Source organism: Lactuca saligna, chromosome 4 (assembly GCF_052625555.1).
Source record: "Lactuca saligna cultivar CGN05327 chromosome 4, ASM5262555v1, whole genome shotgun sequence".
In the NCBI taxonomy this organism is placed as follows: Eukaryota; Viridiplantae; Streptophyta; class Magnoliopsida; order Asterales; family Asteraceae; genus Lactuca; species Lactuca saligna.
Window position 1 is genome coordinate 149,613,554 of NC_136420.1, and position 72,089 is coordinate 149,685,642.

Sequence of the window (72,089 nt, forward strand, 5' to 3'; positions counted from 1 at the left end):
AGAAAATTGTACAGTCATGAATCAAACTTCTAAGACGTGGTACTTAAAGTTTGATAACTTCATGAATAGGATCAGGTACATGATACGTGAGGTGGATCACTTGTTGCCGCCTGAACAAATTTAGCTCCTCCTACATCATCCTTTTGTTGAATTATAACACACCAATTTCTAATCAATAAATTAAGGATTTCTTAATGAAAAAAATCCATATTTATGGAAGAACCATTGTAATAAACCTAGAATTTTTTTGTTCACCGATATTAAGAACTTATTTCCTTTCTTTAGTGCATGGTTATGTCAAAAACCTAAAACGAGGAATGTCAAGGGATTAAAGTGTAGAATTAAAATTCTTCAGGATACATACATACATATATATATATATGTGTGTGTGTGTGTGTGTGTGTGTGGATGTAAGTTAATTTTATGTATTTTAAAACGGATAAACTGTCAATATGATGGATATATACTCCTATTATGGTTTTAGTATGGGATTACAGACCGTTCAACTATATTGAAGCCCTAGAGGCATCCCCAAAGCTAGACGAAAGGTTCCTAAAGAGTTCATACAATAAAGATGGAGTTTTTTTGTAAGAATGATACATCTTGAAGTGGGAATTTCTTGCAAGAGACTAGGATATCATATTTTCTTCTCATCCACATTATCAAGAAGGTAAGATTATATATTTGGAACCCAAGGATAGGTGTTTTAGGTTCAAAGGTTAAGGGTTTGTGATTTATGCATGATAATTAGGTTTGGTGGTGTTTTAGTGCTAAAAAAGGATTTTTATGATGTTTGGCCACCATAAATTGATTATTTTGCATGTGTATGTATTAAATGAAAAGTCAATAGGGTCTATATGGTTTCGAAGCCGATATAATTAGGGTTTGATCATTTGAAGAAAAAATGGCATGTTGGGCTAATAACCCTGACGAGTAGAGGCTAGATACATAGAACACGACACACCCTATTAATTTAGTTTTGACCAAACTCATAAGATAGTTAGGGATTTTTTTAGAAAAGCGTAGAAGACTTGTAAATGCTTATGTATGTGATGATATGTTATAGGTTGATTACTATAGACACATATTCCTTCTATATACTATATTGATGTATTTACGTCATACTTTATGGATAACTACCATAAGGTGAGTTTCATTTCTCTATATGCAAAGCTATATATGTTTTGTGAGTATGGGATTGCATGAATGATATGAGTGCTAAGAAGACTATCATAAAGGGATAACTAATACAACACATTATATACCAATTGAAACTTTAAGCTCTTAGAAATTGGTTGTTGGTAGATAGCACCTCATCATGTGTTGTAGGGGTAGTGGTTTGTTGCTAGATGTCAATCACTATCTATGTCAATCTATACCGAATCTTGTTCAAGTGGGAGATTGTTTGATCTATATGCTCAATAATTATTTTGGAATAATGTTGGCTAATAACATATTATCTTATAATGTCACACCTTTAGCAAGTAGTCGTTTATTGATTATTTATTAGAATTTCTACTATTAATAAATATTATCAATGCTTGTATTTAATTTTAGGGAAATTATTATTTTGTGAAAATAATATTTAATTGGGATATTATTTTATGGAAATAAAGTTGTAGAGTGTATAACTAATTATTTAATCATATGGTATGTTTTAATAAGTTGAGTACAAGTTTTTGGACCATCTCAAGTTCACTGGATAAAAACATGTACAGATGGTTAAAAGAGATGAAGTAAAAGTCGCCTCATCTTTCCCTCTCTCTTATTTTCGGCCATACCATGCAAAGCATGGGTATGGTTACTTGCTTTGACTATTTCTTACACAATACATGTTCCTTGCAAAGTCATCCCTTTTCATTTAATGAAAGCATGGACTTTAAAACATGTGTGTGAGTATGTAATAATCTTAGGGGCTTACATTTTGTGTTGCTTCTTCCTCTTTTCTTCCCAAAGTCAAGACCTCCCCTCTCCATTCTCTCTTCCTCTCTTTTTAATTGTAGTGAATGAATTAAGTGCTTTTCCTTCGAATAAATGGTCTTTAGTTCTTAAAGTCCTAAAAAACATGTAATACAAGTGAAGAAATAGCATCTAGATTTTAACGACCCGTATTTTCATAAAATATTTAACATAAAATTTTGAGAAATTATGAGAGTATTAACATTGTTTACAAAACAAAAGTTTAAAAAATCTACTAAAGTATTTCCAGAAAACATGTACGAGCACACCAATCATATCCTAACCATAATTAAAGCAACAAGAATAAAAGAATGAAACAAAAATCAAGTCTATGTTCTAGATGCTTCTAAGTCCACTCTTTCTAGGGCTTGATACTGAACCTGAAAGACATGGAAACAACATATATTAGACAACATGTCTGGCGAGTTATAAAACAACATAACATAGATAAACATTTTTCTTATCTCACATACTTCACAGATTTAACTGGTCACATAAGTAACTATGTTGATGACATAGAGTGACCACTTATCTTTCCTTTTACCGATAAACAATTAATCGTTTTCCAACATCTCAACATGTTTCCATGCAAAAATATATACAAAATTCTTTTGTTGGATCCTTCAAGAATCCAATTAATCCTTCAAGGATCATTTAGATTAATTAACTTCTCTTTTTCATTCATATTTATTATTTAGTAACATATATGTGCACATATTAACATAAGCTAGCATTTCAAAAACATATACCATTATCTAGCAATACATGATCTATTATCATATAGCAATACATTCATACTTTAACTTAAGTTGTAACTCACATAATCATAATCTAATTAAGGTTATAATTCATCTCTTTGAAGAGAATAACAACTTACTTCCAACCTTCTTCAATGCATATTTCGGAGAAATCTAACTCCTCCTTGGGCACAACGTATATCAATCCTAAAATAAGCCCTTTTTTAAAATTCTTAAACCATTAAGATCTTAATTGAAGTTCTTAGCCAAAAACTCATATTTTTCGTAAACTTCATTTTGACAATCTTTTGTCAATAAGCTTCCTAGACTACTGAACTTTAGCTCCTCTACAATTAATCTATTAAGTTCTTAACACAATTCACCACTTCATGATTTCTCCAAAAACTATGGTTTGAAACCCTAACAATCAAATCAAGGAATCTATATAAAAATCTTATATTAAACACTTTATTAAACATCAATAACAAATTATCTAAGAGTAAAACTCAAAAACACGATTAAACCTCTATTATTTAGACAAAGAAGAGATTATTTTTAGAGTTAATAGAGATCAATCATTACTATCTTCCATCTTAATCACCACATAACCTTCCTTCTTCTTTAAAATTTGCTAGGTCTCATTCTCTTTAATTTTGGGGGTGTTTTCGTGTGAGAATGAACTTTAATAGATTTTACAATACTCTCAAAACCGTGCCATGGTCTTGATGGATTAGGTGAATAAGCCCATAACTATTTTTTTGTATGTACTTGATTTGATTATGAGTACGTTTCTTTTGGGTTGCCTTCACTCATGCAACTTGATAGGATGACAAGAGGAGAGATAGTAGAATTTATTATGTGAATAATAAATTGGTACTCTAAATGGTTTTATTAATATATTACAAGATTAATATATTATTTGGAAATCATATTATTTAATTACTATTGATCAAAAATTAATTTAGAATTAATTTACTGGTCAAAAGAGACTGATTAAATAATTGGGGGACTGTTATGCAAATCAATGAAAGTTGCATAATTGGCCTGGTGGACTCCATAGAGTGGAGTGGACAAAATTTATGAGGAAGCCCATAAGATTTCATCCATGGGCTCTAAGGAAGTAGTTCTTGGGCTACTTGTTGCCTAAGTTAGGTATTAGGGTTTCCACCTGAAAAGCCTTGTAGCCAAAACTATATATAGGACTCCATACAAGAGGATTTTCGGCCTAAGCATTCAAGAAAAAAACCCTAGCCAAAATCCTTCTCTCCCAAGTCATCCTCCTTGAATTGACTGTTTGTGATTCCATTAGAGGTGCAACACTTGGGGCACTAGGCTTTTAGAAGTCAAGATCAAGAAGGATTGAACTTGTTATTACTACATAACAAGAGATGTAAAGATTCTAACCCTAATCAAATGTGATTTGCGAAATATTTATGATAGTTATAGGGTTATTGCTTTGGTATTCATATTATTATGTTCAAATTAGAAAAACATAGATCCAAAGCAAGTAGGATTGCATGAACACCATATGAATGATGTTATGCTCAAAACCCAAAAGTGGCATCAGGGCCTAGGTTGTTTTTCTATTGAATAGATGCAAAAGTAAACTGCCAAAGGATCAAAAAGTCAAAAATTTTGTTGTATGAAAAACAAATTCGAAGAGTCCATGTATGGAGTCGACGAGTTGCATGAACTCAACGAGTTCCATAGTGGACTAGACAAGTCTAGGGATCTGATGTTGGGATTTTCGATTTTTTGGCCAGTTTTTTATTAGGATAACCACTGAAACTCGTTTTTATTGCCTAAATTCCATTTTTTATGATTGGTATGGATATCCTTATCAAAATTGGTGGATTTGGTTAAATGTGGATAATACAAGATTATTTTGATTCAAATATTTAACCAGTACTTTTGAAAAAGTTTTAAATTACACCATTTAGATTTTATAGTTTAAATTTGAAACTAAAAGTTTTTGTTTTTGAAATTTAATTAGTTAAACCCTAATATTTTGAAAAGTTTCAAAATTTGTCCTCAAGTTTTGGAATTTAAAATTTAATTAAAAGGTGTTAATTTGAAATATTATATTCTAAAACCCTAGTGTTTTGAAAAGTTCAAATTACATCCTTATGGATTTTATTAAATTAATTTAGTGTTTAATTAAAATAGAGAATTAATAAATCCATAGTAATATGGTTTAAGTTTAATCAAATTAAAAGTATAATTTATTAATAGATTAAGCCACTTAGTATTTTAAATGTATAAAATACACCTTTATACTATATAAAATTAAAGGTCTGTTGGAATAAATATTCTAGTAGGATCGATATATTCTAAACAGTAAATAATGCAATAAGAACAAAACACAAGAATGGCTCAAACAATGCTGAATGATTAAACTTAAACACCCCAGAAGAGCTCGACAAAGAACTTCTGCTGTAGGGGTGTTTCAGGGTTACAGAACAATAATCACAAGTGATAAAACTCTAAAAAAAACATAACTAATGCTACATGCATGCTTATATATATATATATATATATATATATATATATATATATATATATATATATATATATATATACTACATAACCCTAACAAAACACGGAAGGACAACCCAATCCGGTAAATACAAATAAAGCCAATGACACAACATATTTCTCGTACATTCTCCCCCTTTGCGTCCATGGAACCGAAAGCTCAGCTCGGTTGAGCAACTGAAGACTTCTTAACGGCTTTGAACAGCTTCGATATAATGGCTAGAAGAGTGTGACGAAACATAATATACCACCGAAGCATGTCCGTGAAGTACTTCTTATCAGACTCACTGTTCTTCTTGCACCGATGAATAATATAAATGATATGCTCCAGGCAATCGGTTGAGAACATATGCTTATCCACCAGAGAAAATAAAAATCTGCTACGTTCGGCTCTTGTGAGCATGACCGTTAGATGCGTAGGATCAATTTGTCCAATTGTCATTTTATTCACATTTGCCTGTTTCGGAGTGGGCTTCACGAACGGTTTCTTGTGCATGACAGTATCAATCTCCTGATCCATTTTAGCCACTTCATAAATATATGACCCCAACATCCTCTTCAAATAACTTAGGATTAGTTCATACTCCTTTTCATTTGTAAGCAGTATGTTGTATAACAAAATCCAATCATGAGGATTCAAGTTTGGGAGATTTGCAAGAGAAATTATAGAGACCGAGTTGTCTGAACCTCGAGTGACTCTGAATCGCACATTAACAAATTTCCCCGTAGGTGTAGGCTTCAGCACTTTGACTGACGTGATCTTCTGTGCACTCCACGTCAAGTATTGCGGTTGGCCGAACTGTAGATAAAAATCTGTGAGCTCTCGATCGATCTGAGGATGAGGCGAGGGAACTTCAGCAGTATAATCAAAACAATGAAAAATGAAGGCCTTCCTCGTCATAGGCATATTGAATTGAGAATCCTTCATGTTTTCAATATCAAATGAAGCCACCGGTTCCAACCAGAAAACACTTGGGAATTCAATCGCCTCTTTTATCATCTTTTCCCTGGTTAGCGTGGGAAAAAGGACCATTTTACAATCAAGAGCATGATGCTATGATTTCTTCTTCCTTTCCTTCTCCTCTTCTTCCCTTACAATCCTTTGAGTCTCATTTAACTCCAAATCTCTTTGCTTTCTTTTGAGAATATCAATTATTGTCTGTTGGTCTTCATCACTATCATAGGTAGATGGACCCTTTGTTTTAACATCAGAACCCAAAGCTTCATTACCCTTCGGTTCAGATTGGACCACAACTTTCGGTTGAACAGGGTTGGCTTGAAGGCTTTTCTACTGTAATTGGCACACTTTCTCCCCCTTGTTGCGTAGCAGCCATCGTGTTTGTAACACCCTTCATCTCACGAAGTAGTGCGATCGCTAGAAGAATTTTGGTTGTAAGATGATTCCTTATGGTCAACGTCAAGACAGGATCATGAGCTTGAATGACATTGTTGAGTATACCCAGGACATCACCACAACAACTTTTGAAAACAGCTCGTTCAACCTTCAATAGTTCAATTTCCTTTTCTGCTTGTTCCGGTTGGACCTTCTGCGCCACCACAGTAGCAGTCTGTTTAGCAAGTTCATCTCTCAATTGGCGTTCAACTGCTAAATGAGCCTGGAGTTTCTCTAACCGAGAATCAATAGAAGAAATGTGAGATTTATTCTCGGTTTGAAGATCAGCTCGAACTTCTTCAAACTTTGCTTGTTCTCCTTGAAGCGAGTGGGTTAGAGTGTCAACTGAAGCATTTACCTTGGTAGCATTGGAAGTGGCATGACCCTGAAGCGACTCCAAGAAAATTTTAGTGTCTTGAATAAGATCTTTAACATCCTATGTAGCTTGTTTACACTGAGAGGTAGAATCGTCCATAGCATCTGAGCACTTATCCATGCATTGAGTATATTGCTCCAAGGCTGTATCCATGGAGGCTTTCATGATAACGTCAACAGGCTTTTGATAACATTCATAACATATCAAGTTTCATATGAACATTGTCAAGTTGGTCCTTGTTAACAGGGGAAACATCATCTTCTTCAGTCGGGAGCCGGTAAGGACTGTAGTTGGTGGAGTCATACTCAAAATCATCACCTCCAAGAATCGAATTAGAGTCATCTGAAGCTGTAGGTGTAATGGGTGTAGTGGTAACAGGAGGTTCAGTACCAGTAAATGCCCCCGTATTAGATACATTGACATTTACCGGTGGATCGGTTATGATGGAGGTAATAATAGGTGTAGTGGTGATAATAGGAGGAGTGTGAATGGGTGATGGTGGAATTGGCAAAGAAATCGATTGTGTTGTAGAAGAGGGAGGTATTGAAGCAACCGATTCTGAAACAGTGACTCTCGGTGATGAGTTAGGTGGAGTGGGTACCTTGGTATGGAGGTCATCAATTGGAGTTGGAGACCTAGGAGGTGTGTCTCCTTTTGGTGAGTCTTCAAGATGAGCTTCTTCTTCCTCATCAGCCAATGTAGGCCTTCTATCCATCTTCTTGACTTTCTTTGGACAAGCCGAAGATCCCCCTTTCTCTGATTTCCACTTCTTGGATTCCTTCTTATCACCTTTCTTTGACTTGTCAAATTTTGAAGACGTATCCAGTTATAGATCAACAAGCTTTTTATCCTTCTTCTTACCTCGTTTAGAAGGTTTTTGTAACAGCCCGGATCCCCAGGTACCTTCATTTCTTTATATATTTTGGCATTCTGTGAGGGGACTCGGCGAGTTGGTGGTTGAACTCGTCGAGTCGGGTCGCGGTTTTTAGCGGGGGTTCGCGTCCGAACTCGGCGAGTCCAAGGGATGGACTCGACGAGTCCGTGCTGTTTAATGAAACCCTAATTCCCCGGCCCTAAGCTCTATTTAAAGGACCTTATGGCCCTCATATGCGGCCACCTTGAACCCTAAGAGCCTCCATACGTCTGTAAGCCCTTGTGTGTGTGTTTGAAGGCCTCTTGTTCTTCATTTTGTGTGTTAGTGCAAGGAAAGGAGGGAGAGGAGCAAGCTTGAAGTGTTGGGGAGCTTAGATCTGTTGCCATTTCTTCAAGGGGGTCTTCTTGAGGTAACTTTCTGAGCCAATCTTCGTGTTTTGTGTTGATGGGCCAAATCTAGGGTTTCTTCTTGCCTTTCTTGGCTTGAATAAGAAGTATGAGAGGTCCCATGGAGACATGGAACCTAGATCTGGACTTTAGCAGGTCCAGGAGACCCCTTATGACAAGCTTTATGCCCATCCATTTGAGTTAGAAGTTATACTTGCCATATTGAAGGTTGTTTCTTCAAAATAAGCCTTGTATGCATTGCATGGCAACCAAGACTGAGACTTTACGTGACAAATAAGCTTGGGAAGGCCAGATCTATGTATTTATGGAACGGATCTGACCGCAAGAGCCAGTTTTAGCTGGTGCATGGCATGGACTCGCCGAGTCTGAAGAACAGACTCGACGAGTCACTTGAAGATTGTCCTTGAGACCATCTTGTGTGTAGACTGGACCGAGTTGTGGGCGACTCAGTGAGTCGCAGAGAGTTGGAAAGGTTTTGACAGGTGGACCGAGTCAGGATGGGACTCGCCGAGTTGGCCTTAGACTCGGCGAGTTGAGTCGCGGTGACCCTGTGATTCAGGCCCAGGTGGAACTCGTCGAGTCAGGGGAGTACTCGACGAGTCAAAAGGGAAAATTCTTGAGAGTTGGTAAAAAACGCGTAGACTCGCCGAGTCACTATTGTGCACTCGCCGAGTCTAGTCCTAATTAACTAAAGACTGCTGACCAGGTCAACCGGTGTTGACTTGGGTTGAATAGTCCACCTTAGTGGTACAAGTAATATTTATAGAATTATATATATATCGTAGGAGGATTTCAGCTCGAGGGTTCGAGCCCGAGTGATCCCAGGATTTGCGGGTAGCAACTTAGCGAGGCATACGAGGTGAGTCTTCTCACTATACTGTACCCGGAAGGGTTTTGACTATGTGACCGGAAGGTTGAATATGATATGGAATATATGCTTTATGTGTATTAAGTTAATTGCTATATGTGATATGTGTGATACGTTTGATATGGGCCGGAAGGCGTGGTCATATGGACTGTAAGAATTGATGTGGGTAGGACCGGAAGGTTTACCTAGTCGGGATGGAAGTCCCCTGAAATACATGGACCGGAAGGTCAAGGCCTGGAAAGGCGTATGTGAGTATGTTGTATTTTGGGAACTCACTAAGCTTTATGCTTACAGTTGTTGCTTATGTGTTTCAGGTGCGAGTGAGGACCGTGGGAAGGCGCCAGCGTGATCGTACACACACTCGGGGAAAACTATTTTATTTTTGTTATGTAATCGTTGGAGACTACGACGTTATTTTGGAAATCTAAATTAATTACTCATGTCTTAATGGTTGTAAAAATGAAAATTTTTGGTTGGAAATTTTATGACGTAACAAGTTGGTATCAGAGCCTTGGTTTGAGGGATTCGGGTACACCTTCGGGTGTAACTGGACTCAAACCGGGGATTGAAGAAAATTGTTTTTACAAAATTTAATTTAAGTAAATAAAATTTAAATTTTGAAAGATGAGACGACCAAAGAAGAAAAAGTGTGTACGGTCAGCCAGCGCCCGAACGGTAAAAATCCCCAAAATACTTTTATTATATGTGTTACAATATATGATATGATATGATACGCATGCTAGTAGACTAGGTATACATGTTAGGGCTAGAGTGGCCTGATTTTGTGATGCCTTAGTCTAGGAAAACTTGCTTCTATGGGGTGCTCGAGAGCGAGTGAGTAACAAGAGTATGAAAAGAATAGTGTGCTCAGGATTCGAGGATGGGGAGGATGACTTGGGTGAATACCGACGCGGTGTAACTGGCAGTATTGGGCCCGTACTGCCAAGGACACCGGGTCAGTAGGCAGCCAAGTGGGAACCCCTGAGAATCGAAAACTGAGCAGGACTGCGTTATCGAGTGCGATTTTTGCCCGATAGGGTCTCTGATATTCTTTTGTTGTATTTCAGAGACATCATGGTGGGACCACGACACAGACCTGGCACGAGTGGGGTGACTGACGAGGAGCTCCGTCAGATGATCCATGAGGAGGTAGCCGCAGCGATCCGGGCCGAGATTCCGGAGATGTTTGGGTCTATCAAGACCACGCTGATGGAGACGTTTGATGAGCAATATGCCGCGTTGTCTGAGGCTGCCGCTGCTGCAGCTACCGCAGCTGTGGCTGCTGCCAGGCCACAGGGGGGGTGACTCGTTGCTGTTCCGGGAGTTCAGCAACACGAAGCCACCAGAGTTTGACGGGACTCAGGATCCGATTGCTGCGATGAGGTGGATTGCCGATATTGAGGGATGCTTCTATACTTGTTCATGTCCGGAGCATCTGAGGGTGCGGTTCGCCCTGAAACAGCTCCGCCTGGGAGTGAAGGATTGGTGGAAGTTCGTGACGGCGAACTTCACTCCCGCGGAGGTTTCAGCCTTGCCTTGGGAGAGATTTACTACTATGTTCAGAGACGAGTACGTTCCCCCGGTAGAGAGGGAACGGTTGGTTCAGGAGTTCTTGACCCTCAAGCAGGGTAATGATTCGGTTGCAGTGATCAAGCGGAAGTTTCATGAGAGGGCGATGTTCTGCCCCGAGCAGGTGTCCACGGAGCAGGCTCGGATGAGCCGGTATTTGGGAGTGCTGAGGAGAGACATCCGGGAGTTCGTATCGAACTCATCATATCAGACTTTTGCTGAGCTTCAGGCGAATGCCAGGAAGCGGGAGATCGAGTTGGAGACCCAGGCCAGGGAGGAGGCCGAGTCTCAGCGGATGGATCGGCGGCCGACGCAGTCGCAGCCGGCAGCCAAGCGGACCAAGTCCGCTGATTTGAGATCCGGAGGACAGAAGAGCCGTACGTGTGGGAAGTGCGGTAAGGGTCATGAGGGGGCGTGTCGATTGGGTGCTTGCTACAAGTGTGGCAAGGAGGGGCACATTGCGAGGGATTGCCCCAAGGGATTTATGGTTTGCTTCCATTGCAACCAGACTGGCCATCGGAAGGCCGAGTGCCCCCAGCTTCGCCAGGGATCTTCGCCTGCTGCCAGGGTTCCTGAGGTTCGGCCAGTGAAGACCGAGGCCCCGAAGGCTCGTGGGAGAGCTTTCCAGTTGACTGCGGAAGAGGTCCGCGCGGCGCCTGACGTAGTGGCCGGTATGTATTCTTTCATGTATTTACATTTATGCTGAGACATTATGCTTATATTCCTATATGCGTAGGTACTTTTCTTGTGAATCATGTGCCTGCTTTGGTATTGTTCGACTCAGGTGCGAGTCGGTCCTTTGTTTCGCTGGCCTTTAGCCAGTACATCGATATCGATCGGGAGACGATGAGTCGTCCCCTGCGAGTTGCTATAGCAGATGAGAGAGCAGTATACGCCACCGAGGTGATTCGAGGATGCGTACTCGAGATTTTTGGGGTCGAGTTTCCTATAGACTTAGTCCCTATAGCTGTGGGGGATGTTTGCATTATCGTGGGCATGGATTGGTTGAGTAAGTTTGGAGCTGTCATTGACTGCGAGAGACAGCTGGTGATGATTAGAGACCCTAGTGGGGGAGTGCTCACGGTTTATGGCGAGGGGACCCGGTGTGGGTCAGCATTTTGTTCGGCGGCCAGGGCAAGGCAGAGTTTGCAGCAGGGCTGTGATGGATTCATAGCCTATGTGATGGATACTCATGTGACCGCGGAGAGGCCCAATTCGATTGATGACGTTCCGGTTGTACGCGAGTTTGCGGATGTGTTTCCCGAGGAGTTACCAGGCGTGCCTCCGGAGAGGCAAGTGGAGTTTCGTATCGATTTGGTTCCGGGGGCGGCGCCCATCGCCAAGGCGCCGTACCGTCTCGCTCCACCGGAAATGCAGGAATTATCCTCGCAGCTTCAGGAGCTGTTGGGGAAGGGATTCATTCGACCCAGTAGCTCGCCTTGGGGAGCGCCGATTTTGTTTGTCAAAAAGAAGGATGGTTCACATCGGATGTGTATCGATAATCGGGAGTTAAACAAGTTGACGATTAAGAACCGGTACCCGTTACCTAGGATCGACGATCTATTCGATCAGTTGCAGGGGGCATCTTGGTTTTCCAAGATTGACCTGAGGTCGGGATATCATCAGATGAGGGTTCGCGAAGAGGATATCCAAAAGACTGCCTTCAGGACTCGTTATGGGCATTATGAGTTTGTAGTGATGCCTTTTGGGCTCACCAATGCCCCGGCTGCATTCATGGATCTCATGAACAGGGTGTGCCGACCGATGCTGGATCGGTCGGTGATCGTATTCATCGATGATATTTTGGTATATTCGAGGACTAGGGACCAGCATGAGGAGCATTTGCGGGAGATTCTTCGGGTTTTGAGATCGGAGAGGCTGTATGCCAAGTTCTCCAAGTGTGATTTCTGGTTGCGAGAGGTCCAATTCCTCGGGCATCTTTTGAACCAGAAGGGGATATTGGTCGACCCGGCCAAGATTGAGGCGGTGTTGAGGTGGGAGGTGCCGAGATCGCCCACCGAAATCAGGAGTTTTCTGGGTTTGGCTGGATATTACCGCAGATTTATCAAGGATTTCTCTAAGATCGTTGTGCCACTTATTAGGATGACCCGGAAGGGTGTTGCGTTTTCATGGGGACCAGAGCAGCAGTCCTCGTTTGAGACGCTTCGTCAGAAATTGTGCGAGGCTCCAGTGCTTGCACTCCCAGAAGGGATGGAGGACTTTGTGGTATATTGTGATGCCTCTATATCGGGCTTGGGGGCGGTGCTTATGCAGAGGGGTCATGTGATAGCGTACGCTTCGAGGCAGTTGAAGCCTCATGAGTCGAGATATCCCACGCACGACCTGGAATTGGGGGCGGTGGTGTTTGCCCTCAAAATCTGGCGACACTATTTGTACGGGGTTCGGTGTACGATTTACACGGACCATAAGAGCTTGAAATACTTGATGGATCAGCCAAATCTGAATATGCGTCAGAGGAGGTGGTTGGATGTGGTGAAGGATTACGATTGTGAGATCCTGTACCACCCGGGCAAGGCTAATGTGGTAGCTGACGCTTTGAGCCGTAGGGCGGATAGCGCCCCGATCCGAGACATTTGTATGAGGTTGACGGTTTTGACCCCGATTCTGGATATTATTCGAGGGGCTCAGATGGAGGCTTCAAGGCCGGAACACCAGAAGAAGGAGCGGGTGGTAGGTCAAGTACCAGGATTTATCACGGATGGTCGGGGGCTTATGACTTTTCAGGGGCGGATTTGGGTGCCGTTTGTGGGCGGTGCGCGCACTATTTTGATGGAGGAAGCACATCGATCGAAATTCTCGATTCACCCTGGTGCCACGAAAATGTATTTGGATCTCAAGAAGGAGTATTGGTGGCCATGTATGAAAAGGGATGTCGCTTGGTTCGTCGAGAGGTGCTTGACTTGTCGGCAGGTCAAGGCCGAACACCAGCGACCGCACGGTAAGCTGCAACCGCTAGAGATCCCCGAATGGAAGTGGGAACAAATCTCTATGGATTTCATTACCAAGTTACCGCGAACGGCGAGAGGAGTCGATGCGATTTGGGTAATCGTGGATCGACTAACAAAGAGCGCTCATTTTCTAGCTATAAGTGAGAGCTCTTCTGCGGAAAAGTTGGCTGAGTTATATGTGAGGGAAGTAGTATCGCGGCATGGGGTGCCAATCTCGATTATTTCAGACCGCGACGTGCGTTTCACTTCCAGGTTCTGGAAGAAATTCCATGAAGAGTTGGGTACTAGGTTACATTTCAGTACGGCATATCATCCTCAGACAGACGGCCAGAGTGAGCGGACCATTCAGACCCTCGAGGACATGCTTCGGGCATGTGTGTTGGACTTCGGAGGGTGCTGGGACACCTATCTACCTTTAGCAGAGTTCTCGTATAACAACAGCCATCATTCGAGCATTGGTATGCCGCCCTTTGAGCTGTTGTATGGGCGGAGGTGTCGCACCCCCATCTGTTAGGGTGAGGTGGGACAGCAGGTTATGGGTAGCACGGAGATCGTGCTTCAGACGACCGAGCAAATTCAGATGGTCAGGCAGAGGTTGCTGACCGCTCAGAGCCGGCAGAAAAGTTATGCAGACAGGCGACGGTCCGAGCTTGAGTTCCAGGTTGGTGATCTCGTACTCCTGAAGCTCTCTCCTTGGAAAGGAGTGATTCGATTCAGGAAGAGGGGCAAGTTGGGGCCCCGGTATATTGGTCCTTTTCGTGTGATTGCAAGGGTGGGACGGGTAGCCTACCGTTTAGACTTGCCAGCAGAGTTGGGACAGATTCACGACACTTTCCATGTGTCGCAGCTGCGGAAATGTATAGCCGACGAATCAGCGGTGGTTCCGTTAGGAGATATTCAGGTGGATGCAAGTCTGAATTATGCAGAAAAACCTGTAGCCATCAGAGATCGGAAGATCAAGGTTTTGAGAAACAAAGAGGTGCCCCTGGTATTGGTTCAGTGGCAACATCGGAAGGGATCAGAGATGACTTGGGAGCCGGAGCGGGAGACGCGGGAGCAGCATCCGGAACTTTTTGTCTAAGCGGGACTTCGAGGGCGAAGTCTTATTCTAGTGGGGGAGATTTGTAACAGCCCGGATCCCCAGGTACCTTCATTTCTTTATATATTTTGGCATTCTGTGAGGGGACTCGGCGAGTTGGTGGTTGAACTCGTCGAGTCGGGTCGCGGTTTTTAGCGGGGGTTCGCGTCCGGACTCGGCGAGTCCAAGGGATGGACTCGACGAGTCCGTGCTGTTTAATGAAACCCTAATTCCCCGGCCCTAAGCTCTATTTAAAGGACCTTATGGCCCTCATATGCGGCCACCTTGAACCCTAAGAGCCTCCATACGTCTGTAAGCCCTTGTGTGTGTGTTTGAAGGCCTCTTGTTCTTCATTTTGTGTGTTAGTGCAAGGAAAGGAGGGAGAGGAGCAAGCTTGAAGTGTTGGGGAGCTTAGATCTGTTGCCATTTCTTCAAGGGGGTCTTCTTGAGGTAACTTTCTGAGCCAATCTTCGTGTTTTGTGTTGATGGGCCAAATCTAGGGTTTCTTCTTGCCTTTCTTGGCTTGAATAAGAAGTATGAGAGGTCCCATGGAGACATGGAACCTAGATCTGGACTTTAGCAGGTCCAGGAGACCCCTTATGACAAGCTTTATGCCCATCCATTTGAGTTAGAAGTTATACTTGCCATATTGAAGGTTGTTTCTTCAAAATAAGCCTTGTATGCATTGCATGGCAACCAAGACTGAGACTTTACGTGACAAATAAGCTTGGGAAGGCCAGATCTATGTATTTATGGAACGGATCTGACCGCAAGAGCCAGTTTTAGCTGGTGCATGGCATGGACTCGCCGAGTCTGAAGAACAGACTCGACGAGTCACTTGAAGATTGTCCTTGAGACCATCTTGTGTGTAGACTGGACCGAGTTGTGGGCGACTCAGTGAGTCGCAGAGAGTTGGAAAGGTTTTGACAGGTGGACCGAGTCAGGATGGGACTCGCCGAGTTGGCCTTAGACTCGGCGAGTTGAGTCGCGGTGACCCTGTGATTCAGGCCCAGGTGGAACTCGTCGAGTCAGGGGAGTACTCGACGAGTCAAAAGGGAAAATTCTTGAGAGTTGGTAAAAAACGCGTAGACTCGCCGAGTCACTATTGTGCACTCGCCGAGTCTAGTCCTAATTAACTAAAGACTGCTGACCAGGTCAACCGGTGTTGACTTGGGTTGAATGGTCCGCCTTAGTGGTACAAGTAATATTTATAGAATTATATATATATCGTAGGAGGATTTCAGCTCGAGGGTTCAAGCCCGAGTGATCCCAGGATTTGCAGGTAGCAATTTAGCGAGGCATACGAGGTGAGTCTTCTCACTATACTGTACCCGGAAGGGTTTTGACTATGTGACCGGAAGGTTGAATATGATATGGAATATATGCTTTATGTGTATTAAGTTAATTGCTATATGTGATATGTGTGATACGTTTGATATGGGCCGGAAGGCGTGGTCATATGGACTGTAAGAATTGATGTGGGTAGGACCGGAAGGTTTACCTAGTCGGGATGGAAGTCCCCTGAAATACATGGACCGGAAGGTCAAGGCCTGGAAAGGCGTATGTGCGTATGTTGTATTTTGGGAACTCACTAAGCTTTATGCTTACAGTTGTTGCTTATGTGTTTCAGGTGCGAGTGAGGACCGTGGGAAGGCGCCAGCGTGATCGTACACACACTCGGGGAAAACTATTTTATTTTTGTTATGTAATCGTTGGAGACTACGACGTTATTTTGGAAATCTAAATTAATTACTCATGTCTTAATGGTTGTAAAAATGAAAATTTTTGGTTGGAAATTTTATGACGTAACAGTTTTTCCATAACTTCCAAAGCTGCCTTCATCTCGGGCGTTAATTGACGAGGGCCAATCGGATTGAGTTTTCGAAAAGACTCCATCACTATGCTATTGAGTGGAACACAGCTAAACATTCTCTCAGGAACAGAACCAACATGAGTATATTTGGACTCATTGGTGATAATCACCTTTTTGGTGTGAAAAATGAACGTCCTTCATCACCAGAATGTTTAATGAAGAGATGGCTTGTTGTGTAACTATCGTCCAGAATCTCCCACAAGAAATCTCTGAATGCTTGCTTGAAGAATTGAGGCTTTGCACCATTTGATACCAAATCAATGACCCATAGTCTAAATTGAGACGATTGTAAAGACCATACATAATGGTTGTGAAGCACCTGTTGGAACCGTCTGACCCTGCTACTCTCTCACCCAAACCTTTGTGATGTTGAGTTAATAACCCATTCCATTGGGGTGGTATACATGACTTCTTGAGCTTTGAAAAAGAAACCAGGACCTCAGTATAACTCATCTCATAGACCATAGCAAAGAGATGTGTTGTTGTAATAAAATCTGGAGAGATGACCGATGCATCGACTGCAAGCCCTAACAACAAACAAAATTGAACTTTTAAAATCGAAGTTTTGCGACTAAAGATCTGAAAGTAAATCCTATCCTTGTTCTTATCATATGAAGCACTGGAGTAAACCTACGATAACAGAGACATCGAAACAGATTCCACCTGATACCAGTGGAGAATACTTGAGGCATTCAACAACCTGGAGCATGTGGTAGTCATACAAAAATGGATTAAGATCAATGATCAAGTTCTGGTTGGGTTTGATCACCAGTAAAGAAGATGAACAGATTGGTCATGGTGAAAAGATGAATCCGCCATTGTTGAATGAAAGAGGATGAACAGTTGAGAATGTCCTGTTATATTTGAGAGATGATGAAGAAAGTAAGGAAGGACAATGGGTGTGAGAAACCCTTTATATACCATTACCATGAGAGAGAAAGAATCTTCTGTTATGATTACACTATCTTTGTACCATCACCCGAAAAAGTGGGATTTGACAGCTTGGTTTCCCCAGATAAACGTCATCATGCGTGCGGCTAGGAGCCGTTGCGAATGCACACGCCCATTATCGTCCTTATCTATTAAAGTGCTTGAAATTCTCATCCCCATAATGCCTTGTCAACTTAATTTTCTTCTTGCACAACGCATACGACAATCAAAATGCACTTGAAAATGATCAGTAGTATTGTGGAAAATTAAAAAAAAATTCGTGCAAGAGTGTCAAAGATAAAGAAATAAATCAAACGTGTATAGGATGTGAGTGATGTCTTAATCCGACATAAAGCAGTTGATTCCGGGTATGAATCGCTTCCTTTAAAGTCAAGAGAGACTTGAAGTACTTGCATGGTTCCCCAAAAAATTACGATCGAATATCTGTTAATAAACATCGAAAGGCTTCTTCTCAACTATCGGCTCTAAGGGTGGCTTATCTCCAACCGAACCTCGATACTTAATGTAAGACCGAAGGTCAGGCGAAGTACTTGTGAGACCGATGTGGTCTGTTGAACAAGTAGGTGAGATATGTGTGTGAGTGGTTAGGTATTGAAATCTCAAAAATAAAAGAGAACTGGACCTTTTGGGAAGAAACACCTTGGTATTAGGCAATTTCATAATGATCTCGCAAAAAAAAAAGAGATTTCAACTGGTAACAAGTTAAATCTTGAATCTGAAGATTCACCATTAATTCCTTATATGTATTGGATTGTGGGTCTCACTCAGCACGTGGTATATGTATCTAAGATCATCAACACAGATTTTGGGTAACCATAAACCTCAGTGGTAAGAATCGAGAGTCTCAAGGGTTACGTTTGTGAACCGAAAGTAGATGAAGAATAAAGATTAGGTGGTTAAAGAACCCAAAGTACCTCTGCTATTAAAGATTGACAAAGCAGTAAACTCTCAACTAATTTGATAAGAGTAAGGTAGCTCGTGACTTGAGAAAATTTTAGCCTGATTGGGTAGAAACGATAGGTATAGATTGAATCATTAAGGCCTTACTCAGAGTCTTTGAGGCTTTGGCCTACATGCAGCAGCGTGCTTTTAGGGGCACCTAACTAGTTGTATAATGAGAATTTTCATACCTTCCCTTGTTGTCAGATCACAAACTTTCTATGTCTTGGAGCCCTAAAAAAACATTAAGAAACCACACGAAAAAAAATTTGGAATAATAAAAAAAACTTTATATAAAAAAAAAATTTGTGTTTTTGTTAAAAAAACATAATGAAGAAAAAAAAAACATAATAATATTTTTGATTAACGTATACAACCGAAACTGACCTTTAGAGATTTTAAAGTGAGATAGACCGATCATTAAGCAAATATTGGTTCCTGAAAAGTATGGAGCCGAGATAGACCGAGCGGTCGACTTATATTGGTTCCCTAAAATTAAGGAGCCAAAATAGACCGAGTGGTTGGCTTATATTGGTTCCTTATTTTTCATGAAACTAAAATAGACCGAGCCACGTTCTATAACACTTAGCTAACCTTTTACGTAGACGAAAGGTGTTTCGATACAGATTCTGCTTCGATCATGCCTAAGCCATGTACTATTCTATGAAAACTCATTTCAAGCAATGCTTTAGTGAAAATATCGGCAAGCTGATCTAATGATCAAACAAAATGAACTTCCATGCTTCCATCTTCAACATGGTCTTTGATGAAGTGGTATCTTAGTACAATGTGTTTGGTCTTGGAGTACTGCACTGGATTATGACATATTCTTATTGTGCTTTCAGAGTCACAGTAAAGCGTAATCTTCTTCATACTTAAACCATAATATCTGAACTGACTTTGTATCCAAACCACTTGCGATGTACAGGATGCTGCGATAATATATTCAGCCTCGGCTGTTGAAAGTGACACACAAGTCTGCTTCTTTGACTACCAGCTGACAAGTTTGCCATCAAGGAATTCGCATCCTCCCGCCGTGCTCTTTCTATCCAATCCACATCCACCAAGATCTGCGTTCGAAAATGCTTGAATAAAGAAACCAGAATTTGCTGGATACCATAGACCGAGAGATGAGGTTCGCTTCAGATAGTGAAAGATGTTCTTCACGACTATCATATTAGGTTTTCTTGGATTTGCTTGAAATATAGCACAATAGCAGACCGAGAACATTATATCTGGTCTACTAGCCGTCAGATACATGAGTGATCCTATCATTTGACGATAGAGTGTCATGTCTACAACCGGTTTATTCAGAGATGACATCAATTTAGTGCCAAACGCTATAGGAACTTTCACTTTCGAATCTCCCTTCATTCGAAATTTCGCTAGAAAGTTCTTGGTGTAAGCCTCCTGATATATAAATATACCGTCTGGTACCTGTCTAATAATCAGTCCAAGAAAAATGTTAATTGGACCCATTACACTCATTTCAAATTTAGTCTCCATCAACTTCCTGAATTAAGCTGTTAGGCTAGGATTCGTAGAGCCAAAGATGATGTCATCGACATAGATTTGAACAATCATCAAGTGTTCGCCCTCTTTCTTACGAAAGAAGGATGGGTCAACCCAACCTTGTTTGAACTTAGACAATTTCAGGAAGCGAGTTAAGGTTTCATACCATGCTCTCGGTGCTTTCTTTAGACCATACACAACTTTTCTAGAACATAGCAATGATCAGGATACTTTTCATTTACGAAACCAGGTGGCTGTTATACGTACACTGTCTCTTCCAGTTCTCCATTTAAAAAGGCGCACTTCAGATCCATTTGAAAGAGTTCAAAGTTTTTATGAGCAACATAGGCAAGAAATATTCTCACTGATTCCAATCTAGCTACTGGAGCGAACGTCTCTTCATAGTCTATTCCCTCTTCCAGGCAGTATCCCTTCACCACTAGTTGAGCCTTGTTCCGAATGACATTGCCTTCTTTATCCATCATGTTCCTAAATACCCATTTTAGTCCAATCACTGAAGCATCCTGAGGAGTGGGAATCAATCTCCAAACACGATTCCTTTCGAACTCATGAAGTTCGTCTTGCATTGCCTGCACCCAATCGGAATGATCAAGTGCAGTATTGATAGTCTTTCGTTCGATTTTGGAGAAAAATGAATTAAACATGCAAAATTCGACTTGTGAAAATAATGCAGTCTTGTTCGCTTTCATTTGAGAACGAGTAAGAACTCCTTCAGATGTTTCACCAATGATCTGTGTTTTGGGGTGATCCCTTGTCCATTTAATCAAGGGAGGATAATTCGGATCATAAGTTGGATCCAATTCTGCATTGACCTCTTCTTTGAGTTCTAATTCATCGTCTTTGTCATTTGTATTGTTATTCTCCCCCATAAATGGCAAAGTATATCCAACATCAGGTTCAGCCATTTCTTTCTCAGTTGGAGTGGAATGCTCCCCCTCGATTGGAGAGGGAAGTTCCCCTACTGCTGGATGCTCCCCCTCGACTTGAGATGGAGTTTGATTTGCCCCCTCGACATGCTGTTCTGCAGTGTTGGAAACCGAGGGTTGACTCTCAGCTACTATAAGATGATCAGTTTCAGTGACATGTACATCTTCATTAATGATTTTTTTCAGATGATCAACTTTGTTGTCGGCTGCATTTTCTTCCGAATTGATGGTCTTTTCTGGTTCAACAAATAACCTTGTGTATTCTTGAAACAAGTTTGAAATTGGAGTTAAGACAAGACCAGTTTCAGGGAAGATTTCTGGTATGGTGCTGTCGGTTGATTGAATTTTCTTAACATAACTGTCATCAAAGGTAACATAGTAGGTTTCTTCGAGATGCTTGGATCGTTCGTTTAGAACCCTATATTCCTTTGAGTTCAGTGAATACCCTAGAAATATCCCTTCATCTGCTTTGATGTCAAACTTGTTTCGGTTCTCCTTAGAGTTAAAGATGAAACATCTGGAACCGAACACATGGAAAAATTTGATGATGGGCTTTCTATTGTTAAGGATCTCATATGGGGTTAAGGTGAATCTCTTGTTGAGAAGATATCAGTTTTGAGTGTAGCAAGCGCATGCGATGGCATCAGCCTAGAAGTATAGAGGAAGTGAGGTGAAAGATAGCATTGTGCGTGCAGCTTCACATAAAGATCGATTTCGCCTTTCAACGATGTCGTTTTGCTGTGGAGTGTAAGGAGTGGAGAAGTTGTGAGTTACACCTCTTTTAGCCAAGAAGTCTTCAAACTCCTTATTTTTAAACTCCATCCCATTATCACTTCGAATGTTCCTTATAGTCTTATGTAGTTGCACTTCGACCTGCTTGATGAATGCTTTCAACTTGGGAGTTGCTTTAGATTTCTGTTGAAGAAAGAAAACCCAGGTGAAGCGTGAAAAATCATCTACAATTACAAGTATGAATTTACTACCACCGATGCTTTCAATAGCCGAAGGTCCACACAAGTCAATATGCAGAAGCTCAAGAGGTTCAATGATTTTTGTATTGATACGCGTGGAATGACTCTTTCGGCTCTGCTTGCCCATCTCACATGTTGCACAAAGGTGCTCCTTATCGAATTTCAGAGGAGGGAGACCTCGAACATTATCACCCAGCACCAATTTGTTGATATCATTGAAGTTTAGATGCGAGAGTCGTCTGTACCATAACCAACTTTCATCGGATTTTGATTTAGCCAGTAGACATATAAAAGGTTTTCCCTCGATGGGGTTGATATTGAGAGGATACATCTCTCCTTGCTTTGAGACTCCAACCACTAGTTGCGAAACGCTGATGAGGTTGTGCTGCAATCCTTCCACGTACACAACTTTTCTTATTGAGAATTCACCATCTGTTATGATACCATATCCTTTTATTGTTCCAAATGAGTTGTTTCCATTCTTCACACATCCACCATCTTTTAAGGACTAAAACTCCCTTAATTCTTCCTTCCTTCCTGTTATTTGACATGAGTAACCACTATCAATATATCATTCATCGTCGAACTGCTCGTCACTTAATACCTGTAAATTTAAACAGATTTAGGAATCCAAAGTTTCTTGGGCCCTGATAAGTTTTTAATAGAAAAAGGAATAACAACTGCGAGATCAACCAAATATGTTCTTTTAACTAAAGTTGTTTCATCTTTGCGTTTGATGGTGTACACCTTTATTTTATTTTTATCTTGTTTAAATTGTGGTGTATTAGATGGTGTTATGTTAACAGGAATTTTCTTTGGATTCCTAGGTTTGGCTGACTTTTTCGTAGTGGTGCTATCTGTCTCAGAGTCAAGATTTCCTTTTCCTTTAACATCTTTCAAGGAGTGTTTCTCGTATGTTTGGTGAGAATGACTGAAATATGATTATCAGCCATCATCCTTGTGATTCGAATCGAGACTAGAGGTTCAGCTCTTATCCTTGTGTTTCAAACCAAGACTAGAGGTTCGGCTCTGGGATATGAAGTTAGGATTAAAATTGGGATGTTGGATACGAACTTTGGTATTTTGAAGACCGAAAGTGGAGGTTCGGTTCTTAGAGTAAAAGGAGTTTGCACCGAAACTTGGCTTTCAGTTCAACTGACTGCCTGCCTTGTACGATTGATTACCAGCTTGAGCATCCTTCTTGATTTGGACAAATTCAGGATTTTGAGACTTCCAAAAGTGTTTTCTCTCATTCAAGTTTTTCCGGTACCTTTGATTTCTTTGACGCTTTTGATCGGCTAATTGTTTTTTAGATTTATAGATATTGAAGCTTGGTTTTGGCTTTGGATTTGGATTTTCCTTAAGAGTTACGGTCGGATGGAACTTCTTATTGGGTTCTTCTGGTATCTCTTTCTTTCCATTTGTGGTTGGTTTGGTGAAACTTGAGGGTTTGTTTATGGGTTCTGGAACGTATCTACCTTTCACCCTCCATGATGTTTGCTCTGAAAAGCCAACAGTTTCATCGGCGTTATCAATAGGAGCTGACCAGAAGAAATCGTCACATTCTCCAGCGTTGTCTTGATCTACCAAAATTTTCAGTTCCGTTGTTTGTCTTTCAGATACTCCTCTAACAACATATACTTGATATGGAACCGTTTATACCTTTTCGTAGACCACCGCCTTTTCTTTGAGTTTCTTCAACTTGTTATCCGACAAGCGAGCATATTTAACCAAGTTTTCGGATATAAGCGGGTTTTCAGTATCGGTTTCGCTCCTTAGAAATTCTAAGCAATCGATTACGTCTTCCACCGAGATCTCGCTCATCTCACTTTCATCATCAAACTCATATGTACTCTCAATATTCATCTTATGTTCGGTCATCAATTTAGCATTTGATGAGTCAAATGATTTTAAGGTCTCGCTTTTAATTTTTAACTTATCATTTTCATCTAAGATCCATTTTAACATGAATTTATGTTCCTTAGAATCAATGAAACTTTCAATTTTGTCCAAACTTATTTTATAAGGGATGGAAGTTTCTTCCGAGGACATGATTGATTCACATTCAGCAATGACCTCATCTTCCTTAAACTCAAGGAAGGGCAAGATCATATTACGAATCTTTTTCCCTATTTTACAATCTAAATGCAATTGCGTGATATTAGTACATAAACGTTTAGTAATCAAGCAAAAAACATTATGTTGTTTTAAAAATCTCAAATTGTCTCGTTGTAAATAAATTATTTCATCCCTAGCCCTAACTAACTCCTGCTCCTTTAGCTCAATCCATATTCGCCTCTCTTCACTCTTCGTTGACAATCTGCTAATTTGGTTAGTTAGGTTAGAATTTGTTAAGCGAGTTTGCATGAGACTTCCGCTTAGACTATTATATTTGAATTTTAGTTCATTTAATTCCCTTTGATAATCAATTGCTGGAATTTTAATAGATTCAAGAAGGGATTGTACCTTTTTGATCAAATGATCGCAGTCGTTGATCTTTTCACTGATGGGCTTGGCTGCAAATCATTTGTCTTCATGGAGATTTGGTTCCTTATGCTCACTCTCGGTTGTTATTCCAGCCATCACCATCAAGCATCTTCCATTCACTTTCTCATTTTCTTGTCTCATCACGAGAGCTCTAAGTTGTGTTGGCTTTCTTACCTCTTCATCCCCCGAATCTGTGGACCATACTTCAACCCCTCCAAATTCGTCATCAATCACTTTTTCTTGAACAATCAAGGCGTTCATTGGACCAGCACTAATTTTCTTCTTCTTTATCTCTTCAAGCTTTCTCATATGGTAAGTTTCATCAGCTTCACTCTCTCTTCTCTTGGCTAACTTTTTCAACATGCAGTCCTTGGCAAAATGATTCTTGCTATGATAGTAATTGCAATCATACCCTGAGTCACCCACCAGTTTGCTCTCCTTCTTTTCATCCTCCTTCTGAGATGTATTCTTAGACTCTTCCTTTACCTTTTCTGAACTATAACTTCCCTTCAAGTTTCGGTTCTTATTGACATGGAATTTCTTCTGAGCAAACTTCTTTGGGTTGGACACCATCATCGCATACTCGTCACTAGTAAGATCACACTTCGACATATCATCTTCATCTTCTTCTTCAATCAAAATTTTTTTCTTCGAGATAAGAGAAAGTGAGCCAACACCAGAGACCAACTTCACTTCTTTTGACACTGTGCTTTCACGTGACTTTAGAATTCCCATAAGTTTCGCTAGGGAATAAGCCTTGAATTGTTCATGCGCTTTCACAGTTGAGACAACTGTCATCCACTCGGGTCTTAAACCGTTCAGGAAGGTGACTTTCTGTTGAATACCCTTCCTTTCAATACCATGCTTTGTCATCTTGCTAAGCAGATGATTGTAGCAATCAAACATTTGAAGCAATATTTCTTCAGGTTTTTGTGTAAACGCTCTGAACTCAGAGAGAAGCAGAGTTTGAATAGATTGCTCTAGATCCTCGTCAGTTGAATACAGTTCTTTCAGCCTCTCCCACATCTCCTTAGTTGTAGTGCATGAACTCACTAGCCGGAAGGTGTTAGCTTGTAAGGTGAATCTGATCATTCTTAACGCCTTGACATTGCACAAAAGTTTATCTTTTTCATCTTATTCTCGTCTGCCATCAGTTTGTTGTACTTGTTTTGAGTTTTCACAATTTTATTTGTTCCAGAGTGAACAAATGGACCCAACGTGATTGCTCCCCAGATGAGACACCCGTTATCATCAGATCCAACCACATAATCTTCAAAGTGGTGTGCCCATACTTCATAATCTTACGTGTAAAGAATGGGCACTCTAGTAATAGATCCAATGTTGTTGGAGATGTTGATGGGATTAGATTGTACGTCATCTTGAGACATGATGAGCCTTCCTTGAAACTGTTAGAGTGTGACCTGTAAACTTGAGAATAGGGTTTTATCAAAAACAACAGTTTCTGTCGATAAGAAAACGACAGCTCCTATATATTCGATAAAAGCGGAAACCCTATAGTATTCTTCAAAATGAAGGAATGCGTATTTGTTATACAGTCTCCTGCTCTGATACCAATTGTTGGAATAAATATTCTAGTAGGATCGATATATTCTAAACAGTAAATAATGCAATAAGAACAAAACACAAGAATAGCTCAAACAATGCTGAATGATTAAACTTAAACACCCCAGAGGAGCTCGACAAAGAACTTCTGCTGTAGAGGTGTTTTAGGGTTACAGAAAGATAATCACAAGTGGTAAAACTCTAAAAAAACGTAACTAATGCATATATGTATGCACTATATATACTACATAACACTAACAAAACACAGAAGGACATGCTCAATCCAGTAAATATAAATAAAGCCCATGACGCAACATATTTATCCTACAAGGTCAAATATAATATATATGTATAAGTAAAAGGTCAGTCTTACTATTAGTAGGCCGCATTCACGAAGATGGTCTATAAGGGGTGTTTAAGGAAGCAGCGTGTAAAATGAACGCCATGGGGTATCCACTATTATCCACCACACCCTTGACTAGTGGAGGTTCGTTAGCCGAATGGGTAGGATAGGACACAAACTTCCATTATAAGTATAATGAAATACGAAGTAACTAAACACTTTTATGAAATTCCAAATCTTAGTTACTTTAGGAAAAATGTGAATTTGGTGCTAATCCATGAAATTGCACATTACACCTTGTTGGTCGTTATGGGAGCGTGTGTGGTTAATCGACACACTAATATGGGACCGATGAAGGACAATAATAGGTAGCTCGTAGATTATCATAGATCAATGGAGCGTGTGTGGTTAACTGGCACATTGATTAGGTGATAGACATCTTCGAGAGTACCAAGATAATTTGCGTGGTTATTCACACCTTACTTGTGATCCTCGGTATCCCGATCACAAACTTGAAGGGCATAATTAAGATTAAACCTAATTTTCTTTTTTGTTTTTCTTGGTGGAAATCGGTAAATCGTCATTTACCTACCTTCAAATATTCTACAATTAGATTATGACATCCCTCTTCCGAATTGTAGAATATTGTGTTGGTCCTTGCCTTGATATTTCATTTAGGTGTTATATTAAGGACTTAAATCAACTAACTTGAATTTCTCCCTTTTGGAGATGTCAAATTCTAACAACTATGGTCTTCCTGAATCCCATGGAAAGAGCTTTCCACATGAAGATGATGTTCTACGATTAGAGCGTGGAAATGGAAATCATGCTTCACTTCCTCCACCTCCTCCAATAATTCTCCCTATCCCACGTGTTCGTCGACTTGAAAAGTTGAAGGTCACTCAAGCCCTATTGGCAAGGAAACACGAAGATGGAAAGTTTGTATGTGCTCATGTCATGGAGATGAAGTTACATATTGACATGCTGGGAATGTTAGGTGTCGATGTCTCAAGGAAGCTGGCTATTGACTTGGTTCTTCAATCACTTCTCGAATCGTATAATGAGTTCATTAAAGATTACTATATGATGGATCACAACATGACCCTCATTGATTTTACCTATTTTCTTGCTGCTACTAAATCAGCAATGATTTAGCGCACTGGTAAAGAAACTTTGATTGGTAGATCAACCTCCCAAACTTCCATGGATATTGACGATGGTAACATTGGAATTCTAGAAAAGTCTTCTTTTCCCAATGAAAAGGGATTGGCCATGGTTAAACCGTTTGACCGGATGGTAAAGAGAAACACTGAATCTGAGGTTGTCCTATGTGCTGTTCTAAAAGAGTCCAATTGTTTCTACTGCCAAGAGAAGGGGCATTGGTTACGAAGTTGTCGTATCTACCTGGAAGATCGCAAGGATGGAAGAGTCAAGATGCATGACTCTGCTTCAGCTAAAATCCACTATCTAAATCCATTAAGTTCCTATTTGTAGATTCTTAATACATGATGTGATAAGATTGCATTTTGATGTTTTGTAGGATCGAAGAAAAGAAAGGAAGCTTAAAGGAAGAAGTAGACTGAGTCTAATCGCGAAGAAATGGATTACGATCGTAGGGTTCGATGATCGGAAATTTGAGCTGCTACTCAGGAGTTATGATAGATTGCTTAGGAATATTTAGTAACATAGTTTTAAGTTGCATTGTAAGGACACATTTTTCCACGTTTTATAAATAAAAATAAATTTTGATTTTTTTTTCTTATTTGTATATATCCTTGCAATGACTTTTGTGAAAATTGATGTTTGTATGTTTCTATTGTTAGCAATGTTTAAAATGGATGTGATTCTTAGTTATGTTATTTGTTGTAGTATTAAAAATTTGCCAAATAAGGAAAGATTCTCATCACCCAAGTTTCGATTGGACAGAAACTTGGAATCATGAAACTGGTATTGTATGATGAATGAGAACCTTCGTATTTGGGAATTTAAGACTAATTCCTTGTTCACATAAGTATGTGAGTCAAGTGAAGGACTAAATGATCTAGTATGCATTGTTGTGCACTAGGTCAAAATCTACCACAAAGAAAGATAAGAATATTCGCCATGATTTGCTAAAAGGTTAGTAGATATGGTTATGCTTACAAGATTAAGTGTAATTTTGAATCGTTGAAAAGGTTTCAATGTAAAGCAGAACGAATAGGAAGAATCAATTAGGCAGAAAGACAAAAGTTTCTCCAATCTGAAAAGAAGGGAGAGTACATAACTATCATGTTTTATGGTTAACTTAGTGATTATGAAACCGTGTCACAATTGATCATCTAAGGACACTTTAGTGCACTAGTATGGCTAAGAAGAGGAACCAAAAACTTTTGAAATGGTTAAATCAAAAGGTGAATCATACTTCGTTCCAAAATCAAGTCTTAGAGTCATGCATTGAGTGACATATCTTAAGAAGGTTTATAATACTCAAATGTGGAGAAGAAATGTTTCTTACTCTTGTACATTTGAAATTGGTAAGTTGTGATGTCTAAGATAAAACAAAGATCAACTAAGACCAATTGTGAAAAGTGTTTTGTCTTGATAAGAATCCGCACTAACTCTTGAATATTTGTTTGTCGAGGAATGTTTCTTGACAAGAGAATCTTATATGTCAAGAGGTCAGTAGGAGTTTAAATGATTTTGAAAAGTTTCAAGAACTAATCCAGAGTAAACATCTTGTTTATCATTAGCACATGATGTAACAGCCCGGATCCCCAGGTATCTTTACTTTCATATTTTTGGTATTCTGTGAGGGGACTCGGCGAGTTGGAGGTCGAACTCGCTGAGTCGGGTCGCAGTTTTGGACAGAGGGTCGCGTTCGGACTCGGCGAGTCCGCGCTGTTTAATGAAACCCTAATTTCCCGGTCCTAAGCCCTATTTAAAGGACCTTATGGCCTTCATTTGCGGCCACCTTGAGCCTTGAGTGCACCCAAACGGCTGAGAAACTTTGTGAGTGAGATAGAGGCTATTTGTTCATCATTTTGTGTGATTTTTTGCAAGAAGGAAGGAGAAGATCTAGCTTGAAGAGTTGGGGAGCTTGGATCTGCTTCTATTTCATCAAGGGAACCTTCTTGAGGTAACTTTCAGAGCTAAACTTCGTATTTTGGTTGATGTGTCAAATCTAGGGTTTCTTCTTGCCTTATTTGGCTTGATTTGGAAGTATGAAAGGTCCCATGGAGGTATGGAACCTAGATCTGGACCTTAGCAGGTCCAGAAGGCCCCAAATGACAAGCTTTATGTCCATTCTTTTGAGTTGAAAGCTAGGGTTTCCATATTAGAGGTTATTTCTCCAAAATGAGCCTTGTATGCGTTGCATGGCGACCAAGACTGAGACTTTACGTGACAAATGAGCTTGGGAAGGCCAGATCTATGTGTGTATGGAACGGATCTGACCGCAAAAGCCCGTTTTAGCTGATGCATGGCATGGACTCGCCGAGTCTGAAGAGCAGACTCGACGAGTCGCTTGAAGATTGTCCTTGTGACCACCCAGTGTGTAGTCCTGCCGAGTTGTGGGTGACTCAGTGAGTCACGGAGAGTTAGAAAGGATTTGACAGGTGGACCGAGTCGAGTTGGGACTCGCCGAGTTGTCCTTGCGACTCGGCGAGTTGAGTCGCGGTGGCCCCGTGATTCATGCCTAGGTGGAACTCGTCGAGTCAGGGAAGTACTCGACGAGTCAAAGGGAAAATCCTTGCGAGTTGGAGAAAACGCGTAGACTCGCCGAGTCACTATAGTGCACTCGCCGAGTCCAGTCGATTTGACCAAAGACTGTTGACCAAGTCAACCAGTGTTGACTTCATAAGAATGGTCAACCCTAGTGGTACAAGTAATAATTATAGATTCATGATGTCATAGGAGGATTACAGCTCGGGGGTTCGAGCACGAGTGATTTCCAGGGTTCACGAATTAGCGAGACATAAGAGGTGAGTCTTCTCACTATATTGTACCCGGAAGGGTTTGACTGCGTGACCGGAAGGTCGAATATGATATGAGATATATGCCTTATGTGTAATAAGTTATTCGTTATATGTGCCATGTATGATATGCTTGATATGGGCCGGAAGGCAATATGTTATGGGCCGGAAGGCGTCGTCATATGGACCGTAAGGTTGACGTGGGTAGGACCGGAAGGTTTATCCAGCCGGGACGGAAGTCCCCTGAGACACATGGACCGGAAGGTCAGGACCTGGAAAGGCGTATGTGCGTAGGTTGTATTTTGGGGAACTCACTAAGCATTTATGCTTACAGTTGTTGTGTTATGTGTTTCAGGTACTAGCGAGGATTGTGGGAAGGCGCCAGCGTGATCGTACACACACTCGGGAAAACCATTTTGTGATCTTTGATATGTAATTGGTCGTGACTAAATTGTTACATTGGAACCTAAATTTTATTAATCAATGTTTTAATGATTGTAAAAATGAAAAAAATTGGTTTTGAAATCTATGACGTTACACATGACTTGAGGTTTGTAACCTATCATGTTGACATATTCTTTTTTCTTTAGCATTCCAGTTGAGTTGACTATGCATGTGAGTTCTATGAGTTCTCATATGAATGCATAAAGGCAAAGCACCTTAATCAATGAAAGTTCATTTATCTGTATGGGTGGGCTGCTTGGAAGACATGGTATGCCTTTGTGCTTCCAAATGGTGAGATTTGGAAATTAGTCTGAACATTTAGGACTTATTGATATAAGTTTTGAAATAGTGTAGACACACATATGAGATTTCTAATAAAATGTGTATGAGCTTAGATAAATTCTTATCGAAGCATCACGTATTGGAATTATGAACTCCGGTAAGAAAATCAATAAGTATCGATTCCTAGAAGTCAAGTTGTTTTGTAAGTACATGTCGAAGCTAGTGGGAGCATAAGTGTTATGCTGATAAAGATATAATTATCATGTTGGTGGGAGCATGATCATTATGTTAAGTGTTGCGAGTTAGCAATATTAATAAGAGAAAACAAAAGTTTCAATTAACAAAGTTGTAGAGTTTGAAAAGTTGTTTCGCTGTAATTAAGGGAGAGAAATTCATACTCCATTTCAAATCTAAAAGCTTAGTTCAAGAAATTTTAATCAAATTTAGTCAAAGGACATATATGAATGTTATGTTGAAAAGATTCAACATAAGGGAATTCTATATATAGCAATATTATTGCAAGAGACTAGTAAAGTATCATGTCTTTATGTAAGACATTATGTATCATATCCAATACGCTTAGGGTATAGGATCAATTACATATGCTGTAATATTCGATCGTTTTGTCTATTCCAAATGCCGACGACATTAAGAACGAAAAGGACAAGAATCAGATATTAATAAAGTAAGTTAAACAACTATCAAGTACAATCTAAGGTTCGCCAATGATTGGTCACTTGTGAGCAGTTGGAAGTATAGTAATGGATGGACCATATTGTCATTATTTTGAATAGGTAGGATTCTATTTACAATGTGTTGTCATATGGAAAATATGGAAATGTTTCCATAATGGGAGCTGGATATTAAGAATCTATGTGTAGGTTAGAAACTTTTATGCAAGAAGGATGCTCAAAGGAATGTACTTTGAATTTGATACTTCATGTCTATGGATTTGTCTTGTAACAATCTCCAATAGAGCACTTTGTAATATCATTGGCAAAGTCTTTGTGAATTTGGTGCCATGTCATTACAAAAAGGATCATTGCATAAAATGTTAGAATCTAACAAGTTCTAGTATTGGGAAGAACTTAGTGTTCTTACACTTGTAATAAGGATAAGAAATTGTGAAATGAGCATCATTATAAATGTGTTCAATTTATCTATTTCAAAAAGTAAGGACCATAGGTAAACAGAGTGTGCATGCTTGGAGCATGGGACAACTATTGTTATAATTCAAGTATAAAGTTGATTAACCGAAACATTATACAATGAATAATGTGTAATCAATATGGTGATTAAATAATAGGTGTTTTATTTATGCTCAAAGTGTTAAGGTCATATTGGATTCAGTTATTCTTGTGTTTCACTTCGCATGTTTTGACTTCCAGAATAACTAGATTATTCAAACATCCACAGTCGATCATACGTTGGAAGTAAGTATTAAGGCAAGACTGTCATGAATTGGATTGTAGATTGTCTAAAGCATCTATACATAGCAATAGTTTGTTGCAAAGTTCATGAGTGCTCCTGAAATAAGATTTGAGTATTAGATTAAACCCACGCTCACGTGAATAACTTCATGGATTTTATCACGAGTGATTGTGAGACGATAATATCTTATATTCTTTAAACGGAGATATATGAGAAGTTGTTTGCGAGTCGGTTGCACATTGATACTACATAAACGCATCAGTAACTTGATGTTGTAAAACGTATTATTGTGTATGATTTGAAGAGTAAATAGTGCAAGCATATGAGTCGATGTTTACCCATTCCTTTTACCCAAAATAGGATAATGTGGGACCCTAGATGATTTAGTGATGAGACCCTAAGTATTGGCCAAGCCTAGACTAAGTTGATGTGTTCAATTGTAGTCTGTTGTCAGTTGTCATAAATCGGAAATTGGGAAACAACACATGAACAAAGAGAATGATTATAATCCATGTCTCAGTTCATATGATATATAGAATGGAGGAATATATGGTCCCTTATCTAAAGGACGTGTTGCTGATAAGATCAGAGTTTGACAGCGGCTTTTGAAAGCTACGATTGCTAATAAGATTCTGAATTTGAACTTGCAATAATAGTTATTAGACTTATCCAAGTTGGAGACTGTTGGATTAGGTGTTTAAGCCCATAACTATTTTTTGGTATGTACTTGATTTGATTATGAGCATGGTCGTTTTGGGTTGCCTTCACTCATGTAACTTGATAGGATGAAAAGAGGAGAAAGAGTAGAATTTATTATGTGAATAATAAATTAGTACTAAAAATGGGTTTATTAATATATTACAAGATTAATATATTATTTGGAAATCATATTATTTAATCAGTATTGATCAGAAATTAATTTGGAATTAATTTAGTGGTTAAAAGAGACTGATTAAATAATTAGGGGATTGTTATGCAAATCATTGATAGTTGCATAACTGGGCTGATGGACTCCATAGTATGGAGTGGACGAAATTTATAGGGAAGCCCATAAGATTTCGTACATGGGCTCAAAGGAAGGAGTTCATAGGCTGCTTGTTGCCTAAGTTAGGTATTAGGGTTTCCACCTGAAAACCCTAGCAACCACAACTATATATAGGACCCCATACAAGGGGATTTTCGGCCTAAGCATTCAAGAAAGAAACCCTAACCGAAATCCTTCTCTCCCAAGTCATCCTCCTTGCATTGAGTGTTTGTGATTCCATTAGAGGTGCAACACTTGGGGCACTAGGCTTTCAGAAGTCAACATCAAGAATGATTGAACTTGTTATTACTACATAACAAGAGAGGTAAAGATTCTAACCCTAATCATATGTGGTTTTCGATATATGTATGCTAGTCACAGGGTTATTGCTTCGGTATTCATAGTTGTATGTTCAAATTAGAAAAACCTAGATACAAAGAAATTAGGGTTGCATGTACACCATAGGAATGATGTTACGCTCAAAACCCAACATGTCTAACCTTTATTGTGCCATGGAGCGTTCAAGTTACTATGTGGTGTCCCCAAATACTATCGTGGTGTCTATTCACACTAGCATCATACTTTCGCCACCACGACGTAGTACCCCATAATACATCGTTGCATTCCAAGTACTTTGCACTTGACTTATGTTAATTTTCACCCAAATCACTGCATCTGCCACCATGCTATGAAACCTTAGCTACTGTGTTGAGGTAAAGATAAAATCAAATTTTGAGCTCTTTTAATGATATTATAATACCCATATCTTATACTTATCATATTCAACTCTTTTCTCCATACATAATAACATATACCATACTTCAAACATCTACCAAGATATTCAATAAGGCACTTAATACCATTATACAAAATGTGTTTTACCAAAGGTCCATAATGCCCTAAAACACAAAATCACAATCTAAAATAATTATACAAAAAGTTCTAGGTTCTTACAATCTACATCCCTTAAAAAGATTCTATCCTCGAAATCATATCAAAATCTAAATTAGAGTATCGCTTATTTATTTCCACTTTCGTCTCCTAAGTTTGGTCGAATCTAAAAAAATGATTCCATTTAACCAAAACAAGTACAATCTCTTTATTTCTTAACTTTCTTGCTTGAGATTTAGTTATTACTTCTGGATGTTAAATCAACCGATTTGAAGCTTCTATTCACAAATCATTTAGGGGAATGATTTCTTCTTCATTCCAAAAGTACTTCTTCTAATAGTATACATGAAACACTTCATGTATTCCAATATGTTTAGAAGGTAAATCTAACTTAAAAGCTTAAACTCCAATATTCTTCTAAATCTTGAACGGTCCAATATTCCCTGGATGCCACTTACCCTTTTTACAAAAATGCATCACCCATTTCCATGGTGATATTTACAACATCGCTAAATCACCCAAATTTATTTTAGAGTAAATTACGCGAATGGTCCCTGTGGTTTAGTATAAATTACACGCTTGGTCCCTAACTTATTTTTCTAACTCGGACTATCCTCAACTTTTAATTATGTAACCCGCCTAGTCCCTATTCTCACACTCCGTCAATTGTTTCCGTTAGACACCCCACATGCCTTGCACGTTGGGGGTATAAAAGTCTTTTCACATATCCAATGTTATACCGCCAAGAAAAAAAAGGACGTATTGTTGATCAACGTGATCAGACACAAGCTTCACAGACAAACCCTTTGAAAACCCTTGATCGAAAGAACCCTACATTTGAAAACGACGATGGCGCCTTGGAGGATACGTGCTACCATGGACGAGATTGACGTTGCTCGTAGATATGGTAAGTGTTTACTCCCTCAATCAGTTAGTAACTTAAAAAGAAAAATGTGACTAACCAATCTTTCCGTGAATATACAGTCGGACATCCGACGATATTCTCTGTCCGATTACACCATGGTGGACAGTTTACAAAGTTCCCTGGAAGAAAGTACATCAAAGGCAAGCAAAATTATGTTGATTTACTAGACATTGACACCTTTTCCATTCACGACATTGACGAGATGATGGAGGAACTTGGGCATATTGATTCAGACAAAACACTACTCTATTATCATTTCCTGAGACCATTTGGCGATTTGGATTTTGGGTTATTTGCTTTGGGTTCAGATCAGGATGTTCATCATCTGGGTACGTATGTTGCTAACCATAAGGTAATAGATGTATATATTGAGCATGGGAAAACAAATTTACATACTTATTCTATGTCCCCCAACCCTAGTAAGGCTAAAATTATTGAAATTAAAGAGCCACCAGCTTGCTCCAAACAGTTGTTATTGGAGTGGAATGGCTCTCCAATTGAGCATGAGAGTGTTCCAGACCTAACAGAAGTTGAGAATGATAGTCATTTGGACAAAGAACCATCTTTGGTCGACCATATTGAATTTGAAATGAATGTAGAGAATGAGGATGATTATGATGGTAGTGGACACAATAATGGCAGTGGAAATGATGAGTTTGATGAAGATAGTGAGAGTGAAGATAGTGATTTTTTTATTGATGAGGACAATCTCATACACGATGTTGATGTGGATATGAAAAATTTCCATATGAACATTGACAAGGATGTAGAATGGGTTGGGGGTTCTTCTGAAAGTAATGTACCTGAAGATACACAACAAGGTGACTTAGAAGTGATCAACACAGAGGTTTTGTTGTCTGGGTCTTCATCAGATGAGGCAAATGATGGTAAGCGAAGGAAAACTATTAGGGCCATACATAGGGCTTATGAAAATGATGCAACTTTGGTTAGTGAGCCCTTCTACATTTTTCAAACTTTCAGTTCATCTAAGGACTTTAAGACACAAGTGAAACTACATTCCATAAGGACAAGAAGGGAAATACAATTAGAGAAAAATGATAAGAATAGGGTTAGGTTTGTGTGTAAGGGCACTATACCAAATCTTGCTACTAATGAAGAAGAGAAATGCCCATGGGTTATATATTGTAGTAAGTGGAAGCGTGACATAGATTGGATGGTTAAGACATACACGAAGGAGCATCGATGTCTACAAACAAGGAAAGTCAAAGCATGTGACTATAAGTTCCTTTCAGAGCATATAGTACAAGTTATTGAGACAAACCCAAAGATTCCTATTAGGGCTTTACGAGAGCAACTCCAACGTGAGTACCAGATGGACATTTCACATATGAAAACTTTTAGGGCAAAGCAGCAAGCTTTAAAGCATGTTCAAGGAGATTATGCCAGCCAATACAGGTTGTTAAGGGATTATGTTTTAGAGGTACAAGCACGTAACCCAGATACTACGGTTAAAATTGATGTTGAAAGTGAAGCGAATCCAACTGTTGAGACAAGAACATTCAGGTGTATCTATGTTTGCATTGGAGCTTTGAAGCGAGGTTTTGCAGCGGGAAGAAGGGACTTTCTTGGACTTGATGGAGCCTTCGTGAAAGGTCCATATCCAAGCCAAGTTTTGTCTGTTGTGGTAAGATCTTCTTATTTCTTTTTGTATTGTATGTTCTTTATTTTAAGTAGTGTTAACTGACCAATGTTTTCTGGTAATTTATGTTTCTTATCAAAGGCATTGGATGGTAATAATGGGATATATCCTTTAGCCTATGCTGTGGTTGAATCAGAAACATTGAATTCTTGGACTTGGTTTTTAAGTAATTTGGGTGATGACTTAGGTTTGGGAACAAATTCCAATTTCACGTTTATGAGTGACAGGCAAAAGGTATTGGAACCTATCCAAACTAGGTTTTATAGTTTTATACTATTGATGCAGTTATACTAACATACAAACATGTTACTATTGCTAGGGTTTGTTGCCTGCGATTGCAACACTATTTCCATGTGCAGAGCATCGTTATTGTCTTCGTCACATACAACATGAAAAAGAACTGGAGGGGAAAGGTGTTCAAGGATCTTCTTTGGGAATGTCCCACGACCTCTAATGTACAACACTTTCATCAAGCAATGGAAAAACTAAAGAAGCTTAACAATGATGCTTATGAGTGGCTGAAAAAAATACCTCCTCAAAGTTGAGCTCGCTCCCACTTTACTGGTATAATGACTTTCGATCTCTACTTAATAATTTTAAAAGAAGGTAAATTGAATACTGACATAGAATTTGTTTATGTTAAGGGAGAGCACATTGTGATGCTCTAACTAATAACCTGTGTGAAGCATTCAACAGCAAGATAGAAGATGGTCGTGATGCACCAATTATTAACTGCATTGAGTTCATCAGAGAGTACATTATGAAGAAGATAGTCAAAGTTGACAAGGAAATTCAGAAAGTTGTAGGTCCTTTGACTCCTACAGCTACAACAATATTGGATAACATAAAGAGTAAGGCAGAACAGTATGTTGCAACATTTTGTGGTGCTGGAAAATATCAAGTTGCTGGACCATGGCAAGATCAGTGTATTGTGGATGTAGGTCAACAAAGTTGTACGTGCAAAAGGTGGGAATTAACAGGAATTCCGTGCAAACATGGTGTGGCTGCTATTTGGGACATGGGGAGGAATGACAAAGATGTGGGAATCCCAGAATCATTTGTGCATCCATGTTACTGGTTATCAAGCTGGAAAGAGATGTATTCTTTTAAGGTTAGTCCAATCAATGGAAGGTCCATGTGGGAGAAGTCAGCTATACCAACAACTTTGTTGCCTCCAAAACAGCGTGTTCCCATAGGAAGACCAAAGAAGAAGAGAACAATATCAATTGTGGAAAAGGAGGACTTTGTTAAAGGAAACACAGCATCAAGGGCCCATAGATCAGTAACATGTACGAAGTGTAACAATGCTGGTCACAATGCAAGAACCTGCAAAGGGCAAAGACCAATTGTTGGTGGGGGTGGTGGACAATCACAAGTAAAAGGAAAAGGGAAAGGGAAGGCAACCACTTGATGGTTTGTAATAGGGCTAGTCTTTTGTTACTTTAAATATGAATGGATTGTGTTATGTTGCTGCTTGTAATAGGGCTAATATTTTGGTACATTATTTATGAATAGTTTGTAATAGGGGCAGTATTTTGATACTTGTTTTAGCCAATATGTTGGCACTTTTGGATGAACTAGTTTGTCACCCTCATTGCCCAGTAATAGTTTGGTACTAATTAATGGAATGTTTTCTTCTTATGATACACCATTGGGTAGATAATAATTTGGTTTATATTGATTTTTACATTTATATTTTCCATAATAGTTTGGTACTAAATTAGATTGTTATATTCTTCTTATGATGTCACCCTTATTGCCCTGTTATAGTTTGGTACTAATTAATGGTTAATATGTTGCTTATACATCACTTTAAAACATAATCAATACAACACTGCTACAACCATTACAGTACATTTGCATTACAATACATAGACAACCTAACCAATACATAACACCATTTTCATTGATCTTAAAAATCTTAACCATCTGCATTACAATACATAGACAACTTAACCATTACAGAAAAGGATACTTTCACATTCACTGCTACAACCTAACCATTACAGATAATGATACCATCACATACATTGCTACAACCTAACCATTACAGAAGACTTTACCATTACAATAACAACTCATCCCCACCTTACAACTTGTAAACAAGTATCACCAAGAACAATACCCAACTAATAAATAAACATATTTTCAAGAAAAGATTTTCATTTTTCAGCTTCTTGTTCAACCTCACAAGCCAGGAGATTGTCAATATGTCACCATGATCCTTTTCATCATCATCTACCCAAGCAATAAATCCTTTACGTGGTTCCTGTCAATTTCAAAAGCTAGGGTTACAATACCTATAATCGCATACAGTGATATCCCCATCTAGGGTTACGATTACAAAATTCTCAACTACAACATACCTTAATTGGACATGCGTAAAAGGGTCTTCCTAGATTATTGTTAGTAGTTGAAGTTCGAATTACAGCAGCACGCCCACAATCGCATTGAACCATCCTTGATTTGAAGGAGATTAGGTGTAACCGCTTCAAACGATGGAGGATTGAAAGAAACTCTAAATTAGGTTCGATCCTGATGAAAAATTAGTATTTGAAGTTCGTTGGAAATGTGAAAAGACTTTTATACCCCCAACGTGCAAGGCGCGTGGGGTGTCTAACGGAAACAATTGACGGAATGTGAGAATAGGGACTAGGCGGGTTACATAATCAAAAGTTGAGGATAGTCCGAGTTAGAAAAATAAGTTAGGGACCAAGCGTGTAATTTACACTAAACCACAGGGACCATTCGCGTAATTTACTCTTTATTTTAAAAGGAATTTTCTTCAAATCTGTGTAACTTATTTGGGGATATTGGGCAGCTTTCATGTGTCTTTGGAAAACCTTTATCTTCTCATTGGTATTTTTCACTAACATTGGTTCCATGAGCCTCTTCTTAACCACTTCAAGCCAACACAAAGGCATTCTACACTTCCTTCCATACAATGCTTCATACGAGGGATTCACATACTCGAGTGATTACTATTATTACAAGCAAACTACTGAAGGTTTGCATCGATCAGATACACTTCAAGTATAAAGAATGAAAACAAACTAATCTAAGCAAAAAAAGAGCAGAAAGTAAATAATTCAAATGGAGCAATACTTTGGCAGCAGCTTTGGATGCGTTTAATGGGAAATTAGAGTTAACTGGAGCTTGGTGCTTATGAAGGATTCTGAGGAATGCTTGGAAGTTATTTCGGTCAAGAAAAATTCAATCAAATTAATCCTACGAAGATAAATTGCTACATTCTAATGCATAAATGTTGTTGGCAGCTTTGACCCTTATCAGTATTTTGACCATATCTCATGACTCGTAACTCCGGTTAACGAGATTCAAAATGCTCAGGAAACTAGACAAAATTTTGGATGACTTTCATGTTTGTGAAAATAAAAAAATTCAATCACATAAAGTGGTCAAGGTTTTTGTGGGCCGAAAAAAAAAATCAATCTTAGGAAAATTTGGGAAAAATCAGTCTCATAAACAAAAATACGTTTGCATTCACGCAATAATGCGATCATGGATTTGCTTTACTTTCTCCAGAAACTTCTGATTTGCATATAAATACAACCCCTCTGGTCATATTCAAGCCTAGCTGATTCCTGGAACTTTAGACGATGAAAAAGACGTTTTCTCTAAGATTTTAGTGATTTCTAAAGATTTGAAGACTTTGGATCATGTCCTATATTTAGCTCAGTAAGATCTAGTAGTTTAATGTTTATTTTTACTAGTTTTTCTCATATTTTATCAATGTCTGGCAGAAATCCTAGTTTTCAGTTTTGCAATAGACTAGTACTTTTCAGGTCATCGGTTATCTGATTTGGTTTTTATTGTGTCCTTCTATATAGTTATTTCACTTTTGAGCTTAATTAATGTTTGATTTTTAAATCTTGTTAGTCTGATCAACTAGCTAGGGCTTAATCATTCAAGTTAATCACTTAATAAAATTTGTATTTGTTATTGTCAAATAGTAACAAGTAACAAGTATTAGATTGGTTTCGTGTTAGGGATTTAACCTTAATATAAACTAAAATTTTATACCTTTATGCTTCCGACCTTGTGGGAAGTATTGGGTATTTCTAGGAATTTTACACAGATCATGATGTAACTTTTCTCATCATGATTAAAAGTTTGTTTAATTAGACAGTAAAAAGTTAGGGTTAACTGAAGTGCTTGTTTTTCTTAATTTAACTAGGAAAAAGAGACTATACTTGACCTTGTTAGGTTTTTCTCAGTACTAGCTTAGATAGAATACATTTTCAATAACCAGATCTAAGCTAATTGCATGAATAGGAAAGTCGTAGAAAAACTGAATTCATTTTTATTAATGATTTCATTTAGTTAACTTCACTGCTATTTTTAGTTTTAGTTTTGAATAAATAATGCCCCCCCCCCCATTTATATTTTCAGTTGTGACTAGTATGTGCCTTACGCAAAGAGGCATTGCCTATTAGGTTGTGTCCTTAAGGATTCAACCCTGCTTCCTTGTGCTATCATTTAGTTCAACCAAGGAGTGAAAATTTTATTTACTTAAATCGTGCAAGGCCACAGTTTAAAAACTCTACTAGTTAAAAGAAGAAGAAGAAGAAGTAGAAGACACTACCTTTAGAAGTTAATAGAGATTTGTCCTTGCTATCTTCCCTCTTTATCGCCACATAACATTCCTTCTTCTTGAAAAACCGTCGGAGCTCACTCTCTCTGTGTTTGGGGGTGTTTTTTTTGTGATAATGTGCTTTAATATATTTTAACCTGCTCTTGAAATCGTGTTGTGGCCTGACCCTTAGTGCTTCGTGGAGCCTTCGACTGACTTCGCAGTCTCCCCAAATAACATTGCAGTGTCAATTCAAAATAGCATCCTACTTTTTCTACCATGCTCTGTTACCTAATAATACCACACTACAATGCAAAGTATCTTTCTCTCAATTTAAGTCAAATTCTCACTCAAGCACTGCCTCAGCCACCACGTTGTGGCACAATAGCTACTATGTCGCGGTAAAGCTGGAATTAGCTTTTTAGTTCTTTTGATGACATTACAATCCCCATATCTTTAACCTATCAATTCCCACTCCTTTCTCCATACATAATAACCTACACCATTAACAAATATCTAACAACATATTCAAAAAGGTACGTATTACCATTCTACAAAATATGTTTTGCCAAAGGAGCACAATTCCATTAAACACAAAATAACAATCTAAAATACTTATACAATAAATTATAGTTTCTTACATTGGCGACTCAAACTTTTTGGTGGATACCTCAAGAGAAGATCAAGCTTCTTATCTTTTTTCCATCTTCATTAACTTCCCAATTACCAAGTGAGATCAAAGTCTTTAGATGTTGTCATTAAAACATTCTATGTATTTTTATTAATATTTTTATATCATGTAAATGGATCATTGGTGGTTTTGTTTTAAAAAGTCTTAAAATCATTGTTATTTTATAATTGTTTCCATTTGCCGTTATAAGTTTAAAAAAAAAAAAAAAAAAAAAAAAAAAAAAAAAAACCTTTTTAGTTACTCAAAACCCATCAGTGGTGTCAAATTGTGGTGTCAAACTCTCTTTTAAATTTTAGAAAGATTTATTTTATTTTTTATAACCTTTGGTTTTGGGAAACATGTTTGGTATTTTTTTTTGAAAACATGACCAATTATGTTATCTTTAGCCACTCGTAGTTTTATAAATGTTATTTTTATGCAACCAATTTTTTCTTGCATTTTGGTTGTATAAAATTACCCTATAAACCAAAGTTTGGTTTTATGTTTCATATGATGATGTTGTATATAAAAAATCCATTTGGAACCTTGTGTTATGTTGGTTGATATTTATTTATTCACGAAGATTTAGTAGATAAATATGTATTTTTACATTTGTTTATTTTGTATGTAATATATTCGTTTATACCGGTTTTATTATTTTTTCAAAATATGACAAGATGAAGATATTACCAAGTTTGGAAGATTGTTCATACTCTTAACCACTTAAGACAATAATCCAAACCTTGAGTTTGTACTCATGGTTTTGGGCTAAATTATAGTTTTATGATTTAAGTCCCATGCAATCACAACCTATAGTCTTCAAAGTCCTTTTGCTAGCAATAGTTGTTTTAAAAAGTGTAAGCTTGACAACCTTTTGAAGTGTCTCATAAGTACTTTAGGAATGACTTGATAAATATTGTTTTCGCTCATAAAAACTATTACCAATAAATGGCTTGTTTATGCATTTTTTATGCATGCTTATGGTCTTTATTTTATGTTTGTGTTTATAATGTTGTGTATGAAAATGATTTTTGTATGTTAAATAACATTTTACCATATATTAACATCACTTGGAGTTTGAGAATTAAATAATTGGATTACAACGTAAGATGCTTAAAACTGAGTTTTCATTAAAAATGTTTTAAAATGTTAAAAATTTAGATTTTATTAAAACTAATTTTATGGTAAAATATCTTAGTAGCCAACTTTGAAATATTTAAAAAGGTTTAAGATATGGTTTAAACAAAATCTAAAACCCATGTTTTTATAATACATAATAGTTTTATAAAAAAAATACTAAAATTTGTTTTATAAATGTCAAACTATAATATTAGATATTATATGCACATTAAACCTACATACATGATATGGGTTTTTAAAACTTAACACGCTATGATGATGTTATTTTGTATGCATGTTAAATATGATTTATAGCATAATTATCATCATATGGTTTTGGTTTATTAAAATATGACTTTTAAACATAAGATGTATATAATACATTTAAAAAATAAAATGAGTTTTATTCTACAAATTCATAATTTTGAAATATTTTGATTACTAAAATGAGATTTAAAATAATGATTTTGAAACTCATCGAAACTCCAAGACTTAAAAATAAAATAAAGTTTTATTAAAAGACTACAATTGGTTTTTAAAGCACTCAATGCTAAACTTTAATATGAGATATTAGTTTATAATTCATCGCAGCTATAAGGTTGATGAAATGGAGATTTTATTTTGGAACCAAAAGAACCTAATATAAGAAATATGATCTTTACAAAAGGGTAATGAACTGTTGGATGCATGCTATCTTTATGAAACCATGTTTTTTTAAAACTAGATTTATTTTATATATATATATATATATATATATATATATATATATATATATATATATATATATATATATATATATATATATATATATATAACATTTTCTTAACAATGCAAGTCAACGTTATCCTTTTGAAAAACACTTGTGCATCGTTTGTATGGTCCTTGTAAGCGATGGGTCACCTGACCACTTGGATTTTGTTTTATGATGGCCGAGGTGATTTTTGTATTTTCTAGTGGGATAAAGTTTACATAACAATTTGTTAAGTATCAAAATCAAAAGTTTTTCAAGTAGGATGACTTGATTTTGAATCTTGTGTGATAAAGGTCACCTAAGCATGAGAGCCACGAAGGATATATAGGATCAAACATGCCAAGTTAGACAAAATTTCCTTATAATCCAAAATTTTAGGAATTATATTTGATGAAATTGAATAACTACCTACCTCACTAGATTAATCGATGGATAAGGTCATAATTTATGTGATTGAGATGCATTGAAAATACTAAAGACGGTAATATTTAATGGTCATATTATTTTGTCTTTTATAGACTTAAATGTTGAAAATACTAAAAGAAAATTTTCAAATTATCTTCACGATTAATAAAACTACTCTAACACACATGCACTACCATTCTCCTGCTAATTTACAAGAGACGATAACATTCGATGATTATGATTTATGTGATTGGTATGATGCCTTCAAAAACGTTCTCAAGAATCATGAGAAAGTATATATTCTTAAAGGTCCCATTCCTAAAGAACCTTTTCCAACCAATTGGTTTGATCATAGTGAATGGTGGAAACATTATTATGATGTTGATGGTGTATCTATCATCATACTAGGATTTATGATCCCTTCCCTACAGAAGGTCTTGGAACATTACGAAGCATATCATATGTTTTGTCAAGTAGAGCAGATATTCCGACCAAACAATGATATTTGGTATAGATATGTTCAAACGCTGAAAGCTAACACGGTTGAAGAGAGTCACAATCTGTAACACAAACGTTTCCCACTAGGCTTTTATATGATGTGTAATTGACATTGATCAATAATTGTGATCATTTGATGAATAAACAAAAGGAAATTGTTTGAATTTATGTGATTTATGTGCTTATATTATGTGTATAAAATATTAGGCGAAAATTGAATAAATAGGGATAAAACAAATATAAAAATAAAATATTAGTTAATATAAATAGCCCAATGAAAGTTGAAGTAGTTGTAATTAGGATATTGGGGAAATAGAGAATGCACAAACCTGACTTTGTATGGAGAAGTTATGATCATTTGAAGTTTCGCGTTCAACCCAATACGACAAATTGCGTCATAAAAAGTAAATTTTAGATAAGTTGTTTATTAGCCTAAGTAATCTAAATGAAAGTTGTATTAACCATTAAACTGAGAGTTTGCATATAGAGAACACCTAAACTGTTGATATAAATACTGACGAGAATGGATGTCGTATGAAAAAGATATGAATTTTAAATGGAAATAAAAAAAAATTGAGAACTGGCTAATGAAATCTAAATGAAAGTTGTAGATCTCGTCGATAGCTACATGTGGAGATAAAGAACTTCAGAAATGGAGTTCGTATGAAGAAGTTAAGAATTTTTGAAGGGCGTGGCACACACCTCCAGATGTGTTTAAAACTCAAACTATGGATCTATGTAATTAATAAATCTTTTCATAAAAAGAATAATACAAAAAGGTAGGAATATGATGCGTACAGTCAACCCAAGGCTCAGAAAGTAAACTGATTCCCAAAATATATATAGTACGATTACGGATATGTGTGAAATGTTAGAATTGCATGCTAGTATGTAGGCTAGGGATCTTTTCAGGATTTGCTGCTTAGGATTTCTTGATAATTAACATGCCTTAGAGCTTGGAGATTTGCTTTTTATTTGCTACTTAGAGCCTAGGAAGTTTAATATATGCTCGATAATACATATGTTAGGATGCATGCTCCCAAAATTAGATAATTTTAGATTTTTGGATTTGGCGTTATTTTGTAGCTCTAGTATAAGTCTAACTATTGTAGTATCGGATCTTTCGTCGATAAACTATTCAATTTTAGAGGCGTGTAATTGTATTCCTCAAATAATTAGTTAATATTTGTAGAAGTTCTTCTTCAACCAATAGTAGATAGAAGATGAAGAAATCCTCGAATGAGAGCCTAGGAAGTTTAATATATGCTCGATAATTCATATATTCGTAATATAGTACATTAACAAAGACACAAGATCCAAATGAAGTCTAGGAAATAAATAATTAGGTCCTAGAAACACTGTGTGTGAAAAGGTCTACCAAATAGTATAGTTTAGTGACATGGAAACCTTGGAGCAATTCTTAGATCTACTATGAATATGTGTGGAAGGTATTATAGACTCGTACTACCGAAAACACAGGATCCATACATGAATCATGAAAAGCCACAAAGTTACTTAGGAATTAGAGGGGATATGTACGTTCTATAACACCGTACTTATGATTGACTCACTTAGTATACGATGATACTTGTTCCTTTTCTTGTTGTTTTTGTCTTTCATTGGTACAGGTAGCATGATTTTATAGCTTGGTGAGGATGGGGACTTTTTGGGTATTTATATTTAGTGAAGCTACCACTTTGGACATGTCATTGAGTTTTCATTTACTTTCGGTTTTGAGAACTAGTTGCTTTATGAAGTTTAATTTTGATGAATGTTGTTTTTGGTAATAAAGTAACATTTTTGATGTTTTCATAATATTTAAAAGTGTTTTAAATAAAAAGAAAAGTTTGTGTGAAAAATCACAGTGTTACAAGTTGGTATCAGAGTCATGTTGTGAGCGAATTGAACACAGAGGCCAATGTTCGGACTCACAGTTTAGATTGGATGATTAGGTTGCTTTAGGCTTTTAAAGGGGGTGGGGGTATGATGAGTGTTTTATGTGCTTAATATATTAATCACCCTTAGAACATTTATCCCTCCTTATTTTATTTGAATTGTTCTTTCTGTTATCTTGTAAATTATAAATATTTTCTTCTTTCAGAAATATGTCTTTACCGCAAGAAAACATTGGTGCCAGGGATGATCAGAGTAACCAATGATATCAGGAAGGGTAAGTATTCCAAACGCTTCAGCTAGATCGAGAACCTCAAGTGCAACCTCTTATAGGAGTTTATATTCCATCTATGGTTGCACGCCTTGAGAAACTGGAAGAGGGGAATAAAGCTTAGGGGACTCAGATAGAGAGATGCAACAGGTCCTACGAGCTGGAGGTATGATATACGACAAGGTTGGAACTACTAAGAAAGTCTTGAAACCTGATGCACACAATTTCAAGGTAGATCTCTTAGCTTGGAACTATGACGTCAAGAATGGTGTGGGAAAATGGAAGTTGGGGGGGGGGGGGGGAATCTGAATGCTTGAAGAAGAGGAAGGGTCATCAAGATAAGAACAGTGACAAGAACGATTACTACATGAAGATCCATCCTCATATAAAATGTCGTGTAGTATCAGTACCATCAGTTAAAGATGATGTGGAAAATTAGGCCACAAGATAGTGGAGTGTATGAGTATTGAGCCCCTCTAAAAAAAATTTAGGCTGACGGGTCATATGAGTGTTCAGTGTCCAAATTTGAAGGTTTATGTTGGTGGCAGTGCTAGAAAGACTGACGCACCAAAAGTACAAGTGTGAGTGCTTCTGATGACAACCAAGGAAGCTAGATTCGATTATGAGGTATTCTCAGAACTTTTATATCTAAATTCTTTGTTTGATATGTATTATTTGTGTTTGATGCTAGCAATAGTATATATCTCTTACTTGCTACTTTCTATGCTTGTTCTGTGTTACTTCAGGGTTCTCTGAATTTTTGTGTTTGACATTGTGATGATGGTAGGGAACCTTGTTTTCCTATTGTTTGGGAAAAGGTTCGATGAGTGTTCTATTATGATGGTTGGACACACTTTTTCCCTTTCACCTTTACTCCGATCGCGATTAAGTTATGTGATCTTATTACTGTTATGTTTTGGTTGTCCGCTAGTTTGACTAACATTCTCTGCGTTAAAAAACGTGTTCATATTCCTTGGTTTGTGAGAGAGAGTGTGTCTACTTTGTAATGAGAGGAATATATGGTTCGTTTCTATCATTTTGCTTTGTGGTAAGCAAGTGTCAAGTGAGTAGGTGTGAGGTTCCATTGGCTCATGTGATGGATGGACCAAGGAAATCAGGGGCTATCTTTTATGGAGGTAGTCAAGGAGTTTTGATTGTACACCGTCGAAGGGTGATACTGGAAGACTCTCAGTAACCCATTTTCTCGTGTTCCTTAGTTGTTTACACAACTACTTTGGAATAGTCTCTCAAACTTTCTCTTTCTCATAAGTATCCATCATGACACTTATTGCAACACTTTATCTTTATATACATATCTATCTCCTCACTTTTCTAATCTATCTCTGGTCAGTGCTATCACTATAGCATCAATGACCTGGTGCAAAATCTACTCTCAATATCTCATACAATTTCCATTTAACAATAGAATTTCTCTTCTACATGGCCATTTACTCGCAAGCAATGCCAATCTACTCTATTACTCATATGTACTCTTCTTTGAATCTTTGACTCTTTTTAAGATATCCTCTCCATGTCTTCCTTTTCTTTATCTGGGTATACAAATCATCTTACTTTTTCTAACTTTTATGTCCCCTTTCTTGACCCTCTTTATCTACATTTCATTCTCTATCTTTTTCTCCCCTCTTTTTGTTCTCATTCTATAATCTTAACCATTTTTTCTTCTTTGGGACAGATACTCTATCTAGTGGCAATATACTAGCACACATCAACTCTAACACATCTTTCTTGCATGATACAACGATATCATTCTTTCTATATACTCTTGGCACCTCTTTAACTAGAGAGCCCATTCTCGTCATTTCAAAAAATAACATTTCTTTCTTTCTTTAAAATACGGATCCAAACCTTTAAGGCTGGTCAATCTACTAAACTCATACTCTTTAGATTCTTTATCTTCACATATCTTCAGTCATGTACCTTGATCTATTAGTATGGTTTATCACAAAACTACCTCATACTTGTTGTTTCTCATCTATCTTGTTTAAGACTAGGAATGGATACACCAACCTAATGCACTTAAAATATGGCTCTGATATCAATTGTAACGACCCATATTTTCTAACATCTATCAATGGTAATTATCATATTTCTATATACAAATTTAGAATTCTACTCTAATTACAACTCTTTAAATCTCAGGTTTAATCATAGGTTTATAATAAAAATCTATACATAAAAATCGAACAACAAGGAAATACAATCAATAGCATCCTACTATCTACTCCTTTCCTTTGTGTTCGTATCTTCTCTTATGGTGATTCGATTGTTGCTACCTGAACCTGCACAACAAAAAATCTCTACTACATTAGACAAACATGTCTAGTGAGTTATTCTTCTATCTTTTCTTATCTTTCTTTTTCCATCTCTTTCTCACACTTTATGATCTAAATCTTTCTTCAATATCATACATTGTTATCTTTTATCTTCTTTTTTATCTATCTCTTCTACTCTTCTCTAATCTATCTTTATACTCTTTCTCATCCCAACTATCTCTTTCACTTTCATTTACTCTGTTTCTCATGCTCTTCTCTTAGTCTCTTCTTAGGCTCGTCTCATACTCTACTTATAATTTATTTTTTATCTGTAACTTTGTCTCTTCTCTACTTTATCTCTTCTTTTCTCCTTCTCTACTCTAATCTTTCTCTACTGTACTCTTTCCCTTATCTATTATCATTTTAATGCCTCAACATCATGTTCTCGTTTAGACCCAATGGTCACACCTCATCCTCTTTTCTTCTCTATTTTCTAAGGGAAACATTCCAGTACATTTTACTAGTCATGTCGTACTCCATGCTCTTATGATCTCTCATGGATCCTTAATCTTTATACTTCTATTGAATCCCTTACGATATTTAGAGAATACCCTTTGCATCTAACCTTACAAACTCTAAGCATATATACATGTTCTTATACATTTATCTAACGTTCACCTTTTGTGTACTCTTAATATACGTAGATGCTCTGATACATGTTCTTACACATATATCCTTAACCCATCTTCATCACATTCTTAGGGACATTCACTTAGTGCCTAAGATTCAATATATATATATATATATATATATATATATATATATATATATATATATATATATATATATATATATATATATATATATAATGTAAAAAGAGAATGAGAGTAATAACTCACCTTATCAGTTAGTGAAGACAAACTGTCCAACTTTGGCTTCTTTTCTCAATTGATGCATCTTGATCAATCTTTTTTCTTTTAGGCCTATTCATACATACATACAAGTATCTTAATACTTGTCTTAGCTTATTTAGATGTAACACCCCAAAGTTTGGAAAGCCAAGAAAAGAAAGAAAACCTCAAGTTTAGGGGAGACTCGGCGAGTCCATGGAGGGACTCGGCGAGTCCGAGCGGGATCCGGGTTGTGGTGAAAGCGACCGACTCGGCGAGTTGGGTCTGAACGGGGAAAACCCTAAACTCGGAAACTTGGAGCCTATTTAAGTGGCTCATTCTCCTTCCTAGGGTTCATTTATTGCCTCTCTACCCCAGAACATCAAACCCTAGCTGCCATTTCCGTTTTTGGAGCTAGATCTTGCCTTGTAGAATGCATTACGCTTGGAGGAGGAAGAAAGACCTTGGAGGTGCAAGAAGGGATTGTAGATCTGGATTGTGGAGTCATTTCAGACCAAGTGGAGGTAATAAGTTGTTGCTTGGACTCTCTTTTTCATCTAGATCTACTCTTATGTGTGGGTTTTGGCCATTGTTGGTATGATATGTAACCAATTCGAGTTGGAGGTTCAGATCTGAGGTTGCTACCTCAGATCCATGTTGGTTTTGGTCTAGAATCCCCTAAAGTATCAGCCTTTGATATGTTGAAGAAGCATGTTTGCCATAAACCCGAATTTAGTGTGTTTTGAGCTTAGATCTCTCAATCTACACGTAAAGTTTGCCACTTTACGTGGGGAATAGGCCCTAGAAGTATGGATCTAGGAGTTGGAAGTTCAGTTTGGCTCGAAAAGCCACTGCATGGATTGAGGAATGGATAGACTCGGCGAGTCCTTCGAGTGGACTCGGCGAGTAGCTTGAAGGTAAGGAAGAACTCGACGAGTAGGATGAACAACTCGTCGAGTCGGATGAAGATAGGCATGGCCTCGGCGAGTTGGATGAACAACTCGACGAGTTGGTTGAAGATTGTCTAGGACTCGGCGAGTCTGTTCTTGGACTCGGCGAGTCAGATCGCGAAACCCTAAACACTTATTGACCAATTTCATGAAGTCACAGCTTGATATTCTCATTTTCAATAATTAACCTTTTTGTCATTTTGGTCAATATTTAACTAAAAGTCAACTTTATCTAAATTTTAGGTTGTTACACTACTTATGGATGGTCTAGCCCATCGAAATAAGGATTTTTCATGATTTATTATAAATAGACATATACCCCCCCCCCCCCCCCCCCCAATTATTCCTAACGTAGATAGTGGTTGCACATATTTCAAAAAAATAATCATTCTGAGGTTGAAAACACATCATTTGGAGAAGTTTGTAAGCAAGAGATTTTTTTTTTTTTTTAAGAGCTCAAATTAGGTGAAACCATTATGAGTCATTGTAATTGTTCTTAGAAGTTAATAAAATTATCTCTCAATAGATCATTTTGACCGAACCACATTAAATACCATGTTTAGTTTTTTTTTTTTTTTTAGCAATCAATTTTTATTCTGCTAGTCTTACCAAAGTTTGTTTATCGTTTGTCTAAATTGATTAACTTGTTTTGTTGAATTCTCAAAATAAAGTTTGAACCTTAAATCTCGTTTATGTAATTTAATATCTTAGTCAAATAGAAACTTTGTTGAATTCTCAAAATAAAGTTTGAACTTAAATCTTTTTTATATAATTTAATATCTTAATCAACTAGTTTCTATTGGGGCTAATTTTTATTGTGTATTATAGTTTTGGTAATTTTATTAAAGCTTAATAAATATAGGAATTTTAGAAACGTTAACTAAGGAATAACATATGGTATAACTATTACTTTTTTGGTATAAAAATGGTATAGGAATTTTAGATACCTTGTGTGGTTTTGGTCCTTATGGTTTTATTTTCTTGTGTTTTTGGTCCACATCTCACCTAAAATAACTAATATGCCCTTTAAATAATTATATTTTAATTTCTTTTATTTATTTTCTTATTCTTATAATAAAGTGAAAAAAATAAATAAACCCACCTCTCTCTCTCTCTCTCTCTCTCTCTCTCTCTCTCTCTCTCTCTCTCTCTCTCTCTCTCTGATGTTATCTATTTCTCTTCCAAAATTAAGAAAACACAGGTGTGCACACACACTCAAATTATCCCACGCTTCCTTCTCCTCCTTGGCTTAATGCAAATGTTAATTAAAAGAAATATAGATGAGGAAAACTATAACTCAAGATCAAAAATTGGTCCTATCTTCTTCCATTTTTTTCTCGACATGCAGGTTCCCAAAGGAAATAACAGCAAGTCTGTGATGGTGGTCTATCACCCCTTTTCTACTTCTCTTTTGAACTGATCCATTCTTCCATAGACCTCACCCCCTTATTTCCCCTAGCCACCACCATTAGTCCATCCTACCATCTCTACCCTTATTTGTTCATGACCACCCTGTCATGCTGGTTCATCAATGTCGTCGGTGCTTGTTTATCATACGACATATACAATTTCAGAACTCGATATCAAGTGTCTGTAGTTGTAGATTTAGACTGAACACACATACACACACAAATACACACTATCGACACTTGCCAACCCTAACAAAACCCACCTGAAAATTAGAAAAGAAATCATTAGAAATAGGCATGGAGCATTTTGTATTCAGAAAAGAAATAATGAACCTACACATTGTTCACAAATTCATGATAATCGAGAATCAAAGGCACCAACTATAGATGTCTTGTCTCATCTGCAAGTTTCAACAAAATGACCATTGTTGTAGGTTGGCGGTCTCCATTTGATAATGTTTTAAACTCACTCGAGCTAATTACAAATCAAGACATGTAGTAGCCATAATAGCTTGAATAGACAAGGATAAATGTGTTCTGATTTTTTATGCATTCAAAATTTTACATAGATTTTAGAAACTAGGGTTTGGACTGTGATTGTAGGGATGTTTCGGGTGGTAGCTAGACAGGATGCACTAGCAACGACTAAAGCTCTGCCTTTAGTGGCTGGTGCGAAGGATAAAGTGTATGCAAGATGTTACGAACTGGGGGGATCCACAGCCAAAATGAGATGATGTGGCGATTGTGTTAGGAGGGATAACTTCAAAGAGATGGGGAGAACCGGAGAAGAAGAAGCGTAGGGTTGGTGGGCCCTTTATTATATTCAATTAACTAAAACCATTAATATAAATAAAAGAATGAAAAGTATAATTTCAAGGGTATAATCATCTTTTTAAGTATATAGGGACCAAAATCAATAAAAAAATCCAAAATTGAGCCACTGGTGCACCACCAAAAAATTTTAGACGAAAATCACATATTTTTGTCAACCAAAAGAACCATTTTTGCAATTTTGTCTTTTTTGTTTCATATTTTGATCACAAACTTTTCTACTTCACACTTTAACCACAAATGACCTTAACAATAGTTTTTTTTTTTTTTTTTTCATATTTTAGTAACAAAAAATATTTATTTCACTTTGGCAAAAAATAAATAAAAGAACCTCATTTGTTGGTAAATTTTTGGTCCCTAGACTTTGGTACGATACCAATTTCCATCCCCTAAGTGTGTAGAATGACACTTTCCATCCATTTTACTTTATCAAATATCATTTTTATCCCCTCAAATTCGAACAATGACAATTTCCACCCATTCAACTTTTATATATTGACATGTTTGAAAGTTTGATCACTACACTTTCATATGTTCGCAATTTTTAGGACATGTTTAGTACCCTAAACTATCGTATGTTTGGAAGCTAGGTTCCTCATTCACGACACAAATTATATATATATATATATATATATATATATATATATATATATATATATATATATATATATATATATATATATATATATATATAATTTGAATTGGAAAATGAGCAATATAGTTTATGTCCTTCTCATTTCTGCCATGTGTGTTTAAAATATTGACACCTTTGGTCCTTTTTTATGTGGTTGTTCACTTTAGCTACAATACTTTTATATATTTGCAGGTTCGCCTCTTTGTAGAAAACAAATTACAAAGATTGACCATATAATTTATAAAAAGGTATATGTGTAAGTTTTCTTTTTTTACAAAAAATGGTTCATGTGTTTAAGAATTTAATATATTTATAGGTTTGGTCTTGTATACAAAATAATTTTCAAAATCTGCCATGTAGTTTATAGAAAAAGTCCATATGCATATTTTTTTTTTAGAAATATAATCCATGTATTTAAAAAAATTACAAAAATGATCTCTATGAAAAAATTACGGCTTACATCTCCTGCATAATATAGATAATAAAATATAAATTTACTATTTGCTCTGATTCTTATTTATTTTAACAAATAAAGTGTTGTTATAATTGTTTTAATATATAAAATGTTAGTTATAATAAAAGCTGGTCAAATAACAATATATTAAATAGACCACACTAATTATTTTTTCGACAGAACCTGAATGGTAGTCCTCATTAAATCCAATAATAATACATGGCGCGGCTTATTTGTTAGGTTGATGGACAGCCTACACATTTAATTCTTTCGACTTAAATTTTCAAAACTAGTTTAAAGATAATTACATTAATTCATCTATTTTTTTATAATATTATAGACGTTAACCCAAATTTTGTTAAACGCTTCTATTATAAATTATCTTGACTTCTTATAAAAAAAAAACTTATTTTACGTGAATATATTTGAAGTTAAAATACTATAATTTTGCATTTTGGATATATATATATATATATATATATATATATATATATATATATATATATATATATATATATATATATATATATATATATATATATATATATATATATATATATATATATAGGGTTAGGTTTATTTGAAACCACTTATATTTTGTGAGACCGTAAGACGTATTTTTTTATTTTTTTTTATTTTTTTTAGTTAATTCATGTTCCGAAAATAATATTTAAAAAAAGAATTTTTTGATTTTTCTATTTATTTTGCATTTTAAAATTATTTTTAGAATATGTACAGTGTAATATTTTATTTAAAATATTTCACGTATTTTTCAAAAAAATAGAATTTTTTTTATTTTTATTTTATTTTATTTATTTTTTTTAGTTAATTCAAGTTCCGAAAATAATATTTAAAAAAAGAATTTTTAGATTTTTCCATTTATTTTGCATTTTAAAATTATTTTTTAGAATATGTGAGTGTAATATTCTATTTAGAATATTTCACGTATTTTTCGAAAAAAAAAAACAGAATTTTTTTATTTATTTTTATTTTTTTTATATTTTTTTTAGTTAATTCAAATTCCGAAAATAATATTTAAAAAAAGAATTTTTGGATTTTTCCATTTATTTTGCATTTTAAAATTATTTTTAGATTTGATCTCACGGTCTCAAAAAATTAGAATGGTCTCAAATGAACCTGAACTTTTATATATATATATATATATATATATATATATATATATATATATATATATATATATATATATATATATATATATATATATATATATATATATATATATATATATATATATATATATATTTGAAAGGACATATATTCAAGTAAACGAAAGGGAGCAGACATTATTTTTTTAGTATTAAATTGTACAGCCAATAAGTGTACTCTACAACCAACAAACCAAATCGTCTTACAATACCAACAAATCATTTTTTGAAGTCTGGCCTACCGTATTTTGTTTTTATTATCTTTTTACTGTAAGATTCGTAAATACATGTAATAGAAATTTATTTTCATATCGATTACTTTTGTTAAATAATACAGTTTATAAAAAACATAGTAATATATTTTTTACGGATTGCCCTAAATGTTTTATTAGCACTCTATGCTAAAATAACAATTTATTTAAAATAATTATCCTGCAAGATTCTTATCTTGGGTTTTTTTTGGGTAAATTAAAAAATTAATTATATTCTAAAAAATAATATTTTTATAAGCAATCAACCTATCTAAAGAACGTTATAACAATTTTGACTACATAAAATGATATTTCATTATGCTTTTGTTGTTTAAGATGTTATAATTAAATAAGCATTGGTCAAAATGAAACATTATTTGTGGCTATATAGGTTGTTGAAATTATGTGGTAATATTAGTCAAACTTAACATCTTTTACTATTAGGATATGTATTGTATATTGTTATATTTTGCAAATGCTTTAGTATGTACTCCGATTTATGGATCATTGTCTGAATCTATAAATTTTGGACATGCTTATTCAGAATCTGCTAAAGAAATCTGGAATGAACTTAAACTTATATAAAGTTGATGGATCGGTTATCTTTAATATTCAGTAACCTATAAAAGCTTTTAATCAAAATGGAACTTCTCTTTTTGAATACTTTAGCAAACTTGATGCTTAGTTGAAAGAATTTAATGCTCTTACAAATATTACTAAGTGTACTTATGAGGCAGCTGCTAAATATAATGAACATACAAAACTTATGAAACTAATACAATATTTAAGTGGTCTTGTTAAGGTTACGTTCTCAATTGTTTTGAGGGAATAATCTCATCATAAAAATGGCTCTCTTGCTTACACATATAATGTGTCTAAGACCCAGTCATCTACTTTTTCTAGTATGATTAATGATAAGATAAATCAAAGTTCAAATCAAACTAGGGGTAGAAATCGGAACTTGCAGTGAAAAAATTGTGGTATTAAAGATCATATAATTGAAAATTTCTATAAACTAATTAGTTATCCTATAGATTTTAAACCTAGAAATGAGAATAATAATCAAAATAAATATTTCTTTGTGAAATCCTTCGTCTGTTCCATCTGGTAGTTCTTCTAGTGCATCTTTAGAGTCCGCTGGAGTTGGTGATTCGCATTATCTTACATGTGAACAATGGAATAAGTTTCTACGTCTTATCAATGAAAAATCTCATGTGACTGATGATTGATCTTCCAGTGCCAACATGATAGGTACATCATTGTTTAAGTCTTTTAACTGTACTATTAATCATCAGAAATGGATTGTTGACTCAAGGGCAAATCATCATATGACTTATGCTGAGTCACTTCTCCATGATACTATTGATTTATCCAAGTTAAATCATCCTAATGGTTGATCAACTAAAATTGATAAAATTGGAAACTTACAACTTTCTGAAAACCTAACACTTTTTGATGTCTTTGATGTTCCTAATTTTAATGTGAATCTTCTTTCTGTACATAAACTACGCAAAGACACGAAGTGTGAATTTGTTTTTAATAAACATAACTATGAAATTTACGATTTACAATCAAGGGGGATGGTAGAGAATGGTAAAGAGTATGAGGGATTTTACTACCTTGATTCCTTTCCCCCGGGTATTAATTTTGGAAAAGTTAATTTTGCTAAGTGTTATGTTTCAAAACTTATATAACATAGAACACTAGGTCATCCAACTAATTAAGCCTTGATTTCATTAAAAGACAAACTGTATTTTGATAGTGATACTCTTCCACCTTGTGATGTTTGTCACAAAGCTAAACAAACTCGTGAATCTTTTCAATTAAGTAATCATGTCACTTTATATTATGAGAGCTTATCCATCTAGATGTCCAGGGACCCTATAAAGTATCTGTTATAGAAGGCATTAGATTTTTCTTGGGTGTTGTGGATGATTTCACAATGGCCACTTTGGTTTATCTTTTAAAGACAAAAGAATAAGTTTTTAATTGTTTTACATCCTTTTGTGATATTTTTATAAATCGATATGAAACTAACATTAAGACTGCCCACTCAGATAATGAGACATAATTTTTAAATTATCGCATGAAGGTTTTTTTTAAACAATGGTATTTTTCATTGAGAATCACATGTTTATACTTTAACAACAAAATGTTGTTATTGGAGAGAAAACATAAGCATATCCTCAATGTTGCTAGCACTTTACTATTTCAATAAGGTATTCCTATAAAATATTAGGGAGAAATTATTCTTACTTCTGTTTTCTTAATAAATCATATACCAACTTCTATTTTTAAATGTTTATGTAACGTTCGCAGATTCGGGCTAGTCAATTTAGTGACAATAAGCGTTAAAAATGACTTTATGATAAAAAATTATTTAGAATAAATAATCTTAACCAAGATATAGTATATATCACAAGGATTCCATACATATAAAAAATGCTAAATCTGACTTATAACGAAAAAGTTTCGACTCATCAAAGTTTTGCTACAAAACCGGCACGATGTTATTTATCATAAAAAGTGAGTTTGCGATAAAATACATTTTAAGGCATTACATACATATAAAGAACGCTAAAATCCGACTTATAACGATGAAGTTATGACTCGTCGAAGTTTTGCTACAAAACCAGCACGACGTTGTGTATCATAAAAAGTGAGTTTGCGATAAAATACTTTTTAGCCTTAGCAATCTAAATGAAAATCGTAGTAGATGCTAAACCGAAATCGTACAGATAGAGAACGTCCAAATTTGACTTCGTATGAGGAAGTTATGATTTTTCTAAGATTTTGTAGAGCAGTACATAGCCCGAAAATTGAATTTTAGATCGATCGATTTTTAGCCAACACAATCTAAACAAGAATCCAAGATCTTGTTAATATGAACTCAATGATATAAAGACAGACGAAAAAGGACGTCAGATGACAAAGTTATGAATTTTTAACGTACTTTATCTGTTTAAGTCTGTTAAAATATAAATTTAAAAATAAATTCAAAATTAGCCGACGAAGTCTAAACAAAAGTTGTATATCATGTCGCTACCTACACATGGATATAAAGAACGTCAAAAAGTAAAGCTAGTATGCAAAAGTTATGGAATTTTGAAGTTACTTAATTATGATGTGAGGCTAACACGTGGCTAAATCCTGACCATTCCTTTCTTTCCAAGGTTTCGCATCGGATGTCGACACTTGCCCCTCGTACGCGCAGCGTAGGGCTTCGTACGCCCCGCATGCCGAGTACGCCGAGCGTACTCCGAAGTTACGCCAAACATACTCCGAGGATTTAACTTATAAATAGAGGTGACGACTACACCAGAAACACACACCTTTCCCATTCGTTCGCTCTCAAACATCCTTCTTTACCCCTCCCATTCCCTAGTACTTCCCAAGTGCTAGAGGCAAGTCCTAGAGCACCAGAAGGCTCCGAGAAGAAGAGCTTTCAGCTAAGAAGTTTTTCCCCCGTATAGCCTGACTTCTAGCTAAACCCCCTTCTAAGTAAGTTATGCTTACCCTACTTCAAGTATAACTTATGTTCAAGTTCATTATCTTTATTATGAATCTATAAACAATATATTTTCTAAGAATTATAAATTATACAAAGTGTTATATTAATACCTTTTAACTGCTCGCGGTACGGGGAATCTGGTTTGAAGGGCCGCATAAGGTTGTTGGATTTCAGAACAACTTAAATGCCAAAATGGTCCTGCCCTTCGGTGTTTCATGTCTGGCCCCTGTCTGTACATAATAGTTGAAAAGTATTGTTTAACACTTACATAATACAAGAGAAACAATATTATCTAGAGTAATAATTAGTCGCAATAAATATTAGACTAAGATCTAGTGATAATGACACTAGGCTTCGTTGACAGGAAAATAAAATTGTTAGAAGCGAAGCGTTGCCCCAAGTTTGGAGTCATCACTTTAACAAGTGAGTGCATAGTTAATTTCATCTTACATAAAAATATGAAGTATTTAATATAAATAGGGATGTCAACGGGGGCAAATGGGACGGGGATTGCATCCACTGCTCTCGCCCCAAAAAATTTCAGTTCCCTTAGCCCCGCCCCCGCCCCCGAAATCTTCATCCTTTCCACCCCCACCCCCACCTCTGAATTCCCCTTAGGACCCCCGTCCCCGCCCCCGTTTCCCTATCCCTGATTGATTTTAGGCTACCTTATTTCGGCTAAAAGAAGTTCTTGTTTGGGCTAAAAGAAAATATTTTTTTGGTAACAAATAGATATTTATAACATAATTTTACATGTTACAAACAACATAAAAACATGCTTTTGTTGAATTTTTGTACGTAAAAATCATTTTATTGTTTATTATATTTATATAATTAATATATGTCAATATATATAATTTGTTAATGGGGTCCTACGGGGGTTTCGGGACGGGACTACCAACACTCGCCCCTGCCCCCGAAATCAAAACGGGGGTTAACATTGTCCCTGCCCCCGCCCTCATCCCCGATTTTTTTTAACAAATACCCTTATACGGGCTAGGGCCCCCACAGGGTTGGGGTCCCGCATGACTTTTTGACATCCTAAATATAAATTACGTGTTATATGTGCCAGTTAACTGTATTCTTGATATCAATGTTGGATGAACGATATATACATGTTTTACTTGATTTAAACTGTATATGTATTTTTTATACCTATAAATATATTGGATAAAGATGGGTAGATGAGTGATGAGAAATAGGTGATAATAGAAAGGTGATGATAGATATGCGATGATCAATAGGTGATGTGAGATAAGAAATCATTATGAGATGCCATAACCTTAACCTACGATGTTGCGATGTATTCATATACCAGAGTATAGATGGCGACCACTGACTAATTTAAACAAGTCATGTGGAAATGCCGTCAGGCTCATAACCTTTAGGTGATGAATTACGAGTTCAGGTGATGTAGTAGCTACGTATTCATGCGATGATACTCTAACCCTTACTGGACACTTATTAGGGGAGTTATCCCCGAATCAGTACTGTCTATGTGATGTAGGCGATGATCCTTAGGAACAAACATATAAGGAAATGCGATGTAAGGTGATGAGAGGTAAATACGATGTAGGAGATGACCCTTACGATAAATCCTTAGGGAAGGCTAAATAAAGAAAATAGGGATGGGTAATCGGGTTAATTATTTAACATGAAATATGTAAGGAAACAAAGTAACTATATTATTGTGGGTTGAAAATCCTATGTACTCACCAGGTTTCCTAACCTGACCCACTCAGTTTATTTGTATCAGAAGTGTCGATACGAAGATACACACTGAAAGATTAAAGGAGATGTAAATCATTAGTGTAAATGAATGTAAAATATGTTTATGCTTATGTGATGAGAATAAAAATGAATATGATCGATAAGATTCAAGCAGACAAAAGAATCAAAACACAGAAAGAAGATTAACGATTTGTCGAATGATTAATAAACACAGCCTTAGAAGAGCTCGATGAAGAACTGCTACTGTAAAGGCTGTGTAAGTGGGATACGCTTACACTACTTTAAGTAATATATTATTTATATGATAGCCCTCATATTTAAGGTCCTTTACTTCTCTACGTAATGATTCTATTTCCTCACGAAGAATTTTAACGTAATCAATACAAGCTTGAGAACAAGAATGCAAACTTACCTCATTTTTCTTCGGTTCAGAAGTAGAAGATACCATCAATGCAAACTGAAGATCTATCATTTTTTCTTCAGCAACAACACTCTCCACGGAAGCTTCATCCTTAACTTGGGCCAAGTGAGCATTTTCAGGTTTTGAAATGTTTAGGTCCTGAATCTGGTCCTCCCAATCAAAAGACTGAGCAACCATAGCTTTCTCACTGTTGACTTGAGTACCTCCCCGATTATTTCCCACTGCAACCACTGTCCGGTTAGTGTTTAATCTTTTATCCGGCTTGGGGCACTCACGAGCAAAATGACATGGCTCGTGATAGTTGTAACAATGCAGCTTCCCCTTGCTAAACCCCACCTTTTTATCAGCGCTCATTCCCCAATTATTCTTCCATGTCTTCTTAGCAAACTGCTTCACCCTAAACAATGTCATGGCAATTTGCCATGTAATATCCATTTCTTCCACATCTTCTGGATGAATCTGATCCAAATCAGCAAACGATAATTATGGTGGAAGATCTCCAGCTACAAGAGCATTGTAGTAGTTAACAAGTCTTGTGGCGAGAGCAAGATTTTCATCACTTTCTTTGGAATTTGAAGAAGAAACCACATTTGAGGAAGGAGAAACTTAAGGAGCATCGCTTGCACTCCGGCCATTGTGACTGGCTCAGCGGCGGCTTCCATCACCGGTATTTGCTCAATCACTGGGGGTTGGTTTCTGTTCCCATTTGCATTCATGTTTCCGCTACGAGTTCTTGCCATCTTGATCTATACACCGAATAAGGTGAATCTAGATCTTTACTTAGTATTGACGGTTAAATCATCCTTATCACTCCGAAACGTTTATATGCTAGTTCTAATATCGTAGTCGTACGTTTAGAATCCTAAACACATAAGGTTTCCAGATCCGGTCGGCAACAGACCATAGATCCGAACAACTAACAGCATATCAAGCACAAGTATTTAGCACATAAAAGCATTTTAGGCATAATTCCTAAAATAAGCTAGTGCTCACACCTCACAATCATCGCTTAGCATTCTAAGTTTAAGTCTAGAAATAAATCCATATTCCTAGTTCGCTTAAACTAATTCTCTGATACCAACTGTGACATCCCCAAAATCACGGCCAGAAAAGACCGATTTTGTTTATGCTTTATAAAAATCAGAGTACTTCATTTTATAAAAAGGTTGCGGAATTTGTTCCCAGAAAAACATGGTAAATACGTTATTAAAACATTTTCGAAGAAACGTATTTATTTCATTTTAAAACATTTGGGATGTCATCGTTAATACAGGAACATAAGCATAAACAGAACTTACAATTATTCACACTAGTGGTCTACATCTCTTTAAATCTCTCAGTGTAATGTCACTTCATATCAACACCTGTGGTATAAATAAACTGAGTGGGTCAGGTTGGGAAACCTGGTGAGCACATAGGGATTTCAATCCCACAATGTTATACCATATATATAGTTTAAAATTCACAAAATATACAATTTCACCATACATATATATAAACAACTCTTATCCCACCCCGTCGATCCTCGCAACGAGGCTATCCATACTCTCGGACCTAAGATTAGTCGTTTTACCTACTCCATACTCTCGGATCAGAAATGAACGAATTTACCAAATCCATACTCTCGGACTAGGGACGAATGACTAATCCATACTCTCGGATTAAAGATGAATGATTATGCCTAATCCATACTCTCGGACTAGGGACAATAGCTAATCCATACTCTCGGATTAACGACGAATGATTATGCCTAATCCATATTCTCGGACTAGGGACAATGACTATGTCTAATCCATACTCCCGGATAAGTGACATATACTAACTTCTATTCTCTGAGTTTAACTCACCTGTACTCGTAAGAATATACTACCCAATATTCCTCATATTTAATTTAGGTCTACTCTTTATCCTAAATTATCAAATATAATCAGGTATGTTCTTTAACACGAATTTCAAGCAACATCAATTAACTCGCACATAAACATATAATTAATACTTCAATCAATACTTATATTAAAATCATGTTCATGAAAGGGACTATGCACTCACCTGAGAAGGTGGTGACTCGGTACTCGGACAGCGCTTCGTTTAATTTAAAATAATTTCCTTCGACGAAACCTAGTATTATCACCAATAGATTTTAGTCTATTATTCGCCGAGACTAATTAATAGTCTAGCTATTATTACTATTATATAAGCGTTAAAAAAAATACTTATATAACCCATAATAATAGCCCAAGTATTTATTATATGTTCTTAATAACGTTCATATAATTAAATAAAAACTATATTAAAAATAGCGTAGACGTAGCTCACTTACAGCGGGTTTTATAGAAAACCAGGCTTTGCTTGGAGCAGCGTATCCGAGCCGAAAAGCTCTTCTTCTCGGAGCCGTCAAGCACTCCGGGGCTTCCGCCTCGTGCTAGGGAGGTTCCCTAGGCTTTTCGGGGGATTTCGGGGCTAGAGAGAGGTTCTAGAGAGAGAGTAAAGAGAAGAAAGAATGGAAAAGGTGTGAAGAAAATGAGGGTGGGAGAGGTGGTATTTACAGTGTGAAAATGGCTGAACTTGGTGCCACATGTCACCATCTAGTGGGAAGACTTGGGGAGAAAGCAATGGCCAAGATTGTGCCACATCACCCATTTTCGCACAACACACTTCCGACTTCTAAAATCCGTAACTTTCACATACGACCTCCGTTTTTGACGTTCTTTATATCCACGCGTAGGTAAAAATAATATCTACAACTTTCATTTTGACTCCGTCGGCTAATTCTCGACCGATCTTAAATTTAACAGTACGAGGCGTTTAGACTGTTAAATGACCGCGAAGAATTCGTAACTCCTTCATACGGACTCCGTTTTCGTCTGTCTTTTTACCGTTGAGTTCCTATTAATAAGATCTTCAACTCTCATTTATTTCACGTAAGCCAAAAACCGCTCGAACTAAAATTCGAGTTTCGGGCTGTACACTGCTAAGCCGAATCTTAGAAAAATCATAACTTCCTCATACGAAGTCAGATTTGGGTGTTCTTTTTATCGACGCTCTTATTTTAACATATTCTATGACTTTTGTTTAGATTGCTAAGGCTAAAAAGTCTTCTATCGTAAATTCACTATTTACGTCTTCCGGTGTTGTGCCGGTTTTGCCGTAAAACTTCGGCGGGCCATAACTTCTTCGTTATAACTCGGATTTCGGCGTTCTTTATATGTACGGAAACCTTGTGACATATTCTAAAACTTGGTTAAGACTATTCATTCTAAATAATCTTTTGTCGAAAAGTCATTTTTGACCCCTACTGCCTCTAAATTGACTAGCCCGGATCTGCGGGCGTTACAATTATCTCCCCCTTAGGATGATTACGTCCCGGAATCATCAACGAAACAAGGATCGTATAATGACTCCATACGTCATCTCTTCATCCTAGGTAATAATTATAACTTCTTTATTCCTTCAAGTCTATCTCTTAGACTTATTGACTGTAAGCAATACTTGATCGTGCACCTGCTCTCTACCTCATATTAGACTCCAAATTATGACCTATCATCATGTGATGTACGTTTAGACTTAGGTCTCTTAAATTCTAAAACAGACTAAGCATTCCTTCATGTTCTAATGTGATATAATCATACTTTAACATGTAGCATTTCTAGCTACCAACGAGCGCGATACTTCTATTGACCGCTTTGATTATTAATCGTTTGGTTTAAGTCGGACGCTATATCAAACTTGGTTCTCTGAACCACGTAACCTACTCATCGTAGTTGGACTCAAGGTGATATGACCACTAGGGTCGGGATAACAACAATCTTCTTAGTCATTACCGAAACAATGGTAACGGCATACCTGAATAAAACGAAATCAATTACTGGCTTCTTGGTAACCTTGTGACTTTCCCTGATCCAAGTGTGAGTCCTGTGGTTCCGGTAGTATAGGCCTCTACTACCATTCACACCTACTCATACTCGTCCCAAGTATTGTCCCGCAGTTTTTCCAAGTCACCATACAAGAAAACCATACAACAACTTAACACATCAGATAACAAAACAAAGGTTTTATATTATTTCTTGAAACTGTTACATAGGTGTTCAAGTTCACCCTAGACTATGCCTCTAACGGGCTACATTGTGAGGTACTATCTACACGATTACTCCATAACTCGATCCTCGGATGTCAAGCCTTCACTCTTGAATCCTTGCATTGTCATCTACTTCGTCAAGGATCATTTGAAATGCTCTCGCCTTTGGCTTTAGTGGTACATTTGGCTTTGTAGCCCCTTCTCTCTTTGGGCAGTCTTGTTTGAAGTGTCCTTCTTCTCCACACTTAAAGCAGACTTCTCTCTTGGTTGTGCATTCGCTGGCGTAATGACCAGTCTTCCCGCATTTAAAGCATGTCGTATATTTAGAGCATTTCCCGATGTGCTTCTTTCTACACTTGTCACACCATTGCGTTCCTTCTTCAAACTTCGAGAATTTTCTCTTCTCGCTGGACCTTGAAGATCCTTCAAACTTTCTCTTCTCGCCAACCTCCATCTTGCTGGAGGCTCTTCCCTTGATCATATCTTCGACAGACTTGGCAGCCCAGATAGCTGCCTCTAGAGTAGGTGCTTGACGCACTGGCACCGCGTACTCCCATGGAAGTCCTTTTGCGTACTTGTCGATTTTCGTCAGCTCATCCAGAACAAGACGCAAGGCGAACTCCATCTTCTCTGTGAAGTTGTTGGTGTATTCATCGATTGACATGCTTCCCTTCTTCAGGTTTAGAAACTGGTTCTCTAACTCAAGCAGGTTTTGAGCTGAGCAGTACTTTCGTTTGAATTGCACCAGAAATTCTGCCCATGTCAGTTGCAGAGGCTCATTAGGGCTCAGAGTCTTCCCCAAGGTATTCCACCAACGTACAGCGCCTCCTCGAAACTGACGCACTGCAAATGTGGTCTGTAGCTTCCCTCTACAACCGCATGTCATGAAGGCTAACTCCATCTCCGAGATCCAATCCATGACCCCGATCGGATCCTCCTTTCCAGTGAAAGTCGATGGCTTGCAAGTCAGAAAATCCTTGTACTTGCATCCATTCCTCTCGACCTCGTCATCTTGGTTGTTTTGTCGAACTATTGGTGGGTTGACTTGACCAACAGTCCCACTGTAGTTTCCTTCCTCAGTCTGCCCTTCGTTCAACTCGGGCTGTTCGATCTGAATAGTGGCTTCCTCACGATTTTGCTGGAGCAAACGTCTAGTTTCCTCCATTTGACGATCCAACATGCTTGGATCATCGCTTGCACTCCGGCCATTGTGACTGGCTCAGCGGCGGCTTCCATCACCGGTATTTGCTCAATCACTGGGGGTTGGTTTCTGTTCCCATTTGCATTCACGTTTCCGCTACGAGTTCTTGCCATCTTGATCTATACACCGAATAAGGTGAATCTAGATCTTTACTTAGGATTGACGGTTAAATCATCCTTATCACTCCGAAACGTTTATATGCTAGTTCTAATATCGTAGTCGTACGTTTAGAATCCTAAACACATAAGGTTTCCAGATCCGGTCGGCAACAGACCATAGATCCGAACAACTAACAGCATATCAAGCACAAGTATTTAGCACATAAAAGCATTTTAGGCATAATTCCTAAAATAAGCTAGTGCTCACACCTCACAATCATCGCTTAGCATTCTAAGTTTAAGTCTAGAAATAAATCCATATTCCTAGTTCGCTTAAACTAATGCTCTGATACCAACTGTGACATCCCCAAAATCACGGCCAGAAAAGACCGATTTTGTTTATGCTTTATAAAAATCAGAGTACTTCATTTTATAAAAAGGTTGCGGAATTTGTTCCCAGAAAAACATGGTAAATACGTTATTAAAACATTTTCGAAGAAACGTATTTATTTCATTTTAAAACATTTGGGATGTCATCGTTAATACAGGAACATAAGCATAAACAGAACTTACAATTATTCACACTAGTGGTCTACATCTCTTTAAATCTCTCAGTGTAATGTCACTTCATATCAACACCTGTGGTATAAATAAACTGAGTGGGTCAGGTTGGGAAACCTGGTGAGCACATAGGGATTTCAATCCCACAATGTTATACCATATATATAGTTTAAAATTCACAAAATATACAATTTCACCATACATATATATAAACAACTCTTATCCCACCCCGTCGATCCTCGCAACGAGGCTATCCATACTCTCGGACCTAAGATTAGTCGTTTTACCTACTCCATACTCTCGGATCAGAAATGAACGAATTTACCAAATCCATACTCTCGGACTAGGGACGAATGACTAATCCATACTCTCGGATTAAAGATGAATGATTATGCCTAATCCATACTCTCGGACTAGGGACAATAGCTAATCCATACTCTCGGATTAACGACGAATGATTATGCCTAATCCATATTCTCGGACTAGGGACAATGACTATGTCTAATCCATACTCCCGGATAAGTGACATATACTAACTTCTATTCTCTGAGTTTAACTCACCTGTACTCGTAAGAATATACTACCCAATATTCCTCATATTTAATTTATGTCTACTCTTTATCCTAAATTATCAAATATAATCAGGTATGTTCTTTAACACGAATTTCAAGCAACATCAATTAACTCGCACATAAACATATAATTAATACTTCAATCAATACTTATATTAAAATCATGTTCATGAAAGGGACTATGCACTCACCTGAGAAGGTGGTGACTCGGTACTCGGACAGCGCTTCGTTTAATTTAAAATAATTTCCTTCGACGAAACCTAGTATTATCACCAATAGATTTTAGTCTATTATTCGCCGAGACTAATTAATAGTCTAGCTATTATTACTATTATATAAGCGTTAAAAAAAATACTTATATAACCCATAATAATAGCCCAAGTATTTATTATATGTTCTTAATAACGTTCATATAATTAAATAAAAACTATATTAAAAATAGCGTAGACGTAGCTCACTTACAGCGGGTTTTATAGAAAACCAGGCTTTGCTTGGAGCAGCGTTTCCGAGCCGAAAAGCTCTTCTTCTCGGAGCCGTCGAGCACTCCGGGGCTTCCGCCTCGTGCTAGGGAGGTTCCCTAGGCTTTTCGGGGGATTTCGGGGCTAGAGAGAGGTTCTAGAGAGAGAGTAAAGAGAAGAAAGAATGGAAAAGGTGTGAAGAAAATGAGGGTGGGAGAGGTGGTATTTACAGTGTGAAAATGGCTGAACTTGGTGCCACATGTCACCATCTAGTGGGAAGACTTGGGGAGAAAGCAATGGCCAAGATTGTGCCACATCACCCATTTTCGCACAACACACTTCCGACTTCTAAAATCCGTAACTTTCACATACGACCTTCGTTTTTGACGTTCTTTATATCCACGCGTAGGTAAAAATAATATCTACAACTTTCATTTTGACTCCGTCGGCTAATTCTCGACCGATCTTAAATTTAACAGTACGAGGCGTTTAGACTGTTAAATGACCGCGAAGAATTCGTAACTCCTTCATACGGACTCCGTTTTCGTCTGTCTTTTTACCGTTGAGTTCCTATTAATGAGATCTTCAACTCTCATTTATTTCACGTAAGCCAAAAACCGCTCGAACTAAAATTCGAGTTTCGGGCTGTACACTACTAAGCCGAATCTTAGAAAAATCATAACTTCCTCATACGAAGTCAGATTTGGGCGTTCTTTTTATCAACGCTCTTAGTTTAACATATTCTATGAATTTTGTTTAGATTTCTAAGGCTAAAAAGTCTTCTATCGTAAATTCACTATTTACGTCTTCCGGTGCTGTGCCAGTTTTGCCGTAAAACTTCGGCGGGCCATAACTTCTTCGTTATAACTCGGATTTCGGCGTTCTTTATATGTACGGAAACCTTGCGACATATTCTAAAACTTGGTTAAGACTATTCATTCTAAATAACCTTTTGTCGAAAAGTCATTTTTGACCCCTACTGCCTCTAAATTGACTAGCCCGGATCTGCGGGCGTTACATTGATCATCGCCATCATTTCAACAAGAGTAAGGCGGTTTAGATCCTTGGTCTTCTTAATGACAGCTACATTCATATCCCATGACTTTGGAAGAGCATTCAATAGCTTTTTATTTATTTCGGACTTGGTCAAGAAGATCTTGGCTATAGTCATCTCAGTGGTGAGAGTTGTGAGTCGCTGCAACTGTGCCTCTAGGGTTTCTCCAGGAATATAGTTAAACATGTTAAACCTTTGACGTAGCATATCCTGGCGGCTTTCCTTCATGTCTTCATTACCTTCATATACCTCAATCAGTGCTTCCTACAGAGCCTTAGCTGAAGTATACTCTCTGAACCCTTGAGCTATATCAAGAGATAAAGCCATGGTTAGAGTGGCCAAAGCCCTTTCCTGTTCTTCTACTTTCTCAAAATCTTCATCTGTGTAGTTTTCAATTGCTTTGTCAACTACTTGCCCTACAACAGTGGTGGTTATTCTGACAGGATTCTTGATGATACTTCTCCAAATTTTGAAGTCCTTCATTTTAATATATTTTTCAATCCGGTATTTCCATTCAGGAAAACCATTTCCAAACATCAGTCTTGGAATGCGTGTAGTGGTGCCCATAACAGAATCCAGCTCATGATGATGTGTTTGGCTTTGAGAGTAGATTGATTATTAAAATTTAAAGGAAAAACACACACACACACACCACACACACACACACATATATATATATATATATATATATATATATATATATATATATATATGTATATATGAAGACATGTGTGTGTGTGTATATATATATATATATATATATATATATATAATTAGTGATTATAACACTAATTAAACAAGTATAAACATCCTAATGTGAGGAAAACACTTTGGTCAAAGTGGTAGGAGGCTATTGGGTTGCAATAAAGGAGTGCAAGGCCTTATACGAGAGTTTATAGTCAATGAACCATGTCTTAAGGAGTTTGCGGCCCAGGGGAGTTTACTCCTAGCTGCAAACTCTCAATTGGGTCACCAAATGAGGCTTAAAACTATTATAACTTAAGTGGTTAAGTGTTCCAAGGCTTAAACAAGAGGTTGGGTGGGTTTAAGGTCCATGAATGGCCTTGTATGGTGTTTACGGCCTTGGGATCACTTCCCCATTAGTTTACGGCCATAAACTCATGGTATGAAGTACCAAATCATGTAATGAAGTCCCTAGTTCAATGGTATAAGGTTCTATGCTAAGTTCCAAGGCTCACTGGGGTTAGGGTGTCATTTGCACCCTTAAAAGGGGTTTACGGCCCAAGAATATATCTTGGCCGTAAACTCCTTGAATAGTGATTCCTTATGTTTTCTAAGCCTTAAACATGATAAACCTAGTGTATAATGAGTTAGAACAAGAGTACTTACGATCTAGGAGCTTGAATGGTCGGTTTTGGCCAAGAACACGAGTATGTGTTCTTGGTGGAACTTGAAGATCTACAAAATGGAATGATTTCACAGATGAAATCATGTAAGATTACTAGTTTATGCAAGATAACAACTAGCTAAGACAATAAACTTACGAGTTTTGAAGATCAGGGATGAAGATCGGGATGATACTTGAAAGGATTTGGGCCAAGAGGAGGAAAGGAATGAACAAAGTGGCCAGCACTTGACCTTATAGGAGGAGTTTATGGCCCACATGGAGTTTACGACCGTAAAATCCATGGTGGTGGCCGTGAATTCCTGGTTAAGATGTTTCAGACTTGTTCTTTGAGCTATAGATTCAGCAGATAAACCCCGACACTTATTCCTTAAGTGTACAAGGTTCAGAACGCTCAAATAAACTCCTAATAATGCTAAAAGATAATAGCAATGAGTTTGACTTGTAATGAAGTGTTAGACTGAACTGGATGGAAAATTTCGGGTTGTCACATCATCCCTCCATTAGAGGGAATTTCATCCCGAAATTAGAATTTAGGTAAAGAGTAGGTATGAATAATTGAGCAAGGAGGTGGGGATACTTCTTAATCGATTGGTTATCGCGCTCCCAATTGAATTCGAGTCATCAGTTGGTATTCCAACGAACCTTCACTAGTGGATTGTGGCGTTGCTTTGTCCGCTTGACCTCTCAGTCCATGATTACTGCGGTTCTTCCACGATGGCGAGGCTCTTGTCGATCTCGATCTCATCGAGTGGGATTACGAGAGTCCTGACGGAAAGGTACATTTTCAAGTTCGAGACGTGAAGGGTGAAATGTATGTTACTGAGTTCGCGGTGTAGGTTGGGTTTGTGAGTTACATGACCGATTCTGGCAAGAATCTCGGAGGTCCTAACTCTCTTGGATTTAGCTTACCACGCTTTCCGAAGCGTATCAAGCCTTCCCAGAGTGAGACTTCCAAAAGGATTTGGTCTTTCACTTGGAATCCCAAAGGTTTCTTCCTCTTGCTTCTCTTCCCAGTCAAGGCCCA